The 72,089-nt window shown below is 35.7% G+C and overlaps 2 protein-coding genes across 2 annotated transcripts; one reads left to right on the top strand and one right to left on the bottom strand.

Moving 5' to 3' along the window:
• The first annotated feature begins 43,789 nt into the window (after positions 1-43,789).
• On the top strand, positions 43,790-55,599 carry LOC129899529 (uncharacterized). Its single transcript, XM_055974530.1, has 8 exons — positions 43,790-44,428; positions 46,512-46,588; positions 46,719-46,887; positions 47,764-47,852; positions 47,945-48,109; positions 48,220-48,297; positions 52,822-52,925; positions 55,042-55,599. Exons 1-8 carry the CDS (start codon positions 43,936-43,938, stop codon positions 55,145-55,147), a joined length of 1,281 nt encoding a protein of 426 aa, XP_055830505.1. The 5' UTR covers positions 43,790-43,935; the 3' UTR covers positions 55,148-55,599.
• A 644-nt stretch (positions 55,600-56,243) lies between these two features.
• On the bottom strand, positions 56,244-68,624 carry LOC129899642 (autophagy-related protein 18c-like). Its single transcript, XM_055974654.1, has 5 exons — positions 68,178-68,624; positions 60,415-61,220; positions 57,155-57,410; positions 56,711-56,834; positions 56,244-56,547 (listed from the first exon to the last, which is right to left on the bottom strand). The coding sequence occupies exons 2-5, from the start codon at positions 61,189-61,191 to the stop codon at positions 56,454-56,456; spliced, it is 1,251 nt and encodes a 416-aa protein (XP_055830629.1). The 5' UTR covers positions 61,192-61,220; positions 68,178-68,624; the 3' UTR covers positions 56,244-56,453.
• Positions 68,625-72,089: the final 3,465 nt, after the last annotated feature.

Here is a 72,089-nt window from a genome sequence, read left to right as displayed (position 1 = left end):
AATTCAGATCTCCATTCAGTGCCAACAAATGAGGCCTAACATATGTTGTCAAATGATAAATTATTTATTGTAACACCTCAAAAATTTCTACACTAAGACTTGAACCATCCTTTGTATGCTTATTGGCTCGAATCTAATTAATTTTAATTTTAATTTAATTGTTATGACCGATTCTTTAATACTTGAAATGTGTTTGAAGTGAATTAGGGTCACAATAATCCTCTAGCACAAAGTTGAGTTGAAAGCTTTCTTACCGATTGAGTTTTGATATAAGATTTTACTTGAGTAAACTTTAAATGATGATATCTCCTATAATATAATGAGTTAGGTGACCCATGACTTATCAAATTAAAGGTATTTGAGTCATTTTTTCAACACCTTAAATTTGCCTCATTTAGAATTCGGAGTAAAAAAGATATGACCATTTTACTAGAGGCTATCAGACCATCTGTAGTTATGGGTCAACATTACGACACGTAGAACCTTGAAACACTTAAAAAAATTCAGTCTTGGGGTCTTTTCTACGAGTCTTAATTATGACTCATAGGAATTCTTACGGGTCGCAAAAAGGACCCGTAGAAACTCCAAAACACTTAGAAAATTTCCAAAAGCAAAGTCATTCCTACGAGTGATGATGATGATTCGTCAAAAAGTCTACGAGTCGTAGAAAATACTCATAGGAGAGATTCAGAGACTCAATTTTTAGAGTTTGACAGGACGAGTAAGTCCAACGACCCGTCAAAGTTTCGACGAGTCGTAGAAACGACCCGTATACGGCCAAAGTCAGATTATGAAGGATAGTTTCATCTTTTCCCATCCTTTTCCAATCAAAACCTCAACTTTTTGGGACTATTTTGAGCCCCTTAACAAGTACCCTATATGCCTAAGCCCTCATTAACACTTAGTTTGTTTTTAGAGCAAGGATGGGGTGCAAGTGTTATACCAGACAAAACTCTACGAATCATTGAGTGGAGTCGTAACTTTTGATGATCTGACGGCCTCCAGTTTAATGATTATAACATTTTACTCTGAACTTGAAATGAGAAAACCTTGGTGCCTTTGGAAAGAGGACTCAAAGACATTTAATTTTATAGGTAATGAGCCACATAATTCATTATATTCTAGGAGATATGATCATTTTAAATTGACCCAAGTAAAATATTATAACGAAACTCAATCGATAAGAAAGCTTTCAACTCAACTTTGTGCTAAAGGATTATTGTGACCCTAATTCACATCAAATATACTTCAAACGATAAAGAATCAGTCATTCTAATTATATTACAATTAGAATTTATTGGATTCGGGCCTATACGCATAGGAAGAATAGTTCAGGTCTTAACATAGAAATTTTGGGGTGTTACAAATAACATCAACTCAAGTAACTCAATCAAGAGTAAGGAACTCAACCAGGATGTCATAAGTCTAAAGCAAGAGTAATGTTTAGACATAGACCAATCATATACAATCCAATCAGAGTACTATCAATACCTAAATAGGAGTTTCTCTTATCCAACAATATCACGTATGAGCCAGTGATAGTACAATAAACCGACATTGTTGCCGCATCTGCTCAATACTTTGTCAGGTTAAAGAACGAGTCAACCAATCACAGATCCAAAATCAATCAAGTTCAATTATGTCAGGATAATAAAATAGGAAAACATCCGACTTAACGGTTCAATCATCTCCTACATTTGGTTACGTAGTTATTAAGTTTGAGTTGTTACTTATTCATACCCAATTCGATGCTCGATACTCCTCCAAAGACCCAATGTTCATAAGACGATAAATCCCAATCAAACCAATCAATAAGTCTCATATGGACTCTTATCAATTCATTAGTTATATCCAATCAATCCTTTTAACCAATCAATTGTCCAATTATTCCCAATCATTTATTTAACAACAGTTTGGACAATCATTTATGAATACATTTAGTTGAGACCATTCACTTAGGTTAAATTATGAATATATAAAGGACTATCAAGTTTCATCTATACTGTCATCATGCTCACATCCCAATCACAATCATGCATTCACAAGTTCTAGGCTTTAGACCCAATCCTTAGGAATATACATCTAATATTAGTGAAAGTACTGTTGGGTTTTATGGAGTAAGTAGTTTAAATAATTTGTTCAAGAAACAAGTTCGTAGAAAAAATCAATTACACAATACTTTGTAAAATATGTTAAATTTAAGGAAATTCTCAAAAAGCACAATCATGGGGACTCAATTCATTCACAATTAACATATCACAATCATGGGGCACATGGAAGAACAAGGTTCATACTTTAGTTTAGTCATACATGCCTGGAAGAATTAGATTCTTGAAGAACTCGATGAATGCTCTTGGAACCCTAGCCTTTTCTCCTCTTGAAATAACTAAGAACGTGTGAATTTTGATTTATCTGAGGATTTGAATGAATGGAGAGGTTATAAGGCTATAAGGTAAACTTAGAGAAGTTAATTGATGGTAAAAGGTCAAGAATACCCTTTTGGAAACGTAAGAAAACGATAACATTAAAAAATATATATTTTAATGAGTCTCGTTGGCCAAATCGGTGATCTAAAGGTCTTTTTGCCCAACTATTCGACGAGTCACCAAAAAGGTGCTTTAGATCACCTAAAATAACAGTTTGTGGAGATTTTCAGATCCATTCGATGAGCTAAGTCGAGGCTTCACTGAACTATTCGGTGAGTCGCCAAACTGGCTAGTGAGCTCGCCGAATTATCCTGTCCAGACATGATTTAGTAAAAAGACCATAACTTTCTACTCCGAATTCCAAATGAGGCAAACTTAGTGGAGTTGGAAAGAGGACACATAGACAAGTCATCCATGGCAGTCGGGCAAGCTCTCCATCGAGCTGTCGATTTCCCTCTTATCCTATTTAATTTGAGAGATTATGGGACACCCAAATCTTAATATTATGTGAGATATGATCATTTAAAGTTAACCCTTATATAAACTTATACAAAAACTAAATCGGTAAAGGATTTTTGAACTCGACTTAGTACTAGAGGTTCCTTATGACCCTAATTTACCTCTAATACAATTCAAATACTTAGGAATTGATCCTAATATATATATACAATTAGAATTCATCGGGCTCAATCCTATACGCATAAGAAGAATGGATTGGGTCTTAGCTTAAATTTTTTTAGGGTATAACAATATCTACCCCTTGGAATCATTCGTCCTCGAATAATGAGTAAACCAAGGATGACTCAAGGAACGAATAACAATCAGGACTCAAACATTCAACCAATAAAATTCTCTAAATAATGAACTATTTAAACTCAAGGATGGCCATACCAATTCAAATGAAGAATAGGTACATTACCTTCAATATTCTCATCGATGGACACGAATAGATGTGGATATTTGACTTTCATATCTTCCTCAGCTTCCCATGTGGCTTCCTCAATAAATTGATTCCTCCACAATACTTTGACTGAGGCAATCTCTTTAGTCCTCAATTTGCAAACCTGAAAATCAAGAATTTCAATCGGAGTATCTTCATAAGACAAACTATCCTTAACTCCAATACTATCAATGGGAACTACCAATGAAGGATCTCTTAAGCACTTCTTCAACATCTAAACGTGAAATATCGAATGAATAGCAGCTAACTCAGAAGGTAACTCCAACTCATAAGCAACACTACTAATCCTTCTCACAATCTTTTAAGGACCAATATATCGGTGACTAAGCTTTCTTTTTTTCCCAAACCTCATGAAACCCTTCATGGATGACACTTTCAAGTATACCCAATCATTCACCTTAAACTCTAAATCTCTTCTTCTCACATCAGTATAAGATTTCTGGCGGATTTGAGTTGTCTTCAGCCTCTCTCGAATAACCTTCACCTTCTCCTTAGCTTGGTGAACAAAATCAGGCCCAATCAACTCACTTTTTCCAACTTCAAACCACCTAATTAGTGATCTACATCTCCTCCCATACAAAGCTTCATAGGGATCCATCTAAATACTTGTATGATAGTTATTGTTGTATGAAAACTCAATGAGAGGTAAGTGATCATCTCAATTACCTTTGAAGTCAAGTACACATGCCCTAAATATATCCTCCAATATTTGAATGGTACGCTCAGCCTGGCCATCTGTCTAGGGATGAAAAGTTGTACTAAGATTCACCTTTGAACCCAGTCCTTTCAGAAAAGACCTCCAAAACTAGGAAGTAAATTGAGCTCCTCTGTCTGAGATGATACACAAAGAAACCCCATGCAATCAGAAAATCTCCTACATATACAATCTTGCGTAGTTCTCTGCGGTGTAAGTAGTCTTAATTGCCAAGAAGTGGGTTGATTTAGTCATCCTATCCATAATCACCCAAATCGAATCATGCGATACCTCGACAAATCTTAATGAAGTCTATATTGATCATCTCCTACTTTTACTCTAGAATCTCTATATTCTGAGCCAACCCACAGGACCTTTGATGCTCAACTTTAACCTGTTGACAATTCGGGCACTTAGAAATAAATTCAGCAATATCTCTCTTCATTCCACTCCACCAATAAACTTCTCTCAATTCATGTTACATCTTTGTAGAACCAGGATAAATAGAGTATCTTGAACTATGACCTTCAGCCATAATCCTTTCTTAAACATGATCAACATTCAGGACACACAATCTATTCTGGTACCTCAACACATCATCTCCCCCTTTAGAGAAAATCATAACCTTTTAATTTGTGAACAACTTTCTTCAACTAAAGTAGGACGGGATCTTGATCTTGCATTTCGTTCACCTCTGCCACAAGGGATGATGCAGACCCATTCTGAACATCAAATCCACTTTCATTATTCTCCTCAAGCTGAACTCCCAATCGAGCCAATCTATGCACTTCTTTAGCTAATTCTTTCTTCTCTTTCTCAACATGGGCAATGTTACCCATAGACAACCTGCTAAGAGAATCAACAACAACATTAGCATTACCTGGGTAATAGAAACTGTTCATGTTATAATCCTTGAGCAACTCTAGCCATCTTCTCTGCCTTAGGTTGAGCTCTTTCTGATTGAAGACGTATTGTAAACTCTTATGGTCAGTGAACACATCAACATGTACTCTATATAAATAGTGGCACCAAATTATAAGAGCAAATACCACAACTGCCAACTCAAGGTCATGAGTTGGGCAGTTTCTCTCATGAATCTTAAGTTGTCTAGAAGCATAATCTATCACTTTACCCCTCTGCATCAATACACATCCCAAACCAACTCTAGACACATCACAATAGATTACAAATTTTTTTATTCCATCGAGCAAAGTCAAAACAGGAGCAATGGTCAGTTTGGTCTTTAATTTCTTGAAATTCTCCTCACAAGCATCAGACTATTGGAACTTAGCCTTTTTTTGGGTTAGCTTAGTCAATGGTGATGATATGGATGAGAATCCCTCAACAAACCTTTGGTAATAACCAGCCAAATCCAAGAAGCTTCTTATATCAGTTGGGAATGTGGGTCTGGGCCAATTCTTCACTGTCTCAATTTTTAGGGTATCAATCCGAATACCATCTCTAGATATAATGTGACCTAGAAAAGCTACTGATGCAAGCCAATGTTCACATTTGGAGAACTTTGCATATAATTCATTGTCTTTCAAAGTTTGGAGGACAATTTTAAGGTGATAGACATGTTCTTTCTCATTCTTTGAGTAGACTAGAATATCATCAATGAATACAATTATGAACATATCAAGATACTGCTTAAACAACCGATTCATGAGATTCATGAAGGTTGTAGATGCATTAGTCAACCCAAAGAACATGACCAAGAACTCAAAATATTCATAACGGGTCTAAAAGGCTATTTTCGAGATATCATATTCTCTCACTTTCAACTAATGGTAACCCGATCTGAGGTCTATCTTTGAAAAACAGAAGGCACCCTGAAGTTGGTCAAACAAATCATCTATCTTGGAGATAGATATTTGTTCCTTACTATGACCTTATTCAATTGCCTATAGTCAATGCACATTCTGAGAGACTCATCTTTCTTCCGCACGAATAGGACAAAAATGCCTCAAGGTGAGACACTCAGCCTAATGAACCCCTTATCTAGCAAATCTTTCAATTGCTCTTTCAATTCTTTCAACTCAGCAGGAGCCATTCTATAAGGTTGAATAGAGATAGGCTGAGTATCGGGAAGAACATCGATCCCAAAGTCAATTTTTCTATCAGGAGGGACTCTAGATAGATCCTCAGGAAACACTTCAGTAAACTCATTCACAATCGGAACTGACTCAAGAGTAGGAGACTTTCTTGCTTATCCCATAAAAAGAACATAAACAAATACATCACTTACAAAAAAAATCAGATGAGACACATTATATGGTAACATATTTGAGATACAATATTTATTTATATTATTTAAATAGATGTAATATTTATTTTAACACCAGTTATTATATTTTAATAATTTTAATTTTTATATATATAATTTTATTAATTGACACGATACACACGTGCAAAGCACGTACACTTAACTAGTATTAGTAAATGTATATCCATTTTAATTTGAAAAAAAAATTAAAAAAATTAATATATGGAATTTTTTTTAGAAAATTACTTAAAAGGGCAGCCCAGTACACTAAAGCTCCCGCTATGCGCGGGGTCCGGGGAAGGGCCTGACCACAAGGGTCTATTGTACGCAGTCTTGCCTTGCATTTCTGATAGAGGCTGTTTCCAAGGCTTGAACCCGTGACCTCCTGGTCACATGGCAGCAATTTTACTAGTTACTCCAAGGCTCCCCTTCTTTTAGAAAATTACTTCTAAATTATATATAGGAAGAAAAATTAATGTCTAGGTAAATGTAATTTAATTTGTTATTTTTTTCTTAAAATAAGTATACCAGTTTTGGATCCTTTACGTGCATTGGGGTGAATACAACAAATAACAATTTTATTCCTTTCTAAACTTAAAAGTGAATAAAAAAATTTAAGGACTCCAAGTTAGATTTTACTTTTTCATATTTAAAATTTTCTTTAAAATATTTAATTTCAATTTGCAAAAACGTAAATTTTCATGTACCCTTCTAATTATTTTCGTATATGTCAATTGTTGGTAAAAAAAAAATCACGTACTTCCATTTAATTGTGATTTAATCTATTTCTGTTTTTTTTTATTTAATTAAAGTTGTTGTTTAGCGGATTATTTATTAGATCCATGACATGCATTTTTTATCTCAAGATTTAATTTTTCCAAGAAAGGAAATAAAGTTGATTTGTTTTCGATATTATATTGTTCAAGAGATGAATCATGTAATTTACTTTATCATAAAAAAATATAATTTTCTTTTATCAACATTTGCGAGATCTATTTCTTGCAAATAAAAATTAATGAAAGTTATTGCATATGTGATAAACAACGTTGTGTATACTCTTTTTCAAAATTATATGAATTATTATCCCAGTATTTAGAAATTTAAAATTAATTAAAGTTATATCTATTAAGCATCTTTATTTATTTGCAAGACATAAGAAATTATAATCTTTAATACTTTAAAATTGACTATTATTTTGCTTTTTAAATTTTTCATAGTAATATTTAAGCGAAAGAAATAAAAGGCCAAAAAATCCGAAAAAATATCAGAGGAAAATCGGGAATTTTGTTTTCGGAAAGATTGGTGTGGTTTGGAACAAAAAGACTTTTGCTAATAATGGAGTTACATTTTTTTGTGCGTAGTACAGATTATTAGAATATTAGAAGGGTTTTAAGATTTAGGCTTTCTATATATATATATATGAAAATGTAAAAAATTATCTTAATTAATTAACTAAATACAAAATTACTAAACTATGAAATTATATATATTACTCTCTTATATATATAATTTTATTAACTTCACCTATATGCTTCATGGTCGTGCCTGCTTGCGTGAAATACCAAAAGAGTCATGCTGCCTTTGTGGACCCCATTTGGCCTTCCTCGTCATTTGTTACTTTAGTTTTTTCTATTCCATGTTAAAGAGTAAGTGGATGTCCATTTAAGTAGGATTCACTTGACAATTTAAAGACATTGGATGTCCATTTAAGTAGGATCCATTTGACAATCTCTCCTCTCTCTATTTCTCATATTCTCTCCTTCTTAATTTTCTAAGTTAGTTTATTTTATAACACGTTATCAGCACGAAGCTCTAATTTTTTTTCCAGAAAATTAACTTTTATATCAAGTATATCAACTGAAGAAATTTAATTTTAGTTGCCTTTGTTATTTTTAAATTAATTTTCATCATGTCAAACTTGTCAAAATTGGAGTTTGTGGCACTTGATATTTCTAACAAAAATTATTTGTCATTGGTACTTGATGCTGAAATTCACCTTACCGCTAAGGGTCTTGGTGATGCTATAATCGAATAAAATAAAGCATCAAGTCAGGATAAAGAGAAGGCTATGATTTTCCTTCGTCGTCATCTAGATGAAAGCCTGAAGGTTGAATACTTGACAGTGAAAGATCCACTTGAATTGTGGAAAGATTTAAAAGGGAGGTATGACCACCTCAGGGCAACGGTATTGCCAAGGGCTCGTTATGAGTGAATGCACTTAGGGTTTAAAGATTTTAAAAATGTAATTGAGTATAATTCTGTTGTATTTAGAATAACTTTCCAATTAAAATTATGTGGGGAAACTATAAATGATGAGGACGTGTTGAAAAAGACACTAACTACTTTCTAGGCCTCTAATGTGATATTACAGCAGCAATAACGTGAAAAAGGTTTTCAAAAATACTCTGAATTGATCTCATGCTTTCTGGAACTGCTCCGTTATGTGGTAGAAGCACATGGCCATTCTAAAACAAGACAATAAAAATCAAGACCACAATAATGTGCGTGGATGTGGCAATGGCAGAAAACGATATAATAATCATCGTGGTAGTGGTCAACATAAGAGGGAGAACAATATGAGTTCTCAAAGTGGTCCTTCAAGAAGTAACTTTCATCGTTGTGGCATGAAAGGCCACTAAAAAATAATGTCGGACGCTTGAGCATTTTGTAAGGCTTTATCAAAATTCCTTCAAAAGAAAGGCAAATAGAAGTGGTGCCTCTTCTTCTAATGCTCGGATAGAGTCACACTTGCCATTTGAAAATAATATTGAGTCAAGACCTTCGTATAATGATAATATTGAAGCAAATATGGCTTTGAAGGATAACGATTTTAATGACCTCAATGATATTACTCATTTGGAGGTTGAAGACTTCTTTAAGGATTATAATTGATGTTTAATTTCATTATATGATTTACAATATGTTGTCGTTTTTATGTACTTTTGATTATCATGTTTTTACGTTTATAAAAAAGAAAAAAAGACTTATGTTTTTCTAGCAATATTGTTACTTTGTTTATCTCTTATAATGTATTTTTATTTTATGAAGATAAATAAATTTCCCAGTCTTCAATTGGATCCAAGATGAGTAATGGAGATATGTGCCTTTTGAATAGTGTCACAACTCATACAATATTAAAAGAAAAGAAATATTTTTGTCATTTGATTATGAAAAAGATCTATGTCAATACAATATCTGGTAGTACAAAATTGATTGAAGTCTCTGGAAGAGCGGCCTTATTACTACCTGTAGAAATGATATTGGTAATTGATAATGCATTGTATTGTAGTAAGTCTCAAAGAAACTTGTTAAGTTTCAAAGTTATTCGCCAAAATAGTTATCATATTGAGACTGCAAATGAAGGAAAGGTTGAATACATTTATATTACTATAATAAATATAGAGAAGAAAATTATGTACGAAAAATTACCCACACTTTCTTGTGGATTGTACCATACAAATATTAGTACTATTGAATCATATGCCATAGTAAATAAAAAAATTTCTGATTCTAATGATTTTACCATTTGACATGATCGATTGGGCCATCGCGATTATAATATGATGCGCAGAATTATTGAGAATTCACATGGACACACTTTGAAGAATCAGAAAATTCTTCAATCTAAGGAATTCTCTTGTATTGCTTGTTTCCAAGAAAAACTGATTATTAAACCATCAGCAACTAAGGTTGGGATTGAATCCCTTGCATTTCTAGAACGTATACAGGGTGATATATGTGGGTCAATTCACCTTTCATGTGGACCATTTAAATATTATATGGTCTTGATAGATGCATCTACAAGATGATCACACGTGTGCTTATTATCAACTTGCAACATGGCTTTGCGAGATTATTAGCTCAAAGTATAAGGTTAAGAGCACAATTTCTAAATTATGCAATAAAGACAATTCGTCTTGATAATGCTGGTGAATTTACATCTCAATTTCTTTAATGATTATTGTATGTCGGTTGGAATATAAGTTGAGCATCCGGTCTCTCATATTCATACTCAAAATGGTCTAGCAGAATCATTGATTAAACGTCTCCAATTGATAGCTAGATCATTGCTAATGTGACAAAACTTCCTCTTTTGATATGGGGGCATGTTATTTTGCATGCAGCAACACTTGTGCGTATAAGGCCAACAAATTTTCATAATTTTTTTCCATTACTGTTGGCTTTTGGAAGGGAGCCAAATATATCCATCTTAGAATATTTGGTGTGCGCTATATGTCCCAATTGTTCCACCACACCGCACAAAGATGGATCCCCAAAGAAGGTTGGGAATATATGTTGGGTATGAATTTCTTTCTATTATAAAATATTTAGAATCTATGACTGAAAATTTATTTACGGCAAGATTCGCTGATTTTTATTTTGATGAATCAATATACCTAATATTAGGGGGAGAACATAAGCAATTGGAAAATGAGATAGATTGAAATTCATTATCACTATATCATTTAAATCCTCGAACAAATCAATGTGACCAAGAAGTTCAAAAGATGATTTATTTGTAGAATATTGCAAATCAACTGTCGGATGCATTTACTAACCTTCCACAGGTTACTAAACTACATATCCCAACTGCTAATGCTCAACTTTGATTTGATGTCCCGATAGGACAACTTGTTTAGGGAAATGAGCTAGGCTGCGCTTAAAACATGTAAGACCAATTGATTTCAAAGATAAAAATCCTCAAAAAAGAAAACGAAGAAATGATCAAGACGATCATAATTTGGAGGCAATTGCTAAAGAAGAGCCCAGAGACACAACAAATGGTGATACCACCGAGGAGGTCCAAGTATCTGAAAATAATGAGAATGAAGAAATCTCAATAAATTATGTCTCGACAGGAAAACGGTGGAACCGAAATAATATTGTGGTCGATAATATTTTTTTCTTATAATTTTTCTATTGAAATAATACAACAAGATAAGGATCTTGAATAAAAATTTGTCGATGAATATAGACAGAGAAATGATTGGGCAAAATGGAAGGATGCAATTCAAGAAGAGTTAACTTCACTTGAAAAACATAAAATTTTAGGATCAATAATATGAACACCTGAAGGTGTCAAAACAGTAGGGTACAAATGGGTTTTTGTGCGTAAACGAAATAAAAAAGGTGAAGTCTTAAGATATAAAGCACGACTTGTAGGCCAAGATTTTTCGCAAAGGCCTGACATTGACTATATAGAAACATATTCCCCTGTGGTGGATGCAATTACCTTCAGGTATCTAATGAATTTGATAGTTTATGAAAAACTTGAAATGCACCTAATGGACGTAGTCACTGCCTATTTATATGGCTCATTGGACCACAATATTTTTATGAAAATTTCTGAAGGGTTCAAAGTGCCTGAATCATACAAGGATTCCCTAGAAACTTGCTCAATAAAGCTTCAAAAATCCTTATACAGGTTGAAACAATCAGGGCGCATATGGTACAATCATCTTAGCGAATATTTGCTAAAAGAAGAATATAAAAATGATTCAATTTGCTCTTGTGTCTTTATGAAAAGGTCTGGAGCTGAATTTGTCATAATAGCAGTATATGTTGATGATTTGAATATTATTGGAACTCTAAAAGAACTTTCAAAGAAAGTAAAATATTTGAAAAAGGAGTTTGAAATGAAAGGCCTCGGAAAGACAAAAACAATTCTTGGTATACAAATTGAACATTTTATAAATGGGATATTTGTACATTAGTCAACATATATTGAAAATATTTTAAAGAGGTTTTATATGGATAAAACACATTCATTGAGTACTCTAATGGTTGTGAGATCTCTTGATATTAATACAGAGCCGTTTCGACCTCATGAAAATGATGAAGAGCTTATTAGTGCTGAAATATCATATCTTAGTGCAATTGGTGCATTAATATTTCTTGCCAATGTATCTAGACCAGATATAGCTTTCTCTGTAATCTTGTTATCACGATTTAGTTCTTCTCCAACACGAAGACACTGGAATGGAATTAAGCATATATTCAGATACCTCTGAGAGACCATTAATATGGGATTGTTTTACTCAAATGAATCCACATCACAATTGATTGGTTATGCAGATATGAGATATTTATCTGATCCCCATAAAGGTCGATCACAGATAAGCTATTTATTTACATATGATGGTACAGTTATATCATGGCGTTCAACAAAGCAAACTATGGTTGCCACTTCCTCAAATAATGCAGAGATAATAGCCATTCCTAAAGCAAGTCGAGAATGCATTTGGTTAAGATGAATAACTCAACACATTCAAGAAACATGTGACCTTTCTTTGAAAAGAGACATTCCAACAATATTGTATGAAGACAATGCTGCATGTATAGCTCAACTGAAGGGAGGATGCACCAAAGGAGACAGAACAAAATATATTTCACCAAAATTCTTTTTTACTCAATATCCTCAAAAGAAGGGTGAAATAAATGTCCAAAAAGTTCGTTCAAGTGACAATTTAGCAGATATGTTTACCAAGGTAATGCTACCTTGCCGACTTCAACCTTTGAGAAAATGAGATACAAAATTGGAATGCGACGTCTTCGAGATATCGAATGAAGTTTTCATCAAGGGGAGTAAAATACGCATTGCACTCTTTTTTCCTTAACCAAGGTTTTTTCCCACTGGGTTTTCCTGATAAGGTTTTTAATGAGGCAGCACTCGTATTACCAAATGTGTGTACTCTTTTTCCTTCACTAGGATTTTTGCCATTGGGTTTTTTCTAGTAAGGTTTTAACGAGGCATAATATTTATGAATGTTTATGATAACTATATTTATTATTTCTTGTAAAGTTTTTAATGAGGCACATTTCACGTGGACATCAAAGGAGAGTGTTAAAGAGAAAATGGATATCCATTTAAATAGAACCTACTTAACAATTTGTAGACATTGGATGTCTATTTAAGTAGGACCCACTTGGCAATTTGTAGACATTGGATGTCCATTTAAGTATGACACACTTGGCAATTTGTAGACAACTTGTAGGCAAGTTATACTCATTTTTTTGGCTATAAAAGTCATTTTCCGCAATACAAAATTGATACGGAATAATATTCAATCTCTTCTCTCTCTATTTCTCATACTCTCTCCTTCTTAATTTGCTAAGTTAGTTTATTTTATAACACCCACTTAATTTTTTTTATTGTGTATTATTATTAATAGCATGAATTTTTAGGTAGGGAAAAGCCATAAGTTCATTTCGAACTTATTTTGAAAATTCAGTTACACGCTTAAACTATTAAAGAGATCTGTTACACACCTATTCTTGTTGAAAGTGTAATTAAGACCACCTCAAAACTGATGTGGAAATAAAATTAAATATAAAAAATAGGCTTGTTTGAGTCAAAAATAAAGTCAAAAGATATTTTAAATTTACCCACACACCCCTCTATTTCCTCTTCTTCATGTTGTCCTTCTCTTATTCTCCTTCTCACTTCTTCTCCTTTATTTTTTTTCTCATCATAATTCTACAATCTCTCACTCAATTTATCACTATCTGAGAAATTTTTCACTGATTTTAACGAATTTCATGATTTGAATTAATTTTTCAACCTTTTATTCATCCATCGAACCTCAATCAAAAAACCCATTTTTGTATATTTTTCTGAACCAAATAATCAATTTAGGGTTTTCGATGAGCTTTTAACTCTCGAAGATCAGTTACGCGATATTTTTCTTCAACTTAAGGGAAAAACAACAATTGAAAAGGGATTGATATCTGTTGACATAGAGTTAACTATTGATTTAGTTGCTAGAGTGGTAAAAGGGGGAATTTACATGTTGCTTCAATGGCTTCAATTGGGTTAACAAAGAAGATTAAATTGGATAAAGTTATTGATTGACTTTGCTAATTTATGTGTCAATAATGAAGGAAGAAGAGAATAATATTGTAGGTGATTTTCTTGAAAACAAAGATGAAGTTATCCAGGTGAGGAAGATGAGAGAAAATAAAGGCAAAAATGGAGTTATTCAAATGAGAAAGAAGAGAGAAGATAGAGGCAAAAATGGTTGGGAAAAAAATAAAAAAATAACACGTGTAGGCTTGCACAGATGTGGCAGGCGCATACGCATACTACACTATATTGTGTGACTGGTTTTGTACGTTTGAAGGCGGTATTAATTACACTTTCAACAAGAAAAGATGTGTAATAGGTCGATATGATAGTTTAAGCGTGTAACTGACTTTTCAGAACAAGTTCAGGGTGAATTTATGCCTTTTCCCTTTCTAGGTATTAATAATGCAAGGAATTTACTGCATGCATTAGCATGGTTAAAGACTAAATTACCCCTCAAAAATCTTTTTACATCTTTTCCACTATAATTGTGGAGGATATCTTTGTAAACAAATATTTTTATGTAATACATAATATTTTTAATACATCAAGCCAAATATTGCATAAGAAATAATCTATATATAATTAATGTAAGCATAACTAACAAAAATATTTAAAATACAAATATTATTAGTACACTCTATTTAGCATTATTTAGAAATTCTGAAAAGTAAAAACTATACTTTTTGTTGGGAACTTTTTGGCAATTGAAACATTATTTTCTTTCCCAGTTATTTACATGAAAAGGAAAACATATTTTAATTGTAAAGAAAAGAAGAAAAATTATCTCATTTTTATCAAATCTTTTCTTATCAATGAAATATTATACTAACTGACGACTGTTATGAATATTCTTGTATCTTAGTGCTTCCGTCCCAATTTATTTATATTTACTTGTACTATTATAGAAGAGTGGGTTACTTTATGGTATCAACACATTCTGATACATATATATATCGAGTGTCACGTTTTAACACATGTATTGGCTAGGATGTCACGTTCTGACACACATATTGAATCGAGTGTCACGCCGATACACTAATAGTTTAGATATGAATTTCATAAGATAATCATTATGTGGCTATCATCACTATATGTGTGATGATAGAGAAACTGACCCAATTATAATTGGGTATGCCCATCCCATGTAATAACCGATATGAAAGGATCGAAGGTCCAAGTGTTACCATGTTGATTGTTGTATTTTAGATTTACACTGTAAAACTATATATTGCTCTTGAAATGGTAAATTGATAATGTGTTCTTGTATATACCTATTCGAATTATGTTATGGTTGCTAGATGAGTTTGTATCATAGGTATGAGATCATGGGTAAACAAGTGGAGAGTCATTGATGTGTTGTTTAGTGGGATTACTAACTTACACTCAGATATTAATGATGTTCTATTAGTACATGTGTTAAATGGGGGAATTGAAAAGAATTCAGAGATTTTGTCTTCGGGCAGGTCACTCTGACAAGAGGAATCTCGTTGTGGCGATGCTGTCAGAGCGGGTTAGGTCCCGCCATGGTGGGCCAGTATGGTTAGAAAATGAGCCATAGTTTTCCCTCTAGCAAGTGAGATGTTATTTATTTTAGGGTCAGGTGTTGGTGTGAAAGCTTAAGGTAGTAGACTGGTTCATCAAAGTTAGTGGTGGTCCATAGTTCGAAAACTCCTTTATATGATAGAAAGGCTAGGACTTGATCTATATTAGAATTGGCAGTGCACCAACTAGAAGGGATAAGTGTTAAGCTTGAAGAACATTAATGAGGTTAATAAGAATGATAGGAGTTTGTGCATAAAGATTTGGCGGCGTATTTTCTTAAGTGCATGTTTACTTCTTGTTGATTTTTTTATATTTATGGTGGAAATCGAGTTGACTGATGATGCCTACCAGTACGTGTTATTTGTACTAATACTACTCTTTCTATACCACTTGGCACGGTCTGGTTTCAAGGTCAGTGATATTTCTTAGGTGAAGACGAAGACGTTTCTCCAACAACTTCTACTCTTCCTTCCTTATTGTGGGAGTTGTATCATTACTCTATTTATATTCTGTATTTTAGAAGCTCTTCTACATGTTTATATTAGTGTTCTTGGGGGTGTTAGAAAGTTTCTTGTAATAAACCTTAGTTTTTGAAAAAAATCAATTACGGTGTATTCCTGACTTTTAGGGCTATTAGTGGTATTTTGTTAAACTTTTGCATATTATTTTGATTTAGGAGATTGAGGGTTCTCCTACTTAGGTGTTAAAGTAGGTGCCCGAATGATCCAATGGGTTGATCGTAACAAGTTGGTATTAGAGCCCAGGTTACCGATCTCTTAATACAAGAGCAAATGTGGAATAAACTCTTGCAGATTGATGTGTTGACGTCCACATCTAATCTTCGAAAAATTATGAAGCATTCTCGAAAGTTGTTTCATTTCTTCTCTCTTTTCGTGCGGTTTATCGCTTGTGGTATGGGTTGAGTTTAATTGATATATCAACAAAGTAAACTAGATGCCATTATCGCAGTAAAGGGACAAAAGCAAGAGAAATTGGAACCAAAAAGGTTTCAATTGCTATCTGGCCTTAGGAGCTGAGTAAATGCATAGATGATAAACAAATGATCATCCATGAAGAAAATTAAGTTAATACTTTCGACTTGCTTAGATGATTAGCTTTGAATTATGATTATGTGTAGAGTGTTGCGTGAATAACTGCCATGGGTGAAGTGTACATGCCTGAATAATATGATGTGATTATGTGAATAGTGTTGCCTGAAATAATTGTTAATGTGTGAAATGTACTTTCCCAAATGGTGGAAATTATGTGAGATGTGATTTCTTAAATTTCTGTGAAATTGTGGTCCATGATTATGTGAGGGTCATAATTGAATTAAGTACAATGGTCTAGTGATAGACTACAAGATGATTAATGAACGGATTTCTAATGTGTTAGATGATGTATTTTATGGCAGAGAATGCAGATCCTTAATTGTGTATGAACTTACCAATCGTGAAGATAGTAAGGGAAACTATGTGATGCTGAATTTTTTTTATGCATTGCTTGGTTCGATCTTGGAATTATATTAAAGGTCATAATGCAATGTCATGTGTTTATTAAGTCAAGACTTGAGACTGGTAATTCTGGTTGGGTTGTACTTGTGATCATGATTATTTTAACTATTAGATTGAGCTTATGAGACTGAATGCTTTAGTTATTGCTAAATTATATGTCTATTTGTCATAATTATTTTAACTAATGGATTGAGTTTATAGGGACTCAATGCTTTGTTATTGCTAAATTATATTTATATTTGTCATAATTGTTTTAACAATAGGATTGAGATTATGGGAACTCAACGCTTTAGTTGTTTCTAAAACAACGTCTCTATTTATCATGAAGTTATTGATTTAAGGTGAGTGATGAACAGATCCTTGTAGTGTGCATGTTTGTTTATTCTAAGATAATGGGGAAAAATTTTAAGTTTGTGACTGCTCATAATTGTCTTAGGTTTTTAGAACTTAGTTGATAATGGGCATAAAGGTTATTGATTGGATATGGGTAATGTTGTCAGGTTAAGGTGATGGATTATGTATTCATATGAGTTAATTTTAATAAATAAATAGGGTTGATAAAAAGTCAATGTGTTGGTATGATTGTGATTGAAAAGTATAAAATGCTTGATATTGACATTGATGTGACTCTTATGATATGTCTTGATAGTTCCATTGTGATTGTGAATTATCTGAACTTGTTATTTTCTTATTATTGTGTGAACATGCTGAATTGCATTTTGTTCTTGGATAATATGATGAGATGGAGATTGTGATGCGGAGGTCATTGTCGGGGAAAGCGTATTGCCGAGGTCATTTTCGATGAGAGTGCGATGTCGAGGTCATTATTGATGAATGTGACTGATGCTTGATAATTAATTGTGAATGAGCATCCTTGCATACTTAATTGTGGTGTACTTATTCTTGTGTTTTATCCATGAGATACTTTATGGTTACTTCTCTTTGAGTGGAGATGATGTGCTTATTATAGCATAGTTAGGGTGTAAGTACCCGGATAAAGTTTCCCCTAGTATGATAGTTGACAAGATTTAGTTTAGAATAGATTCCAATAAACTTTATGAATTGTGTGGTTTAGATACATTTGGTGTCTCAAGGTGTAGTGTTTGAGAAGATTAAGATGGTATTATGATATTTGAGGGACATAGTATTCTATAGAAATTTTTGAAAAGGAATTCAGGTTTATAAAACTCCAAGTGTAGCGTTTAACGTAAAGGGGTTAGTAGTCCGGGATGTGATTTTCCCTAAGTGGTAATAGTGTCTCACCATTGGTTTCGAAAAACTCTTAAAATAAGCTCATGCCTTCTCCTCCTGTTGTCGTTCGGGGACAAACGAGGGTAAATTGGTATTTATTGTAATGACCTATTCTGTCGTTAACAAAAATATCTGCAGTAAACGTATATGAACCTCATTCATCATAAGATTAGGATCAATTATTTAGTATGCGAGCACATTAGTTATGAATTAAGGTCATACTATGCTCCTATCTCAAATTTAAGTTGAAAGTGTTTTTTCGATTTAGTTTTGAACTTGAGTTTAAACTAAGGTCAACTTCAAATGACCATAACTCTTAGCCTATAATGAATTTGGTGGCCCATGACATATCAAATTAAAGATCTATGAGTTTTTTTCAATGCCACGAGGTTTATCTTATTTGAAGTTCGTAGTAAAAAATTATGCCTATTTTACTAGACATTATCCGTGCTGATACTGTCGTAGCGGATTAGGCCATCAGAAAGAAATTCAACAAGACAAAATTAAAAAGTGGCATATTTTTATTATATTCTTCTTTTCTTAAGTGCCAAAATAGATGAGAGTTACTCTACAAACCCTAAAAAGCTGCTCTAGCTTGCAGAAAAGTGAGAAAGAGAATTCTAACGCAAGAAAGGCTATAACCCACAGATTTCAGGCTCGTCTCCATAGTTCTTTCCTTTAGAAGTCAAGGATTGTGTTTTAATCCTTCTACAACTTCTTGGAACCTAGGTAGTATATGTTTTCTCAATTGGATAATTATAAATATGTTCCCATTACTTCATATAATGTAGATTGATGGGAGATTTTATACCTAAAATTTCGAGCATAGAGTCTGGATGGTTAGATGATTGTCAATTGGTTTTTAAAGTGAGAATGTATGATGTAGGTCATGATTATTATGTGACTAGTGATAAAGCTCTAATTTCTGAATGTTAACCTTGGTGAAAACTATTTAGAGGGGCAATGACTCTTATGTGATTAAATGTAGACAATAATTGGGTTATAACAAAATCCAGAGACTTGAGGATTATGGCTATTGGGGTGCATATAGGGATAGGCTTACACAATAATTATGTGTATTCATACTTATTGTTCCCTATAGTAACTTGAGTAATGTGAATAATGAAATAAAAGACGCATGTAAATGACTTAGTGTTGATAAATCTCATGCCATGAACCAATTTGATTACTTGTGGATGTAGGTTATGGTTTAGTCTATATCATAGAGAGACTCTTAATTGTGATTAATAGTGATTAAGTAATATTGTGAAGTTTTCTGTGCATTTAATTATTGTGGTTGGGTATTGATATGTTGTTGTGATTGGTCAACAATCCCAAGACCGTAAAAGCTATAATCTTGAACTTGATGAAATATTATTAATGAAGAAAACTACTGAAATGGTTATTTGTGAACAATTTGTTATACCCCAAAATTTTTTAAGCTAAGACGCGAGCCATTCTTCTTATGCATACCCAATCCCAATAAATTTTAATTGTATATATGTTTTAGGATCAATTCCTAAGTATTCGAGGTGTATTAGGGTCATAAGGAACCTCTACTACTAAGTTGAGTTCAAAGATCCTTTAACTATTGAGTTTTCGTATAAGCTCATATTAGGGTCAACTTCAAATGACCATAAATCTCATAATATTAAGAGTTAGATGTCCCATAGCCTATTAAATTAAATATCTACACGTACTCTTTCCAAATCAATCAAGTTTGCCTCATTTGGAGTTTGAAGTAAACGGTTATGGTCGTTTTTCTGAAGCAAATCTGGACAGGACAATTTGGCGATCTCACTAGCCAATTTGGCAACTCGCCAAATAGTTTGGTGAAACCCCAACTTAGCTCACCAAATGAACCTGAAAAGCTCCTCAAACTTTTATTTTACGTGATCTAAGCATCCTTTTGGCGACTCGCCGAATTGTTCGGCGAAGAGACCTCTTGCTCACTGATTTGGCCTATGAGACTCATTAAAAGATTATTTTTTAAAAATAATTTTTATGGTTTTCTTACGTTCCCAGAAGGGTATTCTTGAAATTTTACCATCAATTAACTTCCCTAAGTCTACCTTATAGACTTATATGCTCCCTATTCATTCCAAACCCTCAGACAAATCAAAATTCACACGTTCTAAGTTATTTCAGGAGAAGAAAAGGCTAGGTTTCCAAGAGCATTCGTCGAGTTCTTCAAGAATATAATTCTTCCAGGTACGTAAGGCTAAACTGAAGCATGGAACTTGTTTTTCATGTGCCCCATTATTGTGATAGGTCTATTTGTGAATAGATTGAGTCCTCATGATTGTGTTTCTTGAGAATTTCCTTAAATTTAACATATTTTACAAAGTATTGCATAATTGATATTTTCTATGAACTTTTTTCTTAAACAAATGATTTAAACTACTTACTTCATAAAACCCAACAGTATTTTGACTAATATTAGATGTACATGCCTAAAGATTGAGTCTAAAGCCTTGAACTTGTGAATACATGATTGTGATTGGGATGTGAGCATGATGATAGTTTTGATAAAACTAGGTAGTTCTTTATATCTTCATAATTGAGCCCAAGTAAATGGTCTCAACTGAATATTGTCATAAATGACTTTCCAAACTACTCTTAAATAAATGGTTGGGAATGAATGGATAATTGATTGGTTAAAAGAATTGATTGTATATAACTGATGAATTGATAAGAGTCCACATGAGACTTATTGATTGGTTTGATTGGGATTAATTGTCTTGTGAGCATTGAGTCTTAGGTGGAATATCGAGCACCAAGTTGGGTAAGAGTAAGTAACAACTCGAACTTAATAACTACATAGCCAAATATAGGAGAGAATTGAACGGTTAAGTTAGATATTTCCTTATTTTATTGTCCTCACATGATAGGACTTGAGTAATTATTAGATCCGTGATTGGTTGACTCATTATTTACCTTGGAAAAGTATTGAACGGACGTGGCAACAATGTCAGCTTGTTATACTATCACTGGCTCATAATAATGATTGTCGAATAAGAGAAACTCCCATATAGGTATTGATAGTACTCTGATTGGATTGGATTGTATATGACCGGTCTCTGTCTAAACCTTACTCTTGTCTTAGATTTATGACATCCTAATTGAGTTCCTTACTCTTGATTGAGTTACTTGAGTTGATGTTATTCTACCTTATGCATGTTTCATTCTGTCATATTACATACTTGTACATTTCACTACTAACGTCCATTTGGGCCTGCATCTTTTAATGATGTAGAGATAGGTATTAGTGATCATCAACAGCCGCACCGTTGAGTATCTTTTCCATGTTCCAACTGATTGGTGAGTCCTCCCTACTTTCGGAGGATACCACTCTTTTATCATTTAGCTTTAGAATTCATATTTTTGTCATCTAGCTTTGAGGTTTAGAATTTTACTCTTCTTTGATTAAGGTAGCCATGAACCTGTTATTGGCACCACTTAGACAGTTGATAGAGGTTTCTTAGACTAGATTGTTGATGTGTTGATTGGATATTATCTATTGACTAATTTCATTCATACTAGTCTTGTTAATTATATTAGATAGATTGTTGGCCTTTGGCCTTATTCTATAAGTTATCTATTTGATTATCATATTGAGTTATTTTCTTGATAAGTTAAGTCTTCCAGTGATAGAATGTTGATTCAATGAATGTTTGAATAGTCCAAAAAGTTCTCTTGGGGACTATCAATAGTCTCTGAGTGTCGGTCGCTCCTAGGATACCCTCCCGGGGAGTGACAAACTTGGATAAGAGCACAGATTTCAAGAGTTCTAGAAAGTCTAAGAAGACATGTCTAGTAGAATCTTGCTTATGGGTGTGTTGTGCATCACACTTATAATCAGAAGGCTATAGGATATTAGGAATTGTTTTAGTTCCTTCATATTTTGAGTTCGTGTGATAGAGTTTAACTCTAAACTCTCTTCTAATTCATGCATTTGCATTTTGATTTTAGATCATGCCTCCAAATAGAGCTACCGGACCAATTAGGGGTAGAGGACGCCTATCTAGGAAAAATGTTAACCAACCTGAACAACAAGTTCCTGAGGGGCAAGGAGACACAACTATACCTGCAAAGCAACCACCACAGGCTGGCATCTCAAATGTTGAGCTTCGTCAGGCCATTAAGACTTTGGCTCAGGCAGTGACATCACCAGTGGTCTGACAGGGAGAAGGTAGAAAGGATGCTTTGGACATATCCAGGATCCATGAGTTCTTGAGGATGAACCCGCCTAAGTTCACAGGATCTACACTTAATGAAGATCCAAAGAATTATATAGATGAGCTTAAGAAAGTGTTCCAAGTTACACATATGATTGATGCTGAGTAGGTTGAGTTGGCTGCCTACTAGTTCAAGGGTGTTGCCAGACTGTGGTTTGACCAGTGGAGGAAGGATAGAGAAGAGGGTGCACCAGTTCTAAGTTAGGCAGTATTTTAGAAAGATTTCTTAGGGCGTTTCTTCCCGAGGAAGCTGAGAGAGGCTAAGGTAAGATAGTTTTTAAACTTGAAATAGGGCTCTATAACTATGCAGAAGTACAATCTACAATTTACACGATTGTCCCGTTATGCTCTGAAGATGGTTACTGATATGAGGAGTAGGATGATTTTGTATGTGGAAGGACTGGATCGTTTGACAAAGAAAGGGGGAAGGAGAGCAATACTAGTTAGAGACATGGATATTGGAAGGTTGATGACTTATGTACAATAGAAAAAGGAGGAGAAGTTGCAGGACAATGAAGAGCTTGGGAGCAATAGGGCTAAGATATCCAGCCATATGTTTGGTAAGAGAGGGAATGGGAATGGGAGCCATTTTTAGAGAGGTCCATCTAGCCAGCTCCATCATCTTCTAGTGCGCCTGCACCCAGGATCAGAAAAGAATAGAGGTCCAAAAACTTTAGATCCCAGGGATCTCATTCATAGGCTAGTATGGCACAAAATTCTAAAGGTAAGATACCATGTGACAAGTGTGACAAACTTTACTTGGGAGAATATCGCGAGGGAGGTAATGGGTGCTATAAGTGTGGCAAAGTGGATCCCTTTCAGAGAGAATGTTCGATGTGGGGTACTAAGGCCTAATCTTCTACTCCAACACTACCAGTTCTAGGCAACCAGAGAGGTGCTACTTCTGGTACAGGCGGGGGTTCAAACCGTCTGTATGTCATGGGTAGTCACCAAGATTATGCTTCAATTCTTTTCTCATGGTTGTTATGCTTAAGGTTCATCCTGTCTTCCATACCAGTGTCCTCAAGTTGTTCTATGAGGACTAGGATGATCCTAGTCAAGGAGAATCAAGTCGGGCGCCACTCACTATTACCGCCTCCCATGATCGAGAAATAGAGGCCATCATGGACTACCAAGCCAGGCAAAAATAGGGACAACAGGCCACTGCTATGTTCTTAGTCCATTGGAAGGGACAATCTACGGAGGAGGCCACCTGGGAGAGATATGAAGACCTATGGCAGTTTAAAGACAAAATCGAGGTGTTCTTGCAGCAGCAGTGCACTGCAGTCGTCGCCACATCAGGTGGGGGAGAATGTTATGACCCGCCACTTGATAATAAAGAAGGGAGAAGAACCTAGAGTCTTGGAGAGGTTAGTGGAAGACTCTAGATTCTTGTAGAAACTTGTAGAGAAGTCTTGAAAGACTTGAAATTCTCTAGAGTGTGTAGAGAATTCTAGAGTAGAGACTTCTTTGTAAATATAGAAGGACTTGTATAGCAATTTTTATTTACACTTAAGCCCCTGAGGAGTAGTATAAATAGAGGGGGCATTCATTTGTAGCAAACCATCTAGAAATTAAGCATTCTTCCAAGTAATACAAAGCCTTCTGCATAAAAACTCTTTTGTCTTTTTTACTATCTAGCATTCTCTTAGCGATATAGTCTTAAAGGCTTACTTGAGCTTGCAAGATCGTGAAAGATTTGTGAGTAAGTTGTCAAGTGCCACACGAAGGTCTTAGTTGAAGTCTAAGTCCGTGACAACGTGGTATCAGAGCAAGGTTCTACTAAGGAATATGGCAAGTGAGGGAGACATCAATGCCATTACCGCCACCAACGTCAAGCAAGATGTTGGAAGAAAGAACCGCAGGAGAAATAAGAACTCTAAGAGAAATAAGGAGGTGTCGCTCGAGCCTACACCAAGCTAGGACCTAATATCCTACTCACCGAGGGGATACTGAGGTGAGTGATGATGAGCGAGGCAAGGAGCCCGTGGACGTCACGCCCGATATGGAGTGGATCGCAAGGGTGGATGCTGCCCGGCAGGCCGTAGAGATATTGGGCAAGCACTTGAACAAGTTTAATGGAAAGTTCAAGTCTCTAAAGGAATTCACCCTTGAGGAGAATGACAACATCCAGAAGAGTTGGATGTGCGCAAAGTGGCCGAGTACAAGATAAAAGAGGTGATCACTTTCTTGGAGTGTCGGTTCATGGACGCGTTAAGCACGATAGAAACCATGAAGGCCGAGATGGCAGAACTCAAGGGAGACATGGAAGTGGGGAGATATGTGACATCCAACGCGGATAGAAAGGCCAAGATTGAGTCTCCCAAGCCACCGATGTTCAAAGGTGCCCGTGATGCACAAGAGGTAGAGAACTTCCTTTGACACTTGGAGAATTACTTCAAGTGTAACAAAGTGAAGAACGACTAGACAAGGATCAACACAGCCATGTTATACCTCTTGGAGATGGTCATGTTATGGTGGAAGCGCAAGGAGTCCGAGATTGGGAAGAAGCTATGCACAATCAGCACCTGGGAGCAGTTTTGGGATGACTTCAAGAAGGCCTTCTTCCCCAACAATGTCATCTATGAGGCCAAACACAAGTGCCAAGAATTGAATTAAACGGGTAGCATACGGGCCTATGGGAAGGATTCACTACCCTTAAGCTTTAAATCCCCAATCTCACGGATAAATACATGCTCTTCCACTTCATGTATGGACTACAAAGTTGGGCCAAGACGGAGTTAGAGCATCGCCAAGTCGGCACCATCAACGAGACAAGAAGTAGTCATGCCAAAGGTAGGGGAGATCGCAACAAGGGTAAGGGGCAACACCCTCCCACCAAAAGTCATGATGCCAACAAGTCCGATGGTGGTGGCTGCTATATATATGGAGGTCCTTACGGCTATGCTAGGTGCCCGGAGATGAAGAACCTTGGTGTCGTATTGCGAGAAAGAAAGGACAAGGAAGTGCACAAAGGGCAGAGTTTAGGCACGACCCAGCTAGGCATGATCAGGTTATGCAGAGCCATCACGAAGCAAGCTGAAAAGGTAGGAGATTACTCCACACAATATGTTGACATATCCATAAATGGACGGCTAGATCATGCTATGGTGGACTCTGGAGCGGAAGCCAACATCATGACCAACAGAGCGGCAATAAGGTTTGGGTTAAGTTATAGACGAAGCCACACTCATCTGAAGACGATCAATGCCCCATTGACTCTCGTGTGCGGAGTCTCTCATGGAGTGGACATCACATTAGTCAAGTGGAAAGGTAAGACTAGTTTCATTGTCGCCCCCTTAGATATCTTTGATATAATACTTGGGCAAGAATTCTTCTAACGGTACCACACGATGATCAATCCCTATCTCCAATAACTCTTGGTGATGGAGCGAGAGGGACCCTACATGGTACCTTTAGTCAAGATGCCGAAGAAGGAAGGAAAAGCCCACCTGTCAGCCATGCAGCTTATGAAAGGCCTAAAGAAGAGGGAGCCGACGTTTGTATCTACCATTGTGAGCTTGGTTGAAGACAATAGTGCTAAAGAGGCATTGCCACCTTGCATAGAGAAGGTGCTTGAACAAAACAAGGATGTGATGCTCGAAGAGTTGCCGAGACATCTACCTCCAAGGTGTGAGGTAGACCATAGGATCGAGCTGGAGTCAGGAGCAAGGCCGCCTGCATACCTGCCATACTGTATGGCTCCACCCGAGTTAGAGGAGCTGAGGAAGCAGTTGAAGGAGCTCCTCGAGGCCGGTCATATCCATCCATGCAAGGCACCTTATGGCGCACCAATTTTATTTAAAAAGAAGAAGGATGGCTCGTTACGCCTATGCATAGACTACCAGGCGCTCAATAAAGTGACCGTGAAGAACAAGTATCCCATCCCGCTCATTGCCAACTTATTTGTTAGACTTGGATAGGCCAAGTATTTCACCAAGGTGCATCTAAGGAAGGCCTACTACCAGGTACGTATAGCGGATGGAGATGAACAGAAGATAGCGTGTGTGACGAGGTATAGAGCTTACGAGTGGTTGGTGATGCCCTTCATCTTAACCAACGCACCCGCCACCTTTTGCACATTAATGAACAAGATCTTTCACCTCTACTTAGATCAGTTCATGGTAGTCTACTTCGATGGCATAATCATCTATAGCAACACCTTGGAGGAGCACGTGGAGCATCTAAAGAAAGTGTTCCAAGTCTTATGCGAGAATGAAATTTTCATCAAGCGGGAGAAGTGTGAGTTCGCCCAACATGAAGTGCACTTCTTGGGACATGTCATCAGCCAGGGAGAACTATGGATGGACGAGGAAAAAGTTTAGGCCATCAAGGAATGAGAGGCGCCCACAAAGGTAACCAAACTTAGATCTTTTCTTGGACTTGCTAAGTATTATCGCAGGTTCATAAGTGCCTACTCCACCAAAGCCGCTCCACTTACCAAACTACAGAAGATGAATAAGTTGTGGGTTTGGAGCGAAGAGTACAGGAAGACCTTTGAAGACCTCAAGGCTATCGTGACAGAGGATCCGGTCCAAGCGTTGCCTGACTTCTCCAAGACATTTGAAGTGCATACGGATGCCTCTGACTATGCCATTGGAGGAGTATTAATGCAAGAGATACACCTATTGCCTTTGAGAGCCGTAAGATGAATGAGATAGAATGACGGTACACCGTACAGGAGAAGGAGATAACATCCATCGTCTATTACCTACGCACGTGGAGATACTACCTACTTGGCTCTAAGTTTTTGTCAAAACCGATAATGTGGCCACTAGTTACTTCCAATCACAACAGAAGCTCACGCTGAAGCAAGCTAGGTGGAAGGACTTTTTGGCTGAGTTCGACTATGAACTGAAGTACAAGCCAGGCAAAGGCAATATTGTGGCTGATGCCCTAAGCAGGAAGTTCGAGCTAGCTGCCATCAGTATAGCACATTATGACATCCAAGATGCAATCAAGGATGGTCTGCAGCACGATCCCGAGGCAAAGAGGCTTATGGAGTTAGCCATTCAGGAAAAGACAAGGCATTTCTGGATAGAAGACGGACTTTAGATTACCTCTGGAAGGAGGATCTACTTGCCAAAATTTAGAACCATCAGGCGGCGGATCATGAAGGAAAGCCATAACACACTTTGGGCCGGGCATCCAAGTCAGCGTCACACAAGGGCTTTGATTGAGGCAATCTACTATTGGCCACGCATGTGGGAGAACTTTCTTTGACACTTGGAGAATTACTTTAAGTGTAACAAAGTGAAGAACGACGAGACAAGGATCAACACAGCCTTGCTATACCTCTCGGAGATGGCCATGTTATGGTGGAAGCGCAAAGAGTCTGAGATCGGGAAGGGGATATGCATAATCAACACCTAGGAGCAGTTTCAGGACGAGTTTAAGAAGGCCTTCTTCCCCAATAATGTCATCTATGAGACCAAATGCAAGTTCCGAGAATTGAAGCAAATGGGCAGCTTTGGCATGAGATGGTTTTCACGAGATCCACTACGGGTCGTAAAGAGCACCACGGGCCGTGAAGTATCACCTTGGTCCATGTCTTATCAATTAGGTTTCATAGGTGAGGACCACGAGTTGTGGTGCGTCTATGGACCGTTATGGCTCCCGTAGAGGACACCCCTATAGGCCTTCTATCGGGGTCACTTCCACGATCGAGTTAACATACTGTATTGACCTCCACAGACCGTGAAGGTCTCCGTGGAGGAAGTCCTGAAACTCCGCTGCAAATCCCAAGAATGTTTTACAATTTGATCTCTTAGGTCATAATGGCGTCTACTATGACCCCCAGTAGGCAAACAGACCCCTATCGGCGAAACTGCGAGTAATGGAATGTCATGGTAGAAGACCAAAATTCAATCTAAAAATAGTGATGAAATAATAGGAACATAAATGAACGGCCAAAAGCCAAGCTAACAATTTACAAACAAAGGATCCTTTCTAGAACCTGGAAGTCACATGTACAGAGCTGCTACAAAGAGTACGAGTTTCAAAAATGGACCACAGATACAAGGATGTCTCAAAAAGCAAAAGACAGACAAAATATATGTATAGAGGGAGATGGGTAAATCATGAACGTAATGTGCTCACCCTAGCCTTCGATCACGATCGCAACTGACTCGAATCAATACTAGTAGCTAGTATTCGGACCTGCATCACGAAAGCAGTTGCAAAGTATGGTATGAATACTAAAATAACAAGTACCCAGTAGGCGTAATAGGCCGACTAAGCAAGATAAGCAAAAGTAAACTGAAATGCGAGAAAATAACCACAACCAAGGATAGGATAAGTAGTAAATATAGGTATGTTCATGAGCATACTCAACACATAAGAGAAAGGAACTAGATAAATCTGCCAGGCTCCCATAAACTCGATGGGTACACTAGTGCACAAGTCTATGGTAACAACCTGAACAGGTCCCCATAAGCTCGACAGGAGCAAAGATAGTTGAAGTACAAAGAACGAAGCCAATAGAGTTCCAATAATTCCACCACTTTTCTGGACTTGAACCAAACCATCCCCAAATCCTGAAACTTTAACCCAAAGTTGAGAGTAGATAAAGACTTGAAATGAAGATTCATCAAAGAATTAAGAACCCAAAATGAGATTTGAAAACAACCACGGACTTGAACCAAGTGACAGATAATCATGGGTTGAACCACGTGTGAGCTAGACCACGAACTTGAACCGAATAACTGTACCTAAAGGGTCAAACCATGTGTAAGCTAGATGATGGACTTGAATCGGGTAACTGTAGCTAAGAGGCTGAACCACGTGTAATCTAGACCACATACATGAACCAGGTAACTGCAGCTAAGGGCTTGAACCACGTGTAAGATAGACCACGAACTTGAACCGAGTAATTGTAGCTAAGGAGCCAAACCACGTGTAAGACAGACCACAGACTTGAATCGAGTAACTATAGCTAAGGGGTTGAACCAAAGTGAGTAAGGAATGACGGACTTGAATCAAGGCTGTATATAAAGATGGTAGGCTCGAACCACGGCTAAGTGAAGTAAAATAGGGACTTCAACCACGAACAGAGGCGAGTCGGTCTAAATAGGGATCTGTGGTCAATCGAGCATCACAGGGAATACCCCGAACTGATCCCCATCAATGAACCACCCCAGCCTTACCCTCATCCAACCAGGATCATCAAAAAGGCTTCCAAAATCAAGAACCAAGCAATACAGGGCTGATAGCAAAATAGGATGTCATGGAGGTAAGGTTCCCAAAGCTGTGTTATTGCCTAGCTAAAGCTCAGACTCAAGTCTGCTATATCAATCTACAGGAAGCTAAGCAATTCAAAATAACGTTGGAGAAGTTCTAAGGCCCAACGATACCCAATATAACGCAAATCTAAGGCAACACAAGTCTAATCCTAGACTAAGGCCAAGCATACTTTCCAATATATAACCAAAGACGCAGCACACGAAATATGAATGATCAACAATAGTTGGAGACATACTTCAAATATCCGACAATACCCCAAAAATAATGCCTAAGGCGTGAAATCTTAGAACTTAGAATGCTCAACACCCAACCCCTCCAAACTCATACAATTCAATATACAATTAATTGCCCAAAACATGCTCAGTCTAATGAGGGAAAAACCGTAGCCTACCTGTAAACTAGTCACACACGCTCCAACTCATGAAATTAGAGCTTTTCCCTTCCAAACGACCTCCGAATGCTGCAATGGTATCAACAATAGAATCACAACGTTAATATAGTCATTATGACACTAAAATTATCTAATTCGGAGATAGGTCAATTTTAAAGTCAAAAATTGAAAATTATGGGACTCACTCTGTAACTTACAGAATTGACTCTGAGAATAGGCCCCAATTACTACCCCAACTCATATTCCAAAAAAGGAACATAATTTCCATACACCACCAGTTATAATCGAGGCATGCATCAACATTGACATTTAGCTTCAAGAACACTAGACTCGCAGGAAGAAAATGGAAATTTACCTCAAGGGAAACCTCAAACTTTAATTCTGATCACCCCACTAGAATACCCTCAAAATATCACGCAGAATAGCCATTTGAATCGTCCAAATCGCCCAAGAATTGAAGGAGAAATCGTGGTTCAAAGATAGAACTTCAACTGAAATTTGGACAAGGACATAGCCTTAGGTGTCGCAAAAGCGAACACCTGCTGGTCGCTTAAGTGACCATCTCAAAGAGGCGGGCATCATTTTAGCGACACTAGGTCACTTAAGCGACCATTCACTTTAGGGATAGGGTTGTCGCTTAAGCAACACAGCCCAAGAGGGATGGTCTCTTAAAAGAGCTCCTGGATGCTTTAGCAGCACTATCTTTAGCAATCAGGAGTCGCTATAGCGATGGCACTAGACCTATCTAATGCAAATATGAGCTTAGCATGCCAATTTTTTCGATGGGATGCTCAAAATTCATTCGAAATCCCATGCACATAAATGAGATATGCTACCCCATCAAATTTAACGTTTTGAACTTAATGGCTCATTCGAAATTCCCATACGAGATCATTTTAACGAAAAGTGGATCTCACAACCAAATGTCATTTTGAGGCTATTTTCACAATGGGCCTTGAAATTATACTGGAAGCCTCAAAAAGCAAACGAAGGTCATTCTAGACCAAACTCGATATTTCAAAACTAACTGCACACTCAGAATTTTCATCCGAGCGCATTTTCCAAGAATGTTGACCAAAGTCAATCATAAGTCAAATTTCAAAGATAAAAGTGTCAAATGGTCCCAAACTCATATTGATTACCTTGATACTCATGCCAATCATGCTACTATCCTAATTTGATTATTTCGGAGCTGATGAAACCATCAGAATACTGTTCTGAGGTCATTTTCCTGAAGTTATAACCAAAGTCAACTTTTCAAGTTATAAAAGCTCCACAATAGGAAAACGGGCCTAAAACCCAAATAAACGACTAGACAACTAAACAGTAACACCCCCTAAAAATGTTGTATATGATGTTCTAATTCTCGATGAAAATAATATCTCTTCTGTATTTTGGGCATAAATTTTAATAAGATGGTCCAAATTAGGTGATTCAAATTTCTAAATAACTCAAACATCATTACCTACAACTTTTGTGAAGACCATATTTTAAGTTTTGGAGATAAGTAGGTCAAATAAATTAATTGTTGCGAGATATGGTACTGTGAAGAAATAGAGTATTTGTGGAAGAAAACTCATATCTCACTGTAGGATACTCTAAATCGGTTGATTCTTGAACGATATAAAAGTAGACTTCTAGACAAAACAATTCATATTAAGATACTAAATCCTAATGAGGAAGTTGTCTTTTTCAAATACAGCTCCGAAAAAGGGTATTCCAATAAAAGAATGTTCATCTCACCAACCATGAAAAGATCTAGATCCATTTGACATCACTCATGACATCAATACTCCTCCATTTAATATCACCCATGAAATCACAATCTTCCATTAAATATTCAGATTTTTCTTTATAATTATTTTAATTATTGTTCAGTCCCTCCTTCACACCTATAAATATCACCTTATTTCATCATTTTGTTCATCAAGCTTTCTCAAATAACTTTTCTCTCTATACACTCCTTTACTCATTCTCAAAATATAGCTTTAGTTCTTAGTAGTGTAGAAATACTATTTCAGTGATTCATATATTCTGGGTAGTACACAAAATGCTCCGACGAGGAAAAAATGCTAGGATTCAAGAGTATTTATTAAGTCTTTCGATTCTAAGTAACACTTCGAATTCCAAGTATGTAAGATTTCAATGAGAGTATTTCTTCTACTTTGATGTCTAAAGTATTTTAATTATATGATAAATTATATTTATTTTCTTTAAACTTTATTCTAAGGTATGTGGGTATTGATTCATGGATCCTTTCATCCATAAAGTCCAAATGAATTATCAAAGTCTTCTATTTAATTCAAGCATGAAACTTTATGAATTTTCATATCATAATTCCAAATGCATAGATTATTAAGTATTTGAAGTTTAATTACCTATCTTATATTAGCGTATGTAAGGCTTCAATGAGAGTATTCATTCCACTCTCATGCCTAAAGTATTTTGATTATATGATATATTATGTTTATTTTCTTTAAACTTTACTCTACGGTATGTGGGTGTTCATCCATGAGTCTTCCACCCATGTAGTTCAAAACTCTTTCAACTAAATCTCTTGATTTCAAGTAAGATTTTCTTATAGGTAAATTCTTATTTTTACTTAATAGCATGAATCATGGTTAAACTAATAATTATTGATCTATTTTGATGCAAAATGATTTCATATGTATGAATTGATGGTTTTCAAGTATTTTCTCTATTTAGCTCTTTAAAGGTTCTTAAAATTCATGGTGGGTTGTTTAAAGCATAATTTTTAATTAATGGATTTCAAAGTATTTATGCATAATTTCAGTTACATATATGTTTGAAAGTTGAAGTGATTTGAACCCACCTAATTTTACTATATTTCAATGAAGTTTGACTTGAAAGCTTTGACTCCAAATGAATATTTATGAAAGTAATGTCTATAATCAAAAAGGGAGTCCTATGAAATAAAAGAATGATGAAATGATATGAATGATAGATTATTTATGCAATAAGGACAACTCTTGCATATTTGAATTACCAAAGGTTTTAATGAGTTATTCTACCGAATATGTGTTTTGAATTCTCAATCTATATGCTATGACTATTTTGAAGTATTAAACTATTTCGTGGGATTGACTTAGCACTGAATGGGTCATTGAAGTGGGATTCGGTAAGAAAATCCTAGTAGCAACCCTTTATCTCATTAACTATGTGCCAACATAGGAGCCCTTGTAGGCTTAGGTTAATGGATCCACAAATAGCCCTTAAAGTTAAAGTTAAAGAAATGAATGAAATTAATGGAGTTCTACTCGGCAAGTAGTCTCCCCGGCCAACGTAGGGGGTTATGTTGGATTCCATGTAACAACTCGCATGGTCTTAAATATCGGTTATGGTCATTTTCCCACAAAATAAATATTTTAAAGGATATCTATATGATTGATTATGCATGCATTGCATTATGTTTCATATTACATAAATGTTTTAATGTTTCCTTAATGTTCATGAATGCTTACATACTTAGTACATTCAAAGTACTAACGTATACTCTTTTGTCTATATCATATCACCATATAGGGACCGATGCTCCTTCTCGTTCTCCTCTACGTGGCTAGTTGAAATTTTGTTTGAAGACTACTTTTGGTGAGTTCCCATATTCCAGGAATAATACTCATTTATCTTTCTAGCTTATAATATGTTGAGATCTTTAGACACTTACTATGGTATTTCTTTCTATTATGATTGAGGGTGAGCTAGGGACTTATCTTAGCCTTGTTAAATCTAAAAGTTAGAGGTATTGTTGAACATATGTAAGTTGAAGATTTACTATTATGACTTCTGCTTGTTTATTTATTGTCATTACCTATGAAAGGCTAAAAGAATGCTAAGAGGCTTGTTTGAGGTGCTTTCGGGTTCTTTATTCGCTATGTCACTTTTAGGCCCAAGGCTTGGGTCGTGACCCAAATAGTCAATACCAGCAAGTCATAAATAACTTGAGGGGTCGCTATAGGAACGCTCTAAATGACAGGATGCAAGTCCAAGGTAACTTCCACGGACGACCACCACGGATCGTAGTGCCCATAAAGGGTCGTAGTGTGTCTCATGGTGGGCAGACTTCCCAAAACCCCTTCAGAAAATCTCAACTCCCTCACCATGGAGGGGACCACGGACCGTGGTGACCTTAACGGTCTGTGGTGATGGTCCGTCCTGAGTTTCGAATTAAGTTTTAATGAGGGTTACTTTAGTCTTTTTCCTATATTTTATTAATGAATGTGCATAATTTTTGGGACTATATTCCTAACTATTAACTACCCTAAAGTCATCTAACCCTATCATTCTCTCCATAAAACCTTTTCTCCTAAGTTTTCTCTCAAGGTCTTCTTATCCCTCAAGCAATTCAAAAGGGTTCTTATAGGTCAAGCTTTCAATCTCTACAATTTAGGGATAATCAAGATTAAGGTATGTGGGACTTCATCCATGGGTTCCTTTCACCCATGGAATCTCAAATATCTCTTCTCAATTCTCGTATGATTTCTTCAATTAAAAGTCCTAATTGCATGATTTATCATGGGTTTCCTGAATTATGATATAATTCAATGTTATTAGCCTAATTATGCATAATTCATATCATATTGCATGATTTCAAGTTGAATTTCAATGATCTATGCTATATGCTAGTTTCAATTATGATTTATGAGATATGATCGTGATTTTCAAGTTATTTCAATGAAAGATTTATGAAAGAGTTTTAAGATGCTTTATACGAGGAAGTTTATAAAAGGTTATGAATAATGTTTTAATGAGGTTTCAAGCAAGTTTATGAGAAAGAGTGACTTGAGATCCTTGAAGGTGACTTAAGACTCTAATGAAAGAGTGACTTAAGATTCTACAAGATGACTCAAGACTCTAATGTAAGGGTGACTTAAGATCCTTAATGAGAAAAATATAGGTTGTGGTGCAGTGGTGAGATTGTTTCACCCTTAACCAGAGGTCTCGGGTTTGAGTCCTGGGTATAGAAAAAATCTTGTTGGGAGCGTCAACCCCGAATGGACCCTGCAGTGCGTGATCCAAATTTAGTCTGGACTCCATGAGCTTCAGACACCAAGTGGAAACCAAAAAAATAAGATCCTTAATGAGGAAGGTGACTTAAGACTTTAAAGATATTTTGTGGAAGTCTTACACCCACAATGCATGAATTACTTGATAATGAGCTATTCATTTGAACAAGTTTTATGAATTATGATTATAAAAATTTTATGATTATGACAAATATGATTTAAGACTGTGATATGATATGTATTCTGTGAGATGATGTACTTAGCACCGAGTGGAATTTGAGGTGGGGGCTAGACCTAAGCCCTAGTAGCAACCTCTAGTCTCTTAAACTACATTGCCACCGTAGGTTTGCCAATATGGCTTAGCTAATGGATCCACATATAGCACATGATGATAATAATTGGATGGATCCTACCTTGGCAAGTAGTCTCCCTCTTTTTGATGTGGGGATCATTGGATTCAATGTAATAACTCACATGATCTTAATGTCAGTTACGGTTATCTCCCACATATGTAAGTACTTATGATGATAATGATGTTTTGATCTATTGACCAATGAGATAAATATTTTAAAGTTTTCATGGTTTACTCATGCTTTTAATGATATTGGTCTTGCATCCCATGATTCATATTGATTATGTCACATGTTTATTGTTCATGCATATTCTCACATACTTAGTGCATTTTATATACTAACATATACTTTTTGCCTACATTGTATCATAATGTAGGGGTCGGTGATCACATTCATCCTCCTCCCGCTCATGGCTAGAGTCTACTGTTAGCTTCTTGTTGGTGATTCCTCATAGTTCGAGGACATGACATTTATTTCACTTGACAATTATACTTCATTACTCTATGTTGTCTATTGGGTGAGCTAGGAGATTGTGTCACGCCCCTATCTAGTATTAGAGGTATGTTAGATAGTGTGAGTCTATGTTGTCTCTTATTCCGTATTTTTGAGACTTATGTTCTTATTGAGGATTTTGCTTTCGTATATTGATTTAGCTTGATTGTTTATTACCCTATGTATGCTCATGTATGTTGTGCTAAGAGGCTTGGTTAGAATCCTCTAAAATTCTAATAGTCGTGTTACGACTAGGCCCTGGGTAGGATCGTGAAAATCGAGCTCTTGATTGTTTATCTTACAATATACATAGATGCCTATTTATGCTTGTTGGATATGTAGTCATACTACTATTTTTTCTATTACCATATATGTTTATAGGCCTATATTATACAAACTCTTATATTACAAACTATCAGCATGGAAGTTTCATCCAAACACAATCCTATACAAATACTTTGACGTTATTTGCTAAGTTTTGGAGTTCAGATATTGTGTATCTCTAACAAAATGAACATAAAAAATTTCAGATCAAATGTCTTTTTAAAAATCTATAGGATTCTCATTCAATAGTTATCATTCAACAGATAACTTCAAAACTCTAATAAACATCTATAAAATTATTAATTAAACAAAGAAAAAAATAAAAAAAAACCTTTATTTGTCTTTATTTGTCTAGCTACTTCATTTGGAAGCAACAAATTTATTTCGTCCAATTATAAATTTTTAATTGAAAGAGAAAACACAAGAGATTATCAAAACGGAAGAAGTCATTGTTAATTATTAATTACGTATAAATCATATAATCTTTAAAGCTATCAAGTACAAGAAAAAAAGAAAGGCATAAAAGATGATGATAATGAATTCAAGAAGCTGACTTAAAATAAAAAGGAACTCTAGAGCTAGAAGAAGCGTACTTTATTGTAGAAAGTCTTTTTTATATAAGGTAAAATTCCAATTGATTTAGAAGTGTTAAATATTGTGATTTCTTAGTTAAATCTTTACATGATAATTTATTCTTTGACTATTAACCTATGTACTTGTTCTTTTTTTTATTACATTGTTATTATTTTTTCTTGTTCTATTATAGGTAGGTAAATAGGAGTTTAGTACTAAAGGTTCCTACTTATACTTTGACTATTAACCTACATAATTGTTCTTCTTTTTTCCTATTAAATTATCATTTTTCCTTGTTTTTACGTACTTGTTTTTCTTTTCTTTTTTTGTTATGTGATATTATTTTTATTTTATTAAATAATAATTTGAAAAAATAGTAAATGACAATTTGTTTATTGTAGAGTCTTTTTTAATGAATGGTAAAAAGTATTAGTAGAAAATTTTGCCTATTTTTTTGGACATTCTTTTTTATTATTTTTTGCCTATTTTTGGATATTTTTAAAGGGATAACTATTATTATACCCCAAAAAAGGAAATTATTTATCATTAGATACCCCATTACTTTCATACCCCTTGTTTTTAACTATCGCGCATTTGATACCATGAGAGTATATAATATACTCTAATTGTAACATCCCTCAAAAAAATGATTACAAGTACCTTAAGAATGCCTTGGGTATAGGTCGTTCATGTAATGCGTTATCCGTAATTTTTTTGGAAAATACGAGTTCAAAATATCGATCAGAGGGTCAAAACCTGCGGAAAAGTAGTCTCGGTGGATTTTTAGGACCCGTATATCGAAAGATAGATTTTTGAAGAAATTCATGAAATAGTAAGATCCGCGTTGCAGACCTGGGAGAGTTTTCTAGCCGAGTTGAGTTTTTTTTAAGGGCGTTTTAGACCTTTCTCAAATTATTAGTCAATAAACCTACACATTTTTAGGGCCTAATCCGACTCTATAAATTCACCTAAACCCCTAATTCTATTCATTCTTCTACAATTCATTTAACAAATATTTCTCTCTCTACAAAAAGGCTCTCAAGGGTTTCCATTGAAGAATTCAAGTAATCTACTCAATTTCTCCATCAAACTCTCAAGTTCTTCCGATTATTTGGTGTTCTCACTTAAGGTATGTGGGTATTGATTCATGGATTCTTTCATCCATGAAGCCCAATCAATTTTCTCAAGGTTTTCTATTAAATTAAATTATGATATTTTATGGGTTTTATGATCTCTATTCCTATTGCATGAATTATGATTTAAAGTATGATAATGAGTCTATTTTGATTTAAATTGATGGTTATTGCATTGAATTGAAGAGTTTTCCCATGAATTCTCCTATTTTGATCTCTAGGGTTCATGATGTAAATTATGAGTATTTTGAATTATACTTCCAAAGGATATTATCTATATGAATTATGTATGGGCTGATATAAAGTTTATGATCATGCATGTTTTCAAGTGAATTACATGATTTTCAAAGTCAATTGATTATACAATTGAGTTTTACTCTAAGTTCAAGGTATGAATTTCATGCAAGTTATGAAGTAAGGTGACTTAGGGCCCTATGTGGTGACCTAAGTCCTAACGATATGAATTATGCAAATATGATTGTAATGATGAAAGGACAATTCTCACATTACTAGTATGTTATGAAAATGAGCTACTCTATTATTTCAAACCTATGATCATGACTATGATATATGAAATTATGATGTTATGTTATGTATGTATTCCGTGGAATTTGACTTAGCACCGAGTGGACTTGAGGTGGGGGCCTACCAAAAGCTTTAGTAGCAACCTCATGTCCCATAAACTACGTGTCGTCGTAGGTTGCCTTTATGGCCTAGCTAGTGGATCCACAAATAGCACATGTTCATGATCAGGAGTCTACCTTGGCAAAGTAGCCTCCTCCTTCTCGATATGGGTATCATCGGATTCCATGTTATAGCTCGCATGATCTTATTGTCGGTTATGGTTCCTATCCCACATATGTATGATCTCTTAAGTATGTTATGATTTTAAATCTATGCTTTTAAATGCTTTGGTCAATATAATTTTCTCACGACTTTACTTATTCTATCTTATCATGTGTTTTACTTGACATTTGCATTCCATGATTTACGTTGCATATCACACCCTCATACTTAGTACATTCCAACGTACTAATGCATATTTTTGCCTAAATTATCTCATAATGTAGGGGTTGAGGTTGAAGATCCTAATCGTCCACGTAACTAGTAGGCGTTCTCTATCCGACTATGTTGTGGTGAGTCCTTATTGATCGGAGACTAGTTTTCAAGTTGGTTACTGTTTTCTTTTCAAAAGACTTTTGTTTACCTTGTATATTGAGGATAAGCTAGGGACATGTCTTAGCCCCCTCCCATACTCATGTTTAGAGGCATCTAGTTGTACATATGTTCGAGTCTACGTTGTCATAAGACATTTTCAGATTTTTATTCATGTTTTAGACTTTCTTATGATGTCTCGGCTTTTATATTTTACCTTATGTATGCTTATGATATGCCCAAGAGGCTTGGTTGAAGCATTTCGGGATTTCGATCGCCATGTTACGACTAGGCCCTAGGTCGGGTCGGACACTAATGGTATCAAGTAGTTTCGCTGAAGCACTGTCTCTTCTTTCTTGATACCATCAGAGTAAGAAACTGCTTGATACCATCAGAGTATAATATACTCTGATGGTATCAAAGAGGAACAAGGGAAGGGGCACTAACGTAAATACACGTTTGATACCATAAGAATATATATATATATATATATATATTCTAATGGTATCATGAAGGAAGAGACAGTGCTTCAACGAAACTGCTTGATGCCATTGGAGTATATTGTACTCTGATATAATATACTCTGATGGTATCAAAGAGGGGCAATGATGCTGACGTCAGCATGACATTATGCGCGAAATTAAAAGGGAGAAAGTGGGTAAGAAGGTAAATAGTTTGGGTCATGAGTCTATTAAGGGTAAATAGTTTGGGTTGGATCCAGTTTGGATAAATAGTTTTACAATTGGTCTATTTTGTATAGTTTTCCCTTTTTTAAACCTTTTTTACCTATTATTTTGGGAGTTTTTGAACTTTTTTTTTGGAGTCAAATCTATTTTTGTTGGAAAAGAATTCACCATGTAGGAATTTAATCATATTAAAAAAAAATCTCCACTTAGTTTTTATTATATTTATTATAATCAATATTTAATATAATTAAAATAATAATATAATATTAAAAGAAAATGGCGAAAAGAATATGGAAATCGGCAACTAATGTTTAATAGTATTCCAATTGTATCCTACTGGACAACACAAGTTTTTTAAAAAAATTGTTCTTTTTGAAGAACGAATTTTTCACTGGGTATGTTGTTGTTTTTGTTTGAAGAACGAATTTATTTATACTAAAGTTTCACCAAATTATTCTTTGTATTCTACATACATGGTAAAATATGTGAGACTAAAATTAAAAAATTTACTAAATATATAGAAAAAAAAAATATCGAGGGTCTTTCAGAAACAACCGTTCTACCTTGGTAGGAGTCAGGTCTGCATATACTTTACCCTCTCAGACCCCACGTTGTGGGATTTCACTGGATCGTTATTGTTGTTGTATAGAAAAAAATAGTTTACACGAAACTACAAAGTGAAATTGGTCGACCTTTTTTAGTTTCTCTTAAATATATTGATTGAACTTCATTTTTTAAAATCTTTTTTTTATCTATTATTTTAGGAGTTTTTGAACTTTTTTTTTTTGATTCAAGTCTATTTTAGTTGAAATTTTTTTTTCATGTATGAATTTAATCATAATAAGAAAATCTTCTCCATTTAATTTTTATTATGTTTATTATAGTTAATATTTAATATCATTAAAATAATGATATAATAATTCAAGAAAAATGGTGAAAAGACGATTTTATCTAAAACAAAGTCTTTTAATGAAGGACAAAAAATTCAATCAATATTTTAAGGATTTTTATGTTTTTAATATAGTATCAGTTTAGTGTACGTGCTTTGCACGTGTATACCGTATTAATATATATATAGAATGAAAAAATCATTACATGTAACATATATCATTAAATACATAATTTTTAAAGATTACGTAAATATTACTAAACAATATATTTGAGTTACAAAATAAATAAAATAAAAAAAAATTAAGTTCCTGAAAATGATCAAATATTGATCCGATTTAGTACCTAAATAAAGGGTATTTAGATGAAAATGAAATCTCTATTGAATTCATAAGCCAAAAAGAAAATGTTACATTAGTTTAATGCATATTGATAATTTGAAGTTGAGTAATTAAGTGGTTAAAATTTAATAACAAAAAAAAGACTCCTTAACATAAAAATGAGTGCTTCAATATTTCCTAACATGAGTTTGTCGTTTAATTAAAAAGGCTCCTAAATATAAAAAGAACGCTTCAGTGTAGGGTTGTAATGATTGGGTTGATTCAGGTTTTTCAAATATCAAATTAAATTATTTGTATTGAGTTTTTAAATTCATAAATCAAATTAAACATTAAACTCGGACTTTTCAACCTTGATTTTTTTCAATTTTTTTTCGAATTTCTCCGGTTTTCAGGTTTTTCGGGGTTTTTCAATAGAGTATTCATACCTATATATAATTAACTTGTGTTTCAAATATTTTTTTAGCCCTACCAAAATATAACTATCTAAGGTGTTTCTTAAGAAAATAATACAAAATATGAGATGAATGATGACACTAAAATATTCAATAAAAAATAATAAGAAATTATAAAAATAAATATTGCAAATTAATATGTTATAATGAAAATGATCATAATTTAAAAGTACTAAATCGTGCTAAAATAAGTCTATAAGTATTAATTACATGATTAAACATTAAAGAAAAACTAAAATTAGGTTATATATTTTAATTGTCTAAACCAATGTAAACCAAACAATAAATATTCAACATTATTGTCATTCTTAGTGTTGAATAATTTTTTTTTTAGCATTAGTATTAATTTGATGTTGAATATTTGAGCTTTATTAGAGTTAGTAATATCTATTAACTATAATCTTCATTGGATCACTCAAAATTCTAAGTTTCAAACTTGAAATAATATGTTAAAAGATACTTAAATATTATGAAAAAGTATAAGAAATATTTATAAATTATATCAAAGTAAATATTTTTATGTATGAAATAAATTTTAAAAATTATATATATAACGTCGGGTTAATTTAATCTCTGGTTGACTTTTTTTAATTTAGACCAAATCAATTTAAGTATAGTCGGATTTTTTCTTTCAATACCAAATCAAGTCAAGCAAAATCACTAATCGAATTTTTTTTCGATTTGACTCGATTTATGATTTGATTTAATTTTCAGTTCAGTTTTTTACACCCCTACTTGAGTATAAAAGAACATAATAATGCATAAGGTAATAACAAAATAAAACTCATTTTTCAAAATGGTTCATAATAACAAAATATGATTATTTTGTTTTTGCTAAATTAAGCAAATAGATTAGCTTTGTAAAACTTAGCTTCACCCTTGGCTTGCTTATTGTTTGTTTATGTTGGTACAAAAAGGGCTAAATCTTCCAAGAATTTAATCATAGGTAACGGAAGGGCAGAGGATTGGTGGGTAAAATATAAATCATCTTCATGACAATAGAGCATAAATTCAATTTCATGATTGTGTGATGAGTTCTTCGTCTTCAAAGAACCGTAAGGTGCGGCGTAGAGTGTAAAATCAAACCTTCATATAAATTAAAGATGCTCTCTTATATTTAATTTTTCTAATACCTTTTATTATATATTTCTCTCTTATTTTAGGAGTCCTTAATTTTTTATGGTTCGTCCCATATATTTTAGGATTTAATATAATAAAAATAATTAAATAATAATTTGTGATACATTGTATATTGGAGTTGAATAATTTTTTACATTGTATATTAAAAATAAGTGTAAAAAAAACCCTCACAATATATATTAATTAATTTGGTCAATTGATATCGGGAGAAAGTACAATATATAAGGGCGATTTAATTTCTTTTTTCATTCATTTTTTACTCATATTTCAAATGGGCAAAAACTCAGTTGATTCAAGTTTTTTTTTTTTGACTAAAGAAGAACAATGACATTGTTTTGTAAATAATTGAACAACCATAGACTTAATAAAAAGAAAAAAGTACATAACCAAAACACCACGGACATTATTTATCTCAAGAGACTCATAATCTGACGTATCCTTGGCTAATAATTAAATTCTATCATTATTAAAGAAACTAAAATATTGTTATAAATATAACTAAAGACATAAAGCATGCTGATACCTGAAAAATATTTCTTAGAGAACTCATGTGATGAATGAAATTAATTACCTTTGCCGGCAACAAGAAAAAAGATGAATGAGGTGGAAAGTTATGTGAAATTGATATAGTTTTAAAATTTTAAAAATACGTTGGACATATATATATTAGAAATTGAAATTTGACCTCCCTATATATTTTAGAAGTCTACCATAATTCGATTAATACTTGTTTGGATATATTTTAGGACTTCTTATTTTTTTTTAGACCAAATTAGTAAGAGAGGACATTTTTATTGAATTGGAAGCATTTGTTTATCTCAAATTGTATTGAGGATTATTTTTTCTTGTTCGCCATTTTGGTTTTATATTTCTTTCTTTGATGTGAAGTTAGCTTTCTCCCTCATCTGACTTTTCTCTTTCACCATTTTCTTTCTTCCTCTTCACAGCTACAACTACTTTCTTTATCAGAAACACAAATACTTCAGAGTTGTTCCTTCCATTGATGGAGACGAATTCGGATTTTGATACAAACACAAATTCTATTTCATCTCCACTCACTTCAAATTCAACAACTTTTGGAGTAAATCTATCTCCTCTTCGGGTTTTTCGATACCCACTTTCTACTTTTCTTGAATATTCCGGTTTGCTCCGTGTCCGTCCCGAAAACCCAGAAACCGATTTACTCCTACTTCCTGATAATCCTACTCCCAACTCCTCTGAATCAACTACTTCTAGTAATGGGGAAGTTTCAATTAGGATAATTGGCTCTGGAGAGAATGATCGGGTTAGGAGTGATGATGCGTCGGTGATGGATGGTGGGGAAAGGGAGGAGGAAAGGGGTTCAAGTGTGGAAGGGTCTACTTCTTCTGGGAGTGGGAATAATAGGGATTCTTCATATCAAAGGTATGACATACAACAAGTTGCAAGGTGGATTGAGCAGTTTCTTCCATTTTCTTTGCTACTCTTGGTTGTTTTCATCCGCCAACACTTGCAAGGTAACACCCTTTTTCTTCTTTTAAAATTTTCCTTATTCTCTTTCAAGTTCGTATTTTACTATTGGGTAAGGACGTCATTAGCAGTAATGAGTTAAAGCTTGTTAAATATGTAGCAAATGCTAATGAACAAAACTCATAGTGATTAAAAGGGTGTGAATTGTGTGATACAAGATCAAAAGAAAATTGAACTCTAAAGAAGAAAGCAAAGAAAAGGAATTGAGCATTCCTGGCATCATTCATGCCCCTTCCAAATGAGTACAAGCAACATATTTGTACGTTGCAAAAGAGAACCCGAGTCATGTGGAAATAACCTCATTATCCTAACAAACCATATGAGGATGCATATAAATATTTGGGACTAAACTATAACTGATGGAAACTCACAAGGATTTTTCGGTTATTGGAAAAACTGTTGTTGATGGGAACTATCTAGACACACAACACTGGAAGCTCATGGTACCATTTATTTATTACATGGTGAGTTTAGGATGCTATTATTTGGCTAGTGATGTGAGAAGGTATACCTTTATATATAATTCAGTGGATGCCCTAGGCAATAGGGTAATCTAATTTAGTTTTTTATTTCTTAACGAAAGATGTTGGTCGTTGTCTTCTCCACAAATTAGAGAATATGTGGCAATGAACAAACACTCTTTAATGTACAATAATACCCTGGAATAAGTAGGTTTCACTTAATTTTCTTTGGTGATAGATATGCTTGACATGCAGTCATATGACAATATGTACCTCTACACGATGCTTACTAAGATGGTACTAAACACATTGAGTGAAGAAGACAAATTGGCATAAGTTACCATGTGCAGAGTCTTCTTTGTTATAATATTTACATTAACATGTGAATAATTAAAATTATACGTCTAAGACTGGACTAGCTGGCAGTGCTGGCATCTGCAATTTGCTTTAGACCGAGTCCCTTGGCTAGCGCCATGAAGGACCACTCCTACTCCTTATGCACTGGTGGTGCTCTCACATCTTAAGAGTCCATGAGACTAATGAAAAGAAACTTGAAGATAGAACTTCAAAAATATTTTGGAAAATGTCTCAAACATGATTAACAGCTCCATGATAAATGTTTTGACTTGTTGTTTGATTCTTAGAGCTCCTTTCCAGCTTATAAATGGGAAGATTAAGAAGAGTTGCATAACTCAATCTTTTTAGCTGATACAACAACTACTATGTAATCCCAACCAAGTTGGAGTCGGCTATAAGAATCCTCAGTGTCCATGTCGTTCCATTTAAGCTCGTTTCATACTAATGTTGTACAAATAAAAATGAAAATAGAAGTGAAAGTACTAGTAGTACTCTATGTTTTCTACCAGCATATAAATCTCTTCCCGGACTAAGAGACTCCAAGAAAACATGGGACCTAAAGTGAACACGCTAAAATGGCTAAAACATATTCTCAACTAAAAGATTCCTAAAAAATAAGAACCTTTTTAGCTGGTGCATCTTGGAAAATGTGAATTTCTTAAATGGTTGTTAAAGGCATTATGTTATTTTCCATGACGTGCCTACCACCTGTTCTTTTCCTGCTATATGATTCTATTTTGATGAACAATCTCCTTTCGATGTTTGATGGCATTATCTGTTTTTGGTGTTTGGCAAGATTTACTGGAATTATGAGTAGTACTTTCCCCAAGGTGATGCATACTGAAGCAAGATAGGCTTTCAATTAATCTTAAATGAAGTTCTAAGAGAAAAAGGAAGGAGTACATGATTAAAGTGGGTTATTTATTAATCCTCAGGTTTATTAGCTGAGTCCAAAAAAATGATAAAACCAATCAGTGACTTTTCAGCTAAGTCATGGAGATTAGTGCATTATGATGCATGTTATTAACGTAAAGCTGCTGATACTACAAATAGACCAAGTGCCTGATAAAGATTGATGAGTACTGCATAAGTTGAGCTGGCTGTCAGTTGGTTCTATTTAGACATGGATCACTTTCTGTATATTGGCTCTTACTATTCCTATTTAATTGTTAAAATTCTTTAAATATATCATGTGGACTTTTTTTACATCTGAAAAAATCCTTCATTTCATTTTCTAATTATTGTTTTGCAGGTTTCTTTGTCGTAATTTGGATCACGGCCTTCATGTTCAGGTCAAATGACATTCTTCGAAAGCAAACAGCTTTAAAGGTGACATTATGCTCCATTTTCAAATGTTATTTAGTGTTGCTTGCTGTACAGCACTTTTCGTCCTTGAAGCTCGATAAAAAGATTCAAAATGACTCAGAATCTGGTCATAATGAAGTACCCACATTTGCAGGGGGAGAGAAAGATCACTGTCCTTCTTGGTTATTTTCTGGTGTTTATGCTTCATATTACTGGAATCTACTGGTGGAATCGCAAAGATGATATTTTTTATCCGTTACTTATGGTTCCTCCTAAGGTTATCCCACCTTTCTGGCATGCTATTTTCATCATCCTGGTAAACGGTATGGTTTTTGAAACACTTGTTGGTTTCTCTTTTTTTTTTTTAGATAAATTATGCTTTTCGCTGCTCTTTGTTATGCATATATTTTTTTATGTCACCGGCTGACTCTTCTTTAGTGTCGGGGGCAGGCATATCGAAGGCAGCCCGTAACAGTTATTATGTTATACACATTCTGGTCACCTTAAAAAGATCGCCAATATTTTGATTATTTCAGGAATTAATGCACCAAAATATTAAATCAGGGTGCTTTTATGAAGTGGCAACTTAAGCTCCGAAATTTCTTCTGGTTCTGCTCATTATTCTAGGTTCCCTCAAATTAAATTCACGTGCTGTTTCTCAATTTTTCCTACTTGCTGGTTTGGGAGATACGAAACTCACTGCAATCATGTATAATAGAGAACCTATTTCCTTCATAGCCCCCCGTCAGATAAATAAATAAAAAGAAGGAAAAACCCTCAGCTTAGGACCAGGCCCCATTGAAATGAAGGAATGTAAAAGGGAGAAGAAAGACATATATTCATGAAATCTTACCAAGAATTTCCCCTTTACAATCTTTACCGTATCAAAAATAGTTATTGATGAAATCGTAAAGAGATCCTAAAGGTTGCCCACTGACAAACTTTTACCTTTGCCAAACCCTACTTCAGGTGCCCTTTATGCCTTGCGTGTTTGCCATGTAGAGGTGATTTTCTCTCTATTTATTGTTCTGACATGTCCTACCAGTATAGATGGACGTTCTCTTAGAAAAAAGGCTTAAGGTTCTATTAATAAATCTACCTATTTATCTTCATCTTTTTTGGGTACAATGCTCTAACTCTAGACCTCTTATAGATAGGAGTATTGGTCCTCACCTTCTCATAAATGTTCTTTTATCCAGATACAATGGTGCGGCAGGCAGCAATGACTTTGAAATTGGTGCTGCTTATGGTTTACAAGAATGGCAGGGGCCACAATTTCCGCAGACAGGTATTACTACGAGGTCGATGCTTATTCTGGTGATTTATTGAATGCCTCTATATATTTTTTGCAAAGAACACTGAATTTGTTTGGTCTCTTAGGGCCAATTGCTGACTCTGGTGGAGTATATGCTGCTCCTATACCGTGCACTATTACCAGCTCCTGTCTGGTATAGGTTCTTTCTCAACAAAGATTATGGAAGCCTTTTTTCATCACTGATAACAGGATTGTACTTGACGTTTAAGCTTACATCAATCGTTGAGAAGGTAAGGTCTTTGTAGAACTTATTTCTGTTATGGACCCCCCGCACCCCACGATCTTATATACAACTTTGGCATGGTTTTCCTCTACAACACACTTAGTTTCTGGTCTGCAGGTTAGATCATTCTTTACTGCTTTGAAGGCATTATCGATTAAGGAAATCCATTATGGGTCACATGCTACACCTGAAGAGGTATCATTTTGTCATTGACTTGCAAAGTCTCTGTTCTATTTTACAGTTAGAAACAGTTACATTTATGATAGATCACTGCACTAAAATTAAAACATATACTCTTATGAAGTGGGAGAAAAATTGATTATCCTCTTGATGGAGAATGAGAGGGTAATGTGCTGAGATTATTATTGTATCCTTGTTTTTCCTTGGTCTGATAACAAATTTCAGTGTCACTTGAAGCAACTTTGTTCCTGTACAGATTTGACTATCTTTTTGGGTAGCTCAGGAGTTGAATTACCAACATTAATTAATTGTGTCCTGTAACCTCTTTGCTTTTTGCGCTCTTTGTGTTGTTTCCTATCTTTACATTACTCATCCATCTTTTGCCTAGTTGGTTTAACCTCTAAATGACTGTTGGACCCTCTAGTTTACAAACGTATCTCATGTAAAGACAATTCACATTTTGCACCAAAGGGTGTGACCTAGTGGTCAATGAAGTGGAGTGAGTACCATGAGGTCTCAGGGTCAAATCCTAGCAGAGACAAAACATTAGGTGACATCTTTCCATCTGTTCTAGCCTAGGTTCTCATAGGTATTTGGTAGCTGTTGCTAGTGGGAGGTGGCAGGTACCTTTCCATCTGTTCTAGCCTTGGTGGACAAAGGTATTTGGTAGCTGTTGCTGGTGGGAGGTGGCAGGTACCCCATGGACTTAGTGGAGATACTCACAAGTTGGTCTGGATACCACGGTTATCCAAAGAAACAAAAAGAAAACTTACATTCATAGAACTGTACCTTTTGCCCAAAGCTCGGGATGTAGACAAATTTAAATCATGGTACTCAAAAGGCTCAAGAGATAAGAATGGAGTAGGTATTCTAATCGATGCGGATTTTAGGGAGTGTGTGGTGGAGGTAAAGATGATCAGTGATAGGATGATGTTTATTAAGCTAGTTTTAGGCAGGCTTATTGTGAACGTTGTTAGTGCGTATGCACCCCATGTGGGCCTGGATGAAGAAGTCAAAAGGCTCTTTTGGGAGGATTTGGATGAGGTAGTGAGAGGTATACCGAGTACCGAAAAGATTTTCATTGGTGGTGATTTCAATAGACATATCGGTACAACTTCTAATGGTTTTGATGATGTCCATGGAGGCTTTGGTTTTGGGGAAAGGAATGGCGGCGGGGTATCTCTTCTGGAGTTTGCTAAAGCTATTGAGTTGGTTATTGCTAACTCGTGTTTTCTGAAGAGGGATAACCAATTGGTCACCTTTAGTAGCACGGTATCTAGGGCTCAGATTGACTACTTACTCCTTCGGAAGGATGATAGAGACCTTTGTAAGGATTGTAAAGTTATTCTGAGTGAAAATATTACTACCCAACATAAACTTTTGGTGATGGACTTAGAGATTAAGAGGGAAAGGAGAAAGAAGACCCTTTATGATCGATCGAGGATTAGATGGGTGGCCTAACCCCCACCCTTTCTCGGGAGATGAGGAAGATGTTGATTGTTTTAGGGGCCTGGAGTAGTAGTGGGGATGTGAACAACATGTGGAACACGACTGTTGGTTGCATTAGAAAAGCAGCTACCGAGGTTCTAGGGGTATCGAGAGGAATCTTTGGTGGTCGTCAAGGAGATTGGTAGTGGAATGGAAAAGTACAAGGCAAGGTGAAAGCTAAGAAGGTTTCCAATACAGAGTGGTTGGAGTGCGTGGATGAGGAGAAGAAGGGTAGGCTTAAAGATATCTATAAGAAGGCGAAGACGGAAGCGAAATCGGCGGTCACCAGTGCTAAGACGACAGCTTTTGAATGCTTATATGTCGAGTTAGGGGGGAAATGTGGGGATAAGAGATTGTATAGGCTCGCCAAAGCAAGAGAGAGAAAAGCCTGCGACCTGGATCTAGTAAAGTGCATCAAGGACGAAGAAGCTGAAGTGTTAGTGGATGTGACCTCTATCAAGCAAAGGTGGCAAGCCTACTTCCACAAACTCTTAAATGAAAAAGGAGATAGAGACATTGTATTGGGTGATTTGGCGTACTCTCATAGTCTTTGAGACTTTGGGTACTGCAGGTGTTTTAGAATTGAGGAGGTTAGACGTGCTATTAGCAGGACGAGGAGGGGGAGAGCGACCGGGCCCGATGAGATTCCGGTGGACTTTTAAAAGAGCACTGACAAGGCAGATTTGGAGTGGCTGACTAAGTTGTTTAATGTCATTTTGAAGACTGCTAAGATGTCCGATGAATGGAGATGGAGTACTATGGTCCACTGTACAAGAACAAGGGTGATATCCAAAACTGTAATAACTACAGGAGTATCAAATTGTTAAGCCACACTATGAAGATTTGGGAGAGAGTGGTGGAGATGAGGGTGAGGAGAGGAATGTCAATTTCAGAGAATCAGTTCAGATTCATGCCGGGGCGTCGACTACTGAAGCAATCCATCTTATGTGGAGACTGGTGGAGAAATTTAGAGAAAGAAAAAGGGATCTCCATATGGTGTTCATTGACCTTGAAAAGGCCTATGACAAAGTTCCGAGGGATGTTCTATGGAGGTGTCTAGAGGCTAAAGGTGTCCCAATGGTGTATATTAGGGCGATAAAGGACATGTATGCTGGAGCCAAGACTCGTGTTAGGACTGTGGGAGGTGACTCAAAGCATTTTCCTGTTGAGATGGGACTACATCAGGGATCTGTACTGAGTCCTTTTCTTTTTGCCTTTGTGATAGATGAGCTAACACGATCTATTCAGAAGGAGGTTTCATGGTGTATATTATTTGCGGACGACATAGTTTTAATTGATGAGACTCGGGACCGAGTTAATGATAGGTTAGAGGTTTGGAGACAAACTCTAGAGTTCAAAGGGTTCAGATTGAGCAGGACCAAAACAGAATACCTGAAGTGCAAATTTAGTGTTGCGGTGGATGAAGAGGGCATGGAAGTGAGGCTTGACAATCAATCTATCCCCAAGATAGAAAGCTTTAAATATCTTGGATCCATCATCCAGAGTAGTGGGGACATCGATGATGATGTCACGCATCGCATTGGGGCAGCGTGAATGAAATGTAGGCTTGCCTCTAGAGTTCTGTGTGATAAGAAAGTACCACCTAAACTTAAAGGTAAGTTATATAGAATGGTGGTTAGATCGGCGCTGTTATATGGAGTGGAGTGCTGGCCAGTAAAGAACTCTCATGCTCAGAAGATGCATGTTACGGAGATGAGAATATTGAGATAGATGTGTGGACACACTGGGAGTGATAAGATTAGGAATGAGGTTATTCGGGAGAAGGTGAGAGTGACCTTTGTGACAGATAAAATGAGAGAAGCGAGACTGAGATGGTTTGGGCATGTGCAGAGGAGGGGTGTCGACGCCCCAGTTAAAAGGTGCGAGCGGTTGGATTTGGGGGTCAGGCGGAGGGGTAGGGTAGACCGAAAAAATATTTGAGAGAGGTGATTAGACAAGATATGGCGCTACTCCATATCACCGAGGACATGACCTTAGATAGAAAGGAATGGAGGTCACGGATTAGGGTAAAAGGCTAGTAGGAATAGACTAGTGTCTTGCCGTGTATCATTTTAGGGTAGTCGTAGGTCTAGGTGTGCCTGTATAGTTGTGTTGATATTGCCTTTGATTATCACATTACTTTGTTATCGTTATAATTCTTGTCTTGTAAAATTTGCACCGCTTTTCGTTTTTGGTCATTATACTATATATATTATTTTTCTCTTACTTGGGAATGTGACTTTTGAGCCGAGGGTCTTTCGGAAACAGTCTCTCTATCTCCATGAGGTAGTGGTAAGGTCTGCATACATCCTACCCTCCCTAGACTCCACTTGTGGGATTACACTGGGTATGTTGTTGTTGTAGAACTGTACCTTTTGCTTGGTCTCTAGGTCAAGACAATGGAAAGTCTGATTGAAACTACCAAATGCACAAGCTTTTGAGCAAACGTTAGGGTTTTCGTGGCACCCAAGGGTGTGTAATTGTGATTAATGAAATGGATTGAGAACCATGAGGCTTCATGTTCAGATCCCAGCATGGACAAAATACTACGTGATTTCTTCCCACCTATCCTAGCCTTGGTGGACTAAGTTACTTGGTACTTGTGCTGGTGGGAGGTCCCACGGAATTAGCTGGGGTGTGCAAGCTGGCCCAGACACCACGGCTTTAAAAAAATGTTTAGGTGTTTCATGACTGATAATTTTAGCTAATAGCAATCTAAAGCGATCACTAGTTTAGTATGCTGACAGACAGATCTGTGTGACATAAAATAGCTAACGCAAGATAAAGTGACACTAGATTTGGAGCTATAAATGACATAAAGATCCACTCTTATGGTGTAGCCTTAGATTCACAGGTCCTTTTTCTATCAGCTACAACCCTGTCATAGAAGCTGTGGTGAACTCCAGTGCTCTTAGAGTTACTTATATGGGATGTGCAGTAAGCATATTATTGCTTATTTTTGGCGAGGAAGAGAATTACCTAACTAGACATGTTTCCTATTCCTTCGAGCTTTCTTTTGCGACATAATCCTGTATTTTATGTTTCAACCAGGTAAATTCAGCTGATGATCTATGTGCTATTTGCCAAGAGAAGATGAATACACCAATTTTATTGCGCTGCAAACACATCTTTTGTGAAGACTGTGTCTCAGAATGGTTAGTATTTCTGTTGCACTTTGTTGCATGAGTTCCTCTATTTGATGTGTGAAAATAGAAGTGGAAACTTCTTGTTGAATTTGTATAACAAGCAATGTACTAGAGGAACTTCTTACGTAAGAGTCAGAAGTTAACTACAATATAGTAGGTAACCATTTTCGATGCCTAACAAGGGAGGTAAATATATTCTTGATTAAATACAAAATTATCCAATGTATCCTACAAAATATTCTGTAGTATTTTCTCATTCAAATAAGTGAATTACATGTATATATCTGGACACGCTCTTCTATCTTCCGTTGTTCGATATAAGCTTCTCTCTCCAACGATCCATATCTCTACACTCCGAGACAACTGTTCAGCTGTTGCTCCTCTCTCAAACGACCCTTTTGGAGTGGTTCCTATTATTCAAGCACCGCTCTCCTCTGCAACAACTGGTGATACCCAGCCACTCCTCTCTGATGATTCATGATACCCAGCCACTCCTCTATCCAACAATCAGTCCTCTCTTAAGGCAGCAGGCACGTCTCATCTCTCAGCTACCAGCGAGCTATTAATCTCTACAATGATTCATCGGGCACTGCAAATTTAATCGGCGACCTTTATGGCGCCACTCCTCTCTCCTACATCCGTTTAGGCATTGTTCCTCTCTTGGCCAGCCAACTGCTCATCTCCCCAATGATTGAACATCCTTCTCTCTAGGGCACAGGTGCCTTTCTCCCTATGGCAACCGATGTCCTAATTAAAAGCTTGATCTTTTTATACTTAAAATCATTATGCGTAATAGAGAATAATATCTATCTAATCTAAGGCAAAACATTAGATATTATCACATCTGCAATTTCTCATAAATCCTTACAATAATTATAGAGATTGGTACCTGTGTAGACAAAGGTCCTGGGTTTAAGTTTCAGTGTCAATCACCCAATAAAAAAGAGTTCAGACCTCATCTGAGGAGCGTGTAGAAAATATACTAGAAATAAATAAAAGTGTCTTCTTCCTGATAGTTCAAACTTTTCAATGAGGTGCCCACACAATTGAACAAAATTCATGTGTTATTATTTATAGCATTATGCTTCTAATAAAATCTTGTAAGTGCACTAAACTGTGATGAACATTTGTGTCAATCCTGGCACATCTTGCTGGTGAAGGCCATAATTGGCCTTTAAACCAAGGGAATGCCAACTGCTTCATACACCATACCACCTTTCAATCATCAACAATTTGAGTGTTGTAACAAGAGTGAAATTATTTTAGTATTCGACATTGGTAATTAATGCATGTATCATCTCACTTGCAGATTAGGTAGATCTGATTCAAATAATTCACTGGAAATAGGGATAAAGTTGGAATAGAGAAAGCATATACTCGGTCTAGATCATTTTATTTTATTGGTATTACTTGGAAATAAAAATTACACTAGAGAAGTGTGATGTGATATTTACATATCATCTTGAGAGGGGAAGTGAGTGAGAATTCCAAACAATCCTGCTCACTACCTGAATAGTCCATTGGGTGACACTTCTCCAAATAAATAATGATCCATTGGGAAATATGCTTCTTGTTGCTACTGCTTTTATTGCTGATCATGGAGTAATGTACGTGTATTTTCTTTTTTTTCCTTATAAGTTGGTTGCTCTTCCTATTTGGACTGAATCTTGTTGTGTTTCCTCTGCCAGTGTGATTAATTTTTCTTCAGTAAGTGTTCCTTTTGTTCCATGATCAGTCTTAAGAATATAGTGGTGAAAGAAAAAACTTAGGAAATAGGTCTTCTCATTTTCCTTTGTTGTGTTTCCTACTAAAATGATCCATCAACTTTCCCGTGATATTACTTTTGGTCCATTCATATTGCCTATTGGCGAATCTAGTCCATCAACTCAGCAAACACTAAAGCTCAAAAAAAAAAATCACAGAGGAAAAGGAGAGAATGCCTGTGTTCGCACATGTAATTTATGTAGTACGAACTGTTTAATCTCGATTGTGTTCCCACTTTTTTTTGAGAAAGAAATATGATTCTTCTATTCATCTGCTTCTCTGCTTTATTACTGAATGCCAAAAAAGACATATTGTCTATACTTTTGCTAACAGTTGGTGTTCTCTAATTGCCAAGTTTCAGGTTTGAAAGAGAGAGAACTTGTCCTTTGTGTAGAGCCTTGGTCAGACCTGCTGATCTAAGATCCTTTGGAGATGGATCAACTAGCCTTTTATTCCAGTTATTCTAATGCTGATGTTACACCTCTGTTACCATTTTGAAAGCAAGAAATGTTGATGTTACAACAACACGAATGTCTTTCTCTGCTAATAGCATTCTCCTCAACTTGGTCTATTACCGAGTTATAACCTCACCTGATTCTGGGGGTTTCCCTGTGAAGGTTGCCTTCCATGAGGATGTTGCGTAAAAAGGAGCTTCTTTGAGGATTTAGTGGGATGAGAGGAGTTGATATAATATAGGTACATATTGTGCTTCATTTTTGTTTATACAGGGGAAAAAATCCGTGTAAATTTTATGTAATTCACAGAATTTAACAACAATGTTTAAAATTGCTTCCTATTTAGGCCTGTACCGATCCTCATTATCATTTCAATTTGACAGAAACTAATAGCCCTCCATGTAGTCTATAACAGCAAATAAAAAATGAAGTGATGTGTTGGGTCAGCACATCACCGTATCCAATTTGTTGATTTGCTTTTTGACCGTTTGTTTTAGCATACACCACGTTATTCTTTTTCACGATCAACTCCTCAAATATCAAGGAAAAATGGAAAATTATGTGTTGGTAGGAAGATAAATTGCATATAGTTTTCTCCACCTTTTATGTAGGTGAATGACTCGAAATCTCGAATCCTCAGTGTCTGTATGTAAGCCAATAAGCGCCAACGGTTCACATAAGCCAATAGACTTTCAAAAAGAAAAAACATTCAAGCAAGTTAGGTCATATTTCAACGTTAGAGCTGTGTCCATTGTGTGATACAAGCGGAATGCTTTTTATTTCACCATTTTAATTTTTACACAATCGATGATCAACATCGCATTTTCAAAAAAAAAAAGAATAATTAAAAAGTAATCAGCTGGTTCTTAAACCCAGATGTATGACTAAATTACTGCCGATCAAGCGCTCATAATGTATCAACCATTGCTTCTATCAGAAAATGGAAGCAGATAAAACTTGTACAAGGTCATAAACATCAGTGCCAACTTAGTGCAAAGATGTGTAACCTACTGAACTGGAAATGATACCCAGTAAACGTGCCACAAAAAACACAATTAAATGAACAAGTACGTAAAACACTGGGTATTTGTGAACGGAACACCACCTTTAAGAGATATCCAGTAACGGGAAACCAATCACAAATATACAGTGATGAAGCAGCAGCTCCATGTAATAGTACAGAATAAAGTACATCAGTATTAAAAAACACAGCAGATAATCTGAACTTATATAGAGCCACAAGAGCCATTATATACACCTTTTCACAATAGAGTGAAACCTCAGATTTATTTACAAGCAAACTACTTTCTAAACAGATCTATCTCGGCCTACTTTCTGTTTTCAGAAAGCGGACATATTCCTGCTGAACCATTTCTCCTCCATTCACAGGATCGAAGCTGCACCTGTAGAAACTGACAGAAGTCCAACAAGAGGTGAGATAAAGGAGAACCCGCTATCCGAATTGGTATAAACGTTTTAGTTCTAATGCCAGAATACCTCACACTAATGCTAAAAGGTTAAACTGAATTTGCAATAGAGTAACATATTGAGCCAGAAAGAAAGTGTGTTTAGTACCTTCCATCAGTGCCAGCAGTAACAATGGTGTTCTGAGAACCAAACGCAGCAATGTACTGGGTACATTCTGGCAAGTGAAATTGAGCAAATGACCATTCAGAGCTAAAGTATTTTGGCAAAACTCCTGAAACATTGTATCAAAAAAATAAATCAAATTATAACAGTTCCAGCAGAAAATTTGACAGTCACCTCACCACCATAGACAAAAGGTAAAGTTTTATGAGAATATCAAATCAATTTTAGAAGTCGATCAATACATCTTTATCAAAGTTGGCAGTTAGAACAATACAGCATAATCATTACAAAAACGGTTAAAAACACTGGTGAATCCTATTAATGTCATTATTGTTGTCAGGTAAAACCTTCTAGAGACCTTAAAGGTTGGTTATTAGGCACAATATACAGCCAATTGGGATTGCACGCCTAATTTCGTAATACACTCACCTTTCATGAAAGACAATGATGAACCAGGGTTGGCTCCAGTACTAGGAGAAATAAGTGCATCAAGGGAAGCTGATGAATTTTGACACAACAATGTTGGAGTTCTAACAGCAGCATCAGCTGCAGCATCCTCCCCAACAACACGTACTCTTAGGCTGTATACATGGATGGTACCTTTGTCGCTCGAGACGACCAACCACTGAGCATTTGGTGATAAAGCAATACAACAGATATCCGCTCTGTCAACCCCTCTACGCACCTAAGATAAAGCATAGGTAAGGAATAAGCAATCTATGCTAAAGAGAACATATCAAAATTCACAATTAGAGTCACCCTTAGCTGAAAGGATAGTGAATATAGAAAAGGAATCACATATATAGCATGCTTTAAATCAAAGAGGAAACTAGAGGAAAACATCTCAAAATCAGCATCCAAAGAAATGGGCATTAATCCCATTTTACATTTGTAGACAATTAGAAGTCAAAATTTTTTGTTGATTGTCTCACAGGACCTAAAAAATTCTTAAGGACGAGATTATCAGCAAACTAGTGGCAGAGTAAAGAGCTAAAAGCAGACCCAACTAACTGGAGACAACAATAATTCTTAAAGCTAAGATGACTGTTGATGTCCTATTCATTGTGCAATTCCATTTTCAATTGACCGAAATCAGACAGAAGTATACTTGGAGAAATATTGCCTACCCTAGTGAATAGAAACTGTACATATCATAGTAAAACTGCGCACACACGGAAATCAGAACTTCAAATTATACTCCTTCCTCCAATCCAATTTGACATAGTTCGATTTTGAACAATATTTAAAAAGTACTTTTACATGTGAAACAGATTTAGAAGGAAAAATTAGAACTTTTTGAAGTCGTGAAAAGAAATTTAGACAGCATCTGGGAATTTCTCCTCTCACCCTGTGAAGATAAGAAGTTTGTAGAGTTCTCATCCCTTGACCAAGTATATCTTGCACATGCCAGTAGAAAGTGATAAACAGTTTACACAAACAACATTACGTCTCAGTCCCAAACAAACTGAGGTTGATTATATAATTCCTCACTGAATATGCTTCTCCATTTAACTCATCTCATGTCATAATCATACTTCTATTATTGTTTTTTACTAGTATATAAATCTATGATAAGATCAAAATACTCCTAGAAAAGCATCGGACCTAAATAGATGTACTAAAATGACTAGAACATATTCTCGTTGGTATCACCTATATAGTTTTTTTAATTTCTTTGTGTCCTAGCTTTAACTAAGTCTGCAAGGATCCCAAGAAATTGTAGGTTTTTTCAAGATAACTTTCTTTCATGTGATTTTAGGTCTACCTCGTCCCTGTTTAGCACCTCACTCACCATGGTTTTCCATCTACATACCGGTGCATCAAGAGGTCGATGTAGGACAAGGCCAAACCATCTCAAGCAATCTTCTCTCATTTTATCCCCAATATGTGCTTACTTGCACCTTGTAGCGAATATGGTCATTTTTATCTTGTTTACTCTTGTATGACCATGCAGTTGTGTTAGCATCCATCTCCACACTCATCTTGTGGATATGTTGCACTTTAGCTGGCCAATATTCACTACCATATAAGATTGCCCCATAATCATCTATTGTTCTAGAGAATGCCTCATATACTAAGTTTTTCCCGATAACTAATAATGCAAAAATCCCCACCAATTAATTACCTATGGAATCTTTTGCCCCCACATCCACCCCTGAACTTCCTACCAAAACTCCATCTTTGACACCTCACCTATGGCCTATAGACTCCCACATAGTCCCATGAAATAACAATTCCCACTTTTTTAAAATAAACAATAGCAATGGAATGACTCTCCTTCCTCACATCTCAAAATACCAATTGACTCTGATATTTCTTCCATTTTGATTCTTGCAAACACAGAAAATTTGCACTTCTACATGGATCATTCATCTCTCAACTCTCATGATACTATTTTACTCTTCCCATGCAATACACTCTAATACCCCCCCCCCCAAAACCCCTCTTACGTCCTCCCACATCTCCCATGTGTACCATTATTAATAGAGAATTCAAAGTTTGTTTTTGTTTTTTGAGAAAGAGCATTCAAAGTTTTGTAACTCCCTACCTCTGATTGTTCCATCATCATACCTATTGGCACATGTCCTTACTTGTTTGTCCCCTTCATTATTATATTATTTGTCAGATAACAATTCTATTACTCCCTTGTCAAAGTCTCAAACCCCTCAAACAGCAGATCTCCCTAGTAGTTGACCTATATGGAATAGAAACAATTGTCAATTTGTTTCTTCATACGAAAAGTCATGTTGTACGAGCGACTATTCCAGCTAGGAAGCATAGGAATCTACCTCATACTGTTGTGATTGTCTTGTTAAAGCCTCCTTGTTATTGAGACCCATGGACGAAATTCCCCTCTCTCCCCTTGTGATTTATAGACATTGATTGATGTTTAAAATTCTCATGTTGGTTTAATTTTGTTATAACTGAAGTCAAGGGCTTCTATCAAAATATATGAATGCTTAGACTCAATTTAAAATTTTAAGCTTTTACACTAACTATATACCTAACACACCTAACTACGCGTGGCCAGAATCATTTTGTTGGCCAAAGACATGAAGATTTTTTCAAGGTTAGGTGATGGTAAGAATCAAACCACAACTCTAATAGCATATTGGATAATGTGAACTGTTGCTATTACAGAGGGGAAACTTTTAATTACACTAATATACCTCTAACACTTGCGAATATTTGTTAATATTAAATTATTTCAAATCTTGCAGTTACGCCCCTTTCTATTAATATGTTCCTTCTTCTGCTAGGATTGAGAAATGAAATGGCCTCCAAGTCAAGTTCAGATGACAATAAGTATCTTACCACTCCTTACCAGCTAGAAATACTTCCCATATGGTGCAACCCACAATATAGACTTCGTTTACTAGGAGGCAGAGTTATACAATTATGTTCTGAACATAATACTTTGGCCTTATTATGATATCTATCGACCTTAGAACACTTTTTTTCCAAGTATGTATTTTACCATGTCTAAAATAATCTCCACACCCAGTAAACTAATTCAAGAAAAAAGTGGAAAGGAATAATTGATGACAATGTTGGATTTTTATGAGAATTCTGTACTTAGAAAGCTGCAAATGAATGAGCTAGCTTTGTGCTCACCCCTTCCAAATTCCAATCACCATTTGAATGTCTAGTTCTTCACCAAAATTACAAGATATGAGAGAAGAAAGTACCTCTTGCAACTGAGTCCCGTCCATGGTGTTGAAGAGTCTTATCAAAGTTCCCCGAGTGCTAGCTGTTGCAAGAAGAAGCCCATCAATAGTTAAGGTTAAGCATGCTATCTGAGAATCATGTGCCTTGATTAACTTTGTCATATTCAGGCCAAAATGTTCAACCCGGATTTGTCCTCTTCGAAGGCCAGGGCAAGCCAATACAGACGTATTTAACTGGTGTGAGAGGCAGCAAAGTCCCCTAGGATTGGCCACAGTCTCTATCTGATGAAGAAGCTTCAGATCCATAAAGTTGTAGACATATATCTTGTGCTCAAGAACTACAACAATACAATCCCGTCTTAGTTTCACTGCACGAACCTCAGACCTAAATGAAAATTCACCTATGCACCGGCTCTGATGATCATCCCATATAATAACTTTATTAGGTGGGTATTGAGTGTTAGCCTTAGCACCCACAAGTGCTAAAATATTGCATCGGAACAGCATCTCCACTATTCCAAATCCACCACTTTTCAGATCACGTCTGAAAGTCTCTTTGAAAGGATCACAGTTATATACACGAAAGCCACGACTTGTGCCAGCAGCAAAGCAACTGTAATCCTGATTCCATGATACAGAGTGTAGCTCTGTTTCATCATTGTCACTGATCTCCATTTCAGAATGGCCAGAATGAGAGGCCCCAGGCATGGGAGATTCATATGTCCCAAAGGCTGCTGGCGAAATTGTCCCTCGAGAAGGTGAAACAGTTGAATTATTTGGCGATGATAGAGTAGTCATAACCAGATGCAAACAGAAGCTATGGAAATCTACAACATCAAATTCGAAACACAGTACTAAGACGCCAGACTAATTTAAAGCAATTAGTGTATACCTTAAAGACAGTAAGGAACAAATGTAATGCTAGTAACACTTATCCTCAGATGTGTGTGTGAACAATAGTGGAGCACCCAAACAGATAACTACCATTAGTTCATTTCTTTGCCCATATACAGAAGAACACCGTCAACAACAAAATTTGTTGTAGAACGTTCATTTCTTTGCCCATATAACAGAAGAACCTCTGTAGATCTACCAAAAACATTGATGTTTAAGAGGGCAACACGCAATAATAACAATTATATTGGAATAGGAACTGATCATTAATTGAAGCAAACTTTCAAACAAACATTTTTTCTGATACGTTCCAACTTCAAAACAGTTTCACCCACATGGAAAAGATAGTATAAAACTTGAGACCTTTCCACGCGTTCTTCGTTGCTGTTCTTTTGTCTGCAATTTTATGAAAACTTACCAAATCACTTTGTGCATGCATCAGCGTTATGTCTCACATTCAGTTATCAGTAATCAGATGAAAGCTGACAGGAAGGTTTAGGAAACCTGCCCCTCTCAAAGAGCATGACTTTGCAAACACTACCACTAGAAGAGTTGCTTTACCTAAATCATGTCTCTGCGAAAACGGGCATTGTTAAATAACTTGATTCTTTGCAGACTAAATTAAAGTGGCTCAGTGTATTGAGTTAACTACATTATGGATATAAACTACAAGGTTCACACCTTAATTTTTGAGAAAATAACCAAATGCTCCCCAACCTATTAGCCAATTCCCGATGACAAACTTTTACTTCACGGGAGTCCATTTACCCACTTGGACCTTTTATTTTCGGAATTTGGTTACCCTTAAGTGTTGACCTATCCAAGAAGGTGAATACACCTCTAGTATGTGCATAAGGGTTGAAATTATTCTTTTCCCTTTTTTGATATCATAAAAACATCATACCCATTTCAAGATTTCATCAAGCTTTTCTTAAAGTCTTTCAATGGTGGTTATATAAATTTCATAATCATTGTTCAATTCTGGCACAAGTCCGATGAAACTTGGAAACACGGCAATGAATATGTTGAAATAGGCCGTCGGAATGTTGAATTTTGAAGCAATTGAAGGAACATAGTAAGAAGCAAAAATAAAGAGTATAAAATCAGGATCTCAATCATCGAGAAACTTAGCCATGGATTCTTCGAGTCCATCATGAGCAATTTTGAGGTACTTGGCTTGCTCATAAGGTACATCAATGGTGGCTTCTGCATTTTCTGTTAGCTTTTCGATGTGGGAAATTGGAAGTTTGATGAAATATAAGAAGGGGGCAAGATTTAGGGGAAGTTCAGGGACAGGATCAATGTTTCAAGAGTAGAAATAAAAGGAAACCGTGTGACCCATTTGAGCTATGAGCTTTGAGAAATCTAAATATGAAATCATATGGCCAAAATCCAGCCATGGAAATACTGCAATATGTAACTTTTTGCCATCTTCCGCCATTGTTGAGCGACAAGAGTAACTGGCATTACTTCATGAATTTCAAGAGATCAAACGAAGAAGAAAGAAGAAAAATCAAATGAATATACTCTACATCAATGGTGGTTCCGAGCAGCGAGGAAGAAAGCAAAGAGAAAAAGAAAGAATAAGAAAAAAAAAGGAAAAGAACAAAAAAAATAGAAAATGAATGTTCAGACATTTGTGCATGTTTTGCACAGCTTTGGCATAGAAATGGTTATAACTTTTTAGGGAAGTGATTATTTCATTTTAAAGTGGGGGGGGGGGGGTTATAGGACCCCTGTGAAATATGTGTGCAGTGATTGGCATGGTACACTTATAGCCATGAGTGATTGGCATGATACACTTATAGCCTAATATCCATTGCACTTTGGCTAAAAAGTCTTTTAAAAACTTTACATGGGGTTGAGCGATTACTCCTTGGGATACAATCTTTTCTTTATATCTTTCGCGTGAATGTTTATTTGGGGTAGTTTAGTTTTCATGCATTCTTTACGGATTTTCATACCTCTTGGTGTCAATTCTTTCTCCTTGCTCCTCTTTTATTGTATGTCTTACTATGTCATAATTAGTCTCACGTATTTAGAGTTTATTTGCTTCATAAGTGACAAATGTTGTTTTAATTATTTAACTTGTTTAATTATCTTGTCACTTAATCTTGTATAAATTAATTAATAATCAACCTCATTTTTGTTCACTTATCTTAAATATAGTTTTGAATCCTTCATCACAGTCATTTTAGCCTAATATTAATGATTTGTGTTTGTCACACAATCCCCCACATAATTTATAAGATCCAACTAAGACACACATTTGGGGACCTCGAAAGGTGTTTAACACCTTTCTTTCGAGGTAACTGAACCCTGTGCCGACCTATGGTTTTACAAACTATTTGATTAAATTTATTCGTAACTTAACACACCTTTAAGTCGTTAGATGGCGACTCTTCATCTTCTTTTTTATCCAAAAAGAGTTGTCACATTGTTGAAACACGTTCTTTCTTTTCGCGAAGACAAAAATAGGGTGCAACAGTGTCTTAGTGTACCAAGTCAAATTAAGTGAACACATAACTATCGTGACTGTATCCATCAAGATTGTGTGCGCTGATACAAACATAAATGTGAATGAACAAAAGTTATACAAACTAGTGACAATATTGATACAGTAGGGGTGAATCAATACAAGTGAAATTAGAAGTGAATGAATACAATCCTCTGTATTTTTATTATGTGTATCTTTGCATATACCCGGACTATACAACCTAAATGCTCACACAATACAACAATTACAATCGCATTATACCTCTTTTTTTTACTTGACACCTCAAATAATTGTTATAAATGGTAAATGTATAAACTATAGCTATATATTTTTAACAAGGCTCAAACTTTAGTCATTTTGGAACTTCCTCTACTTAAGATCCCTCAATTTATTCTTTGTAAAAAGAGCCACACGTTGAATAATGTAATGAAATTTTAGTTTAGATTAATGGATGCCATAATTTCCTTTTCCTCTTTGCAGACAATTCATTTATAAACTATGTTATAATGTACTGAGTTGATAAAGAAAAAGAATATGAACAACATTTTCTTCGAAATTAAAACACTTGGGATTGTTTGGTAGTTGATTTGGAAGTGAGTTATGCATGTATTAAATTCTGCATAAGTAATGTCACATTTGGTAGTTGATTAGGAGGTAAGGTATTTATATATAAAATCAATATGGTGTTAGGTTTGCAATTTAGAAACTCACATAATTAATACATATATAAGTTATGAGGGAATCTATGTAATATTTTATGCACGATCGAAGGAGGAATAACTAATACATGAATAATTAAACCCTCATAATTAATATTAATATCTACATAAAATAATACATAAATTTCCTCATAACTAATCATTGCATTACTAATGCTCTACAAAACAGCCATAGCTTGATAGCATTATGCAAGTATCAACAATGTTTTCTAGTATTTTGATTTGGGCGAGATGCTAAGTTGTGCGGACTCTTTACTATTGTTGCCGCACCCACGTCGACACGAGACAGGTGCGGGTGCGGGTGCGGGTACGGGTGCAAGTGTGGGATTCGATCAACCAGCATCGAATGCTTTAACCAGAGTCCACGGCCAAGTTTGGCGGAAGATTGAGATTTTGATAAAAGATAAGATAGATTTAACACATGAGAAATGGCATACCAACAAAATATTATAGTCCTTGTCTCATTTTTTAGCTTTTCCTCTTGGTCAATATTCGATGCTTCATGTTTCAAGCCGAACACAAAGAAACTAAGAATTCAAGAGGTTGTGTTCTGACTTTTGGAAGACAGTAGCAACGATCTATTAGAGAGTTGATGAAAGCCTTGAATGACTTCCTTTTTCTTTTTTGAGGGGAAGAACCAGAGAGCTTGAAAGAAGTAGGTGGGGTCGTGGGAAAGACGACCACGAAGATCTTTCAAAATTTAGAATATCTTTATAGCTCTACTTTATAAGTTCAGAATTTTTACTCGATCTCAGCCTTGTATCCATACCTGGATTCGTACCCCCAAATCTTAAAATTTAAATTTTATCGAATCCGACCCTTGGATTCACACCCGCATCAGATACCCACACTTGAGTCCGAGCAACTTAGGTGAGATGTATACTAGGAGGAATTAATGCTACAAAATAGTCCTCGATCGAAAGTTAGCTCGACTCAAGTCGACAGGTGAGAGACAAGGTTGGGTGGGTACAAGGCATCATTTGGGACCTACAATCCCCATTGTGCACGTTGTTGGCTTTGTAGATGCTTTCAAATACTCTAGTAGTATCTTCCATTCATTGTATATATCTCTTTTTCATGTCATTGACATCAAAGATTGCATTCAATCGAATGGTTTGACATAAGAAATGTTCTAGTCTATCTGTAGTAATTCTGTTTGTTGATAGTAAAGTAATGCTTGAGGGTGGCGACTCACAGGGAGTGTAGACCAGAGCAAGAGGGAGTCAAGCCAGCTACTGGTTGTTCCATTTGGTTGATTAATTATGAGGGAGTCTATGTATGATTTTACGAAGGAATTAATTATGTAGGGTTTAATTATTCATGTATTAGTTATTCCATCTTTCATCTTCTATCCTGCATAAACATGTATTAGTTATGCGGGTTTCTAAACTGCAAATCAAATACCGTATTAATTTAGAGTGAAACATGATTTTCTTAAATTTATTACAACCCACAAAAAAAGGAAAAGAAAACATAAAGAAATGCATGATAGTGTCAAACAAAAGATCCCTTCATATTAGTGGATCTCACTTCCCCCCCACACCCAGGAATCCAGAAATTAGAATTAGAAAATCATGTGGGACTCTTCTCTCCTTACTCTCTCCAATCTTTCCTATCATTCACAATTGAAGATCTGTTGATCCTCACATCGCATTATTGATCGCTCTCGCAAGCAAGTAAAATATTGGAGCTTTAGAAGTTGCTAATGAACTAACATAAAGGTCAATCAATACGTATAGTATTTATCTCTTTTACATTTTCAAAGTCCACGAATTGTGCAATGTCATAGACCTCAAGAATTAGGGTTTACTATCTTTCTCAATTTTTTATTTTACCTTGAAACTCTACAATTCAAATTCAAGCCAATTAGGGTGCTTGAGTCGATTGATTTATACTCAATGAGCTTCTTCACTGTATTTTACCTTGAAACTCTACAATTCAAATTCAAGCCAATTAGAGTGCTTGAAGACTGATTGATTTATACTCAATGAGCTTCTTCACTGATCATTGTTGGTGCTCCATAAGAAGTTATTTTGGTTTTAACTGTTTGTTTGTGGATCAAGTATCCCATTTATTCGAGTTTCATACCTAAAGTATACGAGTTCCTTACCTAAATTATCATTAAATGTTTTATCAAAACACGTTCCATTTCCCTGCCTGAAATATCACCATCGTTCAAGTAGAAAAAGAAAATAATTGATACTTGAGGTGTGTTACGATAAACATTTGAGGCTAGTTTAGGTATGAAATTCAAGAAAATCGGGATACTTAAGGTATATTTTTGACCCTTCACTCTCGTTGAATTATTGAAAGGCTTCACTTACTTTAAAGACTAGTCTTTGTGCACCCAAGGGTGTGGCCTAGTGGTCAATCAAGTAGTTGAGAACCCTGAGGTCTCAGGTTAAAAACTCAAGGGAGAGAAAAAATTAGGTGATTCCTCCTATTTGTCCTAGCCTTGGTGGACAGAGTTATTTGGTACCTGTTGTTGGTAGGAGGTGGTAGGGATCCCGTGAAATAAGTTGAGGTGCACGAAAGCTGACCCAGACACCATGGTCATCAAAAAAAGAAAGACTAGTCCTTGTTGCAATTTGATATCAAATATATCAATTGCACAGGTTGATAAAATGATCATCTTGAAGAAGTGTTTAAATTGTTTAGAGTGATGATAGATGAATAGCCTTAATAATGATGATCCTCGTCTTCTATGAGAAACTATGGTTTAGAATTGATTGAAAAATTAAGAGAAAATAACCAAATGTCTCTCCCGTCCCCCGCCCCCTCCAACCTATTAGCCAATTACCGACTACAAATATACTTCACGAGGGTCCTATTATCAGACCACCCACAAAACCATTTTAAAATGGAATGATTGGATTGTAATTGTTGCCGATTACAACAGTGATGGTAATAGTTACAATTAACTCGATTATAATAATTTGTATTAAACTGTTGCCATAAATCAAGCATTTCAATCAGCAAACCCAAAATTATGCGATAATGAATTGAGCAGTCGAGCTGTCCTAATCAATTTAAAGGAAAGAATCGAGTTAATTCAGCCTAACAGCAAATAAAATTCATCAATCAGCATGTCAAAAGATCTCAGGTTGCCATATTTAGACATGTAGGGCTGTCTTAGTTCAAACTTAACAGAGGATACTCAAAGCTGAATATGCAAAAAATACGAAATTGTGCAAAGAAAGATAACACTTTGGTATAGATATCTAAGCAAACAAGATTATTAGTATGTCAAAACCTTGATTCAATAGCTAAACATGATCATGTATCAACCGGAAACAGTTTAAGCACATTTGAAGTTCATGTAAGATTGTAGGGGCTCACATATGATAATCTAAGAGAATAAACACATTGGAATCACAGAAATTTACGCAAGAAACCTTGATTCAATAGCTAAACATGATCATGTATCAACCGGAAACAGTTTAAGCACATTTGAAGTTCATGTAAGATTGTAGGGGCTCACATATGATAATCTAAGAGAATAAACACATTGGAATCACAGAAATTTACACAAGAAACTGTCAGTCAGGTCCAAATTTCTGATTTCGAAATATATTCGAAGAAAACAAAGAGCTGAAGTGGTAAGCATGGTAATTAAGTATTTGAAAGATGGACGGATCTGTAAGGATCCGTCGTAAAAGAAATGATATCTCAACCTCGAAATTCCTGATCGATTTGGACTTCACCACGGTGGTTGACGTCGTCACTGTGGGGCGTTGTTCACGCGGCTCACCTCTGGGGACATCAAACAGAAGCGGTGGTCTCGCCGACGGAGACGGCAGTGGAGCAGCCGCTGTCTCAGAGATGGAGATGACAGAGAAAAGGCGGAGGGAGAGAAGAGGAGGAAGAGATGGAGAGAAAGGCGGCGATCTCTTTAGTGGTTTGGGAGAAGAGATTTCTTTTGGTAGTTCGGTGGTCCACCGGCCATCGACGGACGGCGGCGGTGGAATTTCCAGACGATTCTGGGCAGTGCAGCGGCTGAGAGAGGAGAAGAGATGAGAGGGGAGAGTGCGCCGCTGGTCTCGCCGGTGGAGCAGCGTAGAGGGAGATGAGAAGAGCCGGAGGAAGAGAAAAGGTGGACCTATATATTATACAGTACTAAACATATGCATACATCTATATACTAGTTTAGTTTAGTGTATTTGCAAGAATATATTGCGTAAATTAATAAAATTTAACAACAATAACAATAACCAGTGAAATTTCACAATGTGGTCTGGAGAGGGTAAAGTGTACACAGACCTTATTTCTACCAAGGTAGGACGACTGTTTTTGAGAAACCATCGACTCAATAGAAGCATAAAAAGAGGTCAGGTAAGGCTAAGAAGTACAAGAAGTTCAAAGCGTTATGTGTAAGCAAATAACGCAAGCATAACAGATAAAATAGAGTAATTAAAGTATAGAGAGTAGTAGATAGTAACAGAAATCAGCGCACAAGAAATTATAGTGCGCTAATGCGCTTACTAATAAGGAAGAATAACGGAACTTTGTAATAGCCTTCTACCCTAATATAGGTCCTCCACACCCTCCTATCTAAGGTCATGTCCTCGGTAAGCTGTAATTGCGTCATGTCGTGTCTAATCACCTCTCCCCAATATTTCTTCGGCCTACCCCTACCTCTTCTGAAACCATCCATGGCCAACCTCTCATACCTCCGCACTGGCATCTGTGTCTCTCCTCTTCACATGACCAAACCATCTCACTCGTACTTCCCGCATCTTGTCTTCCTCCGAGGTCACTCCTACCTTGTCCCGAATAGTCTCATTTCTAATCCTGTCACTCCTGGTATGCCCACACAACCATCTCAACATTCTTATCTTGGCAACTTTCATCTTTTGAACGTGAGAGACCTTAACTGGCCAACACTCCGCCCCATATAACATAGTCATTCTAACCACCACTTTGTAGAACTTGCCCTTAAGTTGTGGTGGCACTTTTTTGTCACATAGCACACCGGAAGCGAGCCTCCATTTCATCCACCTTGCCCCAATACGATGTGTGACATCATCGTCAATCTCTCCGTTGCCTTGCATGATAGACCCAAGGTACTTGACACTACTTTTTTTTTGGATGGCCTGGTCACCAAGCCTAACAACTTTCGCACCAACCTCGTGAGGTGTCTCACTGAACTTGCACTCTAAGTACTCTGTCTTGGTCCTACTCAGCTTAAACCCTTTAGACTCCAAGGTATGTCTCCAATCCTCCAACTTAGCGTTAACTCTGCTACGAGTCTCATCGATCAGGACTATGTCGTCCCGCGAAAAGCATACACCATGGCATCTCACCTTGAATTTGTCGCGTCAATCCATCCATCACTAAGGCAAATAAAAATGGACTAAGAGTTGATCTTTGATGCAACCCCATCACAACTGGAAAGTGCTCTGAGTCCTCTCCTACTGTCCTTACCCTGGTTTTGGCACCTTCATACATGTCCTTGATCACCCTAATGTACGCCACAGGTACACCTTTAGTCTCCAAACATCTCTATAGTATCTCTCGTGGAACTTTATCGTAAGTCTTTTCTAGGTCAATGAATACTATATGCAAGTCCCTCTTCCTCTCCCTATACTGCTCCACCAGTCTCCTCATAAGATGGATGGCTTTTGTAGTTAAGCGTTCCGGCATAAATCCGAATTGGTTCTCTGAAATAGACATGCCTTTCCTCACCCTCGTCTCCACCACTCTTTCCCACACTTTCATAGTATGGCTTAGAAACTTGATACCTCTATAGTTGTTGCAACTCTGGATATCCCCTTTGTTTTTGTATAGAGGGATCATTATGCTCGACCTCTACTCTTCGGGTATCGTTGTCGTCTGAAAGATGACATTAAATAACCTAGTCAGCCACTCCAAACCCACCGAACTCGCGCTCTTCCAAAATTCCCCAGGAATCTCATCAGGTCCGGTCGCTCTTCCCCAGCTCATCCTACGCACAACAGTCTTAACCTCTTCAACCGTAATACTCCTGCAACACCCAAAATCGTGACGCCTCCCTGTATGTTCCAAATCTCCCAACACAATCTCTATGTCCCCTTCTTCATTCAAGAGTTTATGAAAGTATGACTGTCATCTCTGTTTAATGAGGGTCTCCTCTACCAATACTTTTCCATGCTCGTCCTTAATGCACTTCACTTTATCCACATCGTGTGCCCTTCTCTCCCGCGCCCTAGCTAGCCTGAATAATTTCCTATTCCCGCTTTTCTCTTCTAGTTCAGCGTAAAGGCAAAATTAATAAAATTTAAGTGTATTTAAAATGAATAAATTATTATGTATGTACTATTTCATTGGGTAATTAAAGTAAATATTATCAACCCGTATCATTAAATTTATAAATACGTTATTTCTTATTCTTATCTCTTTGTACAAAATATTAATCAACCTCTTTTATCTTTTAAATAAAATTTATATTCAAAAAAGTATTATTATAATTATTTTTTAATATTTGTGACACTAAAATTAATTTCATTTGACTATAACATAGACAAAATAATTGAATGTACTTCCAATTCTAAGCCATATGTTCAAGGGACCAAAATTCTTAATTTCTCATTGAATTTTAAATTCACGTAAACCTCTTACCTTTGTATAAAATATAATTAAAATGTTTATATTTTCTATCAAAATCATGATTACATGTCCTTTTGAATATTATGGGTTAAGATTGAAGAATCTATTAATTATTTTAATTTCATTAAAAGTAAACACTTAGTTTACTTTTTTTTTCAACAAAATATACACTATATACGTCCAACGTAAAAAATATTGACAGAAATTCTAATTTAATCAGGCCTTAATATGAGTATTAAACATTGAATGAAAAAAATTATTGATTTCAGATTAAAGCTAGAATTTTAAGTAAAGTAGTATTCATAAATCTTTATCCACCTTCTTTATTCTTCAGTCTCAATATATGTTTTTGATATTGTTGAAAAAGAAACATTTATGATGTGTGTTAAAAGATGTAAAATGAAAAATAGAATCCTTACAACTCTTTGTGTCTAAAAGACTTCTTTTTTTGTTTTGCAAAACTTTGATTGCACAAATGAGAGGAAAATTCAATATGAATGTTGAAGAGTACGACGTACGTTGGCTTCTCTTCACAAGCCTAGATATTTTCTTTAAATTTATTGTTTTGGAGTGTTACGTTGCTCAGCATTGTTTTCTTACCCATTGTATTGTATTATATTGTTAGTCTAAATACAATGTTTGTTTTGATTGTTACTTAAATTATATTATATTATATTTTATAGTTTAAATACATCGTTACATAACGACAAAAAGACTTATTTTGTGTAACGATTGATTTGATGTGATCGCATCATTACCTTAATACTTTATTCTCATGTTGTCTTTTCTTATTATTTAATAATTATATCATTAACCTATCTTTTCATAATAACTCTACCCCGTACCCTATAATATTTTTTAAGTTTATCATTCAAATTATGGATATGTGATATTACGTAACGATGGAGAACCATACAATCTATCCAAATGGTATATTCATTAAAATAATACAGTAAGTTACATTATGAAACATTATATAATAACCATCCATAAAGTGTTTA

Source organism: Solanum dulcamara, chromosome 8, assembly GCF_947179165.1.
Source record: "Solanum dulcamara chromosome 8, daSolDulc1.2, whole genome shotgun sequence".
In the NCBI taxonomy this organism is placed as follows: Eukaryota; Viridiplantae; Streptophyta; class Magnoliopsida; order Solanales; family Solanaceae; genus Solanum; species Solanum dulcamara.
This window is presented reverse-complemented; position numbering and strand designations above follow the sequence as displayed.

Excerpts from the sequence above, each read along its gene's own strand:
- LOC129899642 (XM_055974654.1), bottom strand. The coding sequence starts at position 61,191 with ATGACTACTCTATCATCGCCAAATAATTCAACTGTTTCACCTTCTCGA. Across the intron at positions 57,411-60,414 it reads ACGGGACTCAGTTGCAAGAG|GTGCGTAGAGGGGTTGACAG; the intron begins GTACTTTCTTCT and ends GCTTTATCTTAG. Across the intron at positions 56,548-56,710 it reads ACTGCTGGCACTGATGGAAG|TTTCTACAGGTGCAGCTTCG; the intron begins GTACTAAACACA and ends GACTTCTGTCAG.
- LOC129899529 (XM_055974530.1), top strand. The coding sequence starts at position 43,936 with ATGGAGACGAATTCGGATTTTGATACAAACACAAATTCTATTTCATCT. Across the intron at positions 48,298-52,821 it reads CACATGCTACACCTGAAGAG|GTAAATTCAGCTGATGATCT; the intron begins GTATCATTTTGT and ends TGTTTCAACCAG. Across the intron at positions 52,926-55,041 it reads GAAGACTGTGTCTCAGAATG|GTTTGAAAGAGAGAGAACTT; the intron begins GTTAGTATTTCT and ends GCCAAGTTTCAG.